Source organism: Bos taurus, chromosome 29, assembly GCF_002263795.3.
Source record: "Bos taurus isolate L1 Dominette 01449 registration number 42190680 breed Hereford chromosome 29, ARS-UCD2.0, whole genome shotgun sequence".
NCBI lineage: Eukaryota > Metazoa > Chordata > Mammalia > Artiodactyla > Bovidae > Bos > Bos taurus.
The window spans coordinates 19,418,915-19,491,003 of NC_037356.1; positions in this window are offsets into that span (position 1 = coordinate 19,418,915).

Here is a 72,089-nt window from a genome sequence, read left to right on the forward strand (position 1 = left end):
TCCGTATTCCAACCAGTAACGCTGAAGAAGCTGAAGTTGAACGGTTCTATGAAGACCTATAAGACCTTTTAGAACTAACACCCAAAAAAGATGTCCTTTTCATTATAGGGGACTGGAATGCAAAAGTAGGAAGTCAAGAAACATCTGGGGTAACAGGCAAGTTTGGCCTTGGAATGTATATAATAAGCAGCCTCAAAGTTTAAATACTGTTAGATTCATGGAGAATTTTCCTTTGACAAGTTAATTTACCATCTGAGCCACCAGGGAAGCTAATCCACCAGCAAAGTGGGAGACCAAGTCTTGATCCCTGGGTTGGAAAAATCCCCTGGAGAAGGTACAGCAACCCACTCCAGTATTCTTTCCTGGAGAATTCCATGGGCAGAGGAGAATGTAAAATTGGATATTAGAAATCACTGGTTGTCAAGTCCATGTGGCATGTTCCTTTACAGAGTCATGAATCCATGCTTATCTTACTACTTCTTAACCTTTCATTTCCAGTCTGCTGCTATGTTGAGAAAAATATTCCTTTCTTTGAATGGGAATGTCCCTGAGCATGGTTCAAGAATCCAGCCAGGCTAAAACTCCTCTCCATAATCTGATCAACTTCATAGCTATTTTTTAGTCATCTTCATATTTTTTATCACCCTCCCAAACACCATGACTATTTAAAAACAGACTTGTTATATTGAGCAATTTAGTTCCACACTGACTTGAAGTTCTTTACCCCCTGAAGCCCACAATTTTAATTTATTATGTTTTGCATATTAAAACATGCCAAATTAAATTATTTTGCTTAGTTTCTTCCCAACACTCAGGAGGCATCCCTGTGGTGCCTCTGTCCCTTCTCCAATAATCCAGTGAGAAAGGACAGAAAGTCAGTTTTAAAATAAGTTTCTCCTTGCATGTTGCCTTTGAAATTTTAGAAATCATGGATATGAGTAATGTTTTATGCTGGGTGCAATGAAGTGATTGTCAAAAGGGAGCTATAAATCATTAGAAATTGAGTTTATGGAAGCAAACTCTGATGTAATTAGAGAAATTTTTTTGGATAAAAGTAAAATATGAGTTGAAATTGATATGCGGTGATTCATATGTCAGTGACAGAAAAGACTGGAAAGTAGATTGAAGGAGCCAAATCCTAAGGTTTTGAAATATAAATATTCAGTTTTTCTTTTAAAAACAAATATTTTGTGTGGTTGTGCTGTCTTAGCTGTGGCACACAGGCCCTTCGTTGTTGTCTGCAGGCTTTCTCTAGGTGGGCTATTTCAAGATGTGGTGCACAGGCTTCTCCTTGCAGGGGTTTCTCTCTGTTCAGAGCATGGGCTCTAGGGCACGTGGGTTCAGTAGTTGTGTCACAGGGGCTTAGTGGCTCCATGTCATGTGGGATCTTCCTGGACAATGGGTCGAATCCATGTCCCCTGCATTGGCAGGTGAATTCTTAATAACCGGACTGCCAGGGAAACCCCTAAACTGTTTAGTATTGACTCTATATTGGACAGTAGACAGGAAGGTTTCTCAGCAGAAACTAGACATAAGAAGAACTATAAGTAAACAAACTCAACTCAACAGCTGTGAGAGAAAGAGGAAGCTGAAGAGAATAAAGGACCAGTTAAGATACCACCAAGACAGTGGAAGACCAAGTGAAAGGAATCAAAAGGCAAGTAGCTAAGGGAGAGATCAATAAGCTTGAAAAGAAAACTTTCTGTTGACCTTTATCAGAATGTTGAAAAAGATCTATGATGTCGGTACCTAATTGAAAAGGTAAAATTTTAAGCTATTAAAGAGACACACGCGTAAATCTCATGTCACATGAAGCTCCACTGAATTTTACATATTAGTCTTCCTAAAAACAAGTTTAAATTTCTACCTACCTAATGATCACATTTGGATCTTTTCAATGCTCACTTGTAGATATTCACTGCAGATCAGAGATATTAGGAATTAGAATCATAACACATTTCCCATGTTTAACTTGGTTTAGTCTGCCATCACAAAGTTAACATAGCAACTTATTTCCTAATGGGCATATATTTTATCATTATGCATGAATTTTTAGATGAAATGTACATTATTGCAAAAGGACCATAGATACATGTGCTTATACTCAGTATCAGCTGTGCATAAAATGAATAAATTCTAATGACACGTGTCTCTTCTTGATAACTAGACTTAGAATTGAGATTTTCCTGGAAAAAAATTCAATCTCCTCTCCCTCAGGAATTTGGAATAAAACCTAGCAAACATCCAGGTTTTCTGTCAAAGACAAATAACCTATGCTTAGAATCATCACATTCCTAGGATACTAAGGTTTTGTTTTACTTTATCTTCATTGCAAAGTCATTCCCATTGCAAGTATTTCTCAAAGTTGCTAAAAATGGTATGACCACTGACTGAACAGGCAATTAATATCATTTTATCCCATAATCTAATTATGTATTAATATTGCAGCAGTGATGCTTGTAATGAATAAAATTTCTCATGACACCCAAATAATCATTCAGAATAGTGAGGAGAATAAATTGATATACATTGATTTTCTACTAAATGCCAGGCACTGTGGTTAATGATTCATATTTATGATCTCACATATTACTTGAGAATATCCATGGAATAATATATTACTATCCTCAATTGATTTGTGAGTGAATTAAAACACAGATTATGCAATTTGCCCAAAGTCACAGAGATAGCAAATGAAGCAGAAATATGGATCTGTCAGTCTAATGGCACAGCCTGGTTGCTTCTCCTATAATGGCATAATTTGAAATAAACTTTTATTGAACACCTCCCAAGATGGTGCTTCAGAGTTCATCGTTGCTAAAGAGAAAGTGATTTTATATTTCTTTTTTCTCTAGTCCCATAAAAGATAGATGGAATCATATAGCAGTGTACAGAATAATCAACCATTGATGACTCTTTTTTTTAAACTGTTTCATCTTCCAAATAATTCTACTGATCTCTAACAGCAATACTTTATGCTTCAGGCTTACCTATTTCCACTGTAATAATTTTTTAATTGTGGTAAACATGCTTAATGTGAGATCTAGTCTCTTAAAAAAAGTATTAAATACATCTACAGTATTGTTAACACTTAGGCACAAAGTTGTACAGCAGATCTCTAAAACTTATTAATCTTGTATAACTAAGACTTTATACCCATTGAACAGCAACTCCCCATATCCCCCCTCCCCACCACCTCTGCTAAGTCATTTCAGTCATGTCCGACTCTGTGTGACCCCATAGACGGCAGCCCACCAGGCTCTCCCATCCCTGGGATTCTCCAGGCAAGAACACTGGAATGGGTTGCCATTTCCTTCTCCAATGCATGAAAGTGAAAAGTGAAAGTGAAGTCGCTCAGTCGTGTCCGACTCTTCACGACCCCATGGACTGCAGCCTACCAGGCTCTTCCGTCCATGGTATTTTCCAGGCAGGAGTACTGGAGTGGGGTGCCATTGCCTTCTCCACCCACCACCTCTAGAAACCACCATTTCTACTCTCTACTTCCAAAGGTTTGACTATTTTAGTAACTTCATATATGTGGAATCACTCAGTGTTTGTCTTTCTGTGACCAGTTTATTTCTCTTATCATACTGTACTCCAAGTTCATCCATGTTGCCACAAATAACAGAATTATCTCCCTTTATGAGGCTGAATAATATCCCACTGAATGTGTATACTACATTCCGTTTATCTGTTGATGGACATTTAGGTTGCTTGCTATTGTGAATAATGCTGCAATGAACATGAGAGTGCAGAAATCCATCTGAAATCCTGATTTCAATTTTTGGAAGCCTACACTTAGAAATAGGATTGCTGAATCTCATGGTAGTACTATTTTTCTTTGTTGAGAAAACTCTATATTTATAGTTTTCCATACTGGTTGCACCACTTTATATTCCAACCAACCGTGTATAAGGCTTCCACTTTCTCCATATCATTACCAACATTTTTTCCCTTATAACAGTCATGCTTCTACTAAAGGAGGCTTTTAAAAAAATGTGGCTGTGCTAGGTCTTTGTTGCTGTGTGGGCTTTTCTCTAGTTGCAGAGAGCGGGGTCTCTCTAGTTGCAGAGAGCGGGGTCACTCTAGTTGCAGTGCACAGGCTTCTCATTGTGGTGACTTCTCTTGATGCACAGCATGGACTCCATCCAGTAGTCACAGCTCCCAGGTTCTAGAGCACAGGTTCAATAGTTGTGGCGTATAGGCTTAGTCATTTTATGGCATGTGGAATCCTCCCAGATCAGGGATTAAACCTGTGTCTTTTGCATAGACACGCAAATTCTTTACCATAGAACCACTAGAGAAGCCCTCAAGGAGGGTTTTGATTCCCTGAAGTATAGAGGAACAGTGACAGACAGGAAATGGGAGGGAGCCAGGCAAATGACACTGATGCCGGGAAAGATTGAAGGCAGGAGGAGAAGTGGGCAACAGAGGTGAGATGATTGGATGGCATCATTGACTCAGTGGACATGAATTTGAACAAACTCTGGGAGATAGTGAAGGACAGAGAAGCATGGCATGCAGCCGTCCCTGGGGTCACAAAGAGTCAGACGCAGCTGAGTGACTGAACAACGCCAGGCAAATGCATTCCTTCAATCCCCCTTTCCATGTAGGAATGATTTCTCTGTAGTCCACATGCAAGATTTCTATGAGCCATGTGAACACACCATACTCTTTCCTTCATCCTCACTCTGCTTCCTATATTTGTGATGGCCAGATAAAATGTCTGCATTCTACTCTTGGATTTGGGCTCTGCAGTCTAATGCTTTGAATTTCTGAAATGAAACACTGTCTCCTCCTCCTCCTCCTCATTATTACTCTTACTAATGTATATCAGTTGCTACATATGTCTTAGCTTGAGTTTTGCAACTCAAATGTATAAGTGTTTGCAACTCAAATGTATATGTGTTTGCAACTCAAATGTTATATCAGTTGCTACATATGTCTTAGCTTGAGTTTATGAAGTGAGCCTATATTAATTTTAATTAGCTAACATACATCTATATTTGCTTTACAAGCTTCTCTTTTAAAATAACAGATGTTGGTATAAATAATCAACCTGGAGGTTAACATAAATTATACATATTTTCAGTATATGTCTTTTTTGTTTTTTTTAAAATTTTTTTTCAGTTCTATCATCTCACCTCAATTAAACCGCATAAGAAAAAACAAAGTAATTGTAAAATTACAGTTAATAGTTGAGGTTTGAATTATGACTCCCTCTTGTTTCCTGAGTGTCTTAGATAATCTATTTACTCACACATTCCACCCTCTGTGCTCTGTGTTAATTTAACTCTTTACACATTTTCTTACCCAGATATTTTTTGCCATGATAGTTTTACAGAAAATGTGTCATATACATACTTGTTTGACTTTGTCTTTTTTTTTTTCCTATTTATAACATTATAAAAATAAGGGATTTGGTTTAGATCATACCTGAATGAGGCTTCCCTGATAGCTCAGTTGGTAAAGAATCTGCCTGCAATGCAGGAGACCCTGGTTTGTATTCCTGGGCTGGGAAGATCCTCTGGAGAAGGGATAGGCTACTCACTCCAGTGTTCTTGTGCTTCCCTTGTGACTCAGCTGTAAAGAATCTGCCTGCAATGCGTTCAATCCCTGGGGTGGGAAGATTCTCTGGAGAAGGGAACAAGTACCCACTCCAGTATTGTAGTGTAGAGAATTCCGTGTATACACTCCATGGGGTTGCAAAGAATTGGACACGACTGAGGGATATTCATTTTCTTTCATGTTTATTATCAAAATACTAACCTCTTTCAATTGTTCCTATGTTTGTTCAAAATATTTTCTTTAAGAGATAAAATAATACATTTGGATTTTGTCTTCTTTATACACTCTTCAGAGTCTTTTTCTAGATGCAACTTAGAAACCTGACAATAGAGTGTATTTTCCCCATTCATATTTTATGCTTTTGTTCTGTGCATGTTTGTTCACAGCAAATATTTTTCAGTGAATTGGTCAAATTTACATGAATTTCACACTATACATGAATTTCACACTATACATGTATTTCTGCACCTTGCCAATTTTCCTCAGTATCTGTTTAAAATAGCTATCCAACTTTAAACATCTATTCGATCTAATTCATTAATTATAACACCTATGCTGTATTCGGAGAAGGCAATGGCACCCCACTCCAGTACTGTTGCCTGGAAAATCCCATGGATGGAGGAGCCTGGTAGGCTGTAGTCCATGGGGTCGCTAAGAGTCAGACATGACTGAGCGACTTCACTTTCACTTTCCACTTGCATGCATTGGAGAAGAAAATGGCAACCCACTCCAGTGTTCTTGCCTGGAGAATCCCAGAGATGGAGAAACCTGGTAGGCTGCAGTCCGTGGGGTTGCACAGAGTCGGACACGACTGAAGCGACTTAGCAGCAGCAGCAGCACGTTGTATTCAGGGGCTATGTTTTTCTTTCGAGTCTATATTGTTTTTGACGCTTCTATAAAAGGCCACACATAATGATGGATTATATCTCCATTCAGAAGACAATACTTAGTCAAACAGCCATCTGTTCATTCCTTGTTTTTATGCAAATAACTTAGGTCATCTATCTGAAACTGAGAAAATATAGATTTCAAGAAAATAAAAAATATGAAATTATTGTATATTCTCAAAAAGTAGAGATGATGCTCACAGAGTCATAAAATCATGTTCTAAAAAGGACTTGGAAATATTTTCCCTCTTTTGTGCAAATCTTTGAAACTGGGTTGATTGTGGTCTCCTTACCATAGTAGCATGTTTTTAATTTTTAAACAGGAGTATACTCCCTCCTACATTCAGTTCTTAACTCCTAACTTCTTACGTCCTTTTTTAGATTCTTTCTTTGTTGCATGTATGTTACTTTTTCTCTCCAAACTGAATGCCTCTTTTGGCTTTTCAATAAAAGGTAGCTTCTTCTATCATTGTGTCCTTGTCCTGAGCAGTTAAGTTGGGTTTTCAGTGAGCCGGGTCTTTGGAGTCAGTCTGACTCTCTGCTATGCAGACATCTGATTTGGGGCAAGATATTTTACCTCCTTGTGTCTCAGTCAATTCAGGTATAAAATGGAATATAAAAATAATTTCCTCAAGGAGTATTATATGAATTCAGTTTAGCCATCATTATGTTTAAGCAGCTCAGGCAAGTAGAGTAAGCTTGGGTCAGTCTTAGTTTTATAACCCAGTTTCACCATTTACCATTTACTCTTTGACACTGGGTAAATCATAATTTCTGAAAATCTCAGTTCTTCAGCTTATGTATAAGAGAATTCATATATACTTAATATTTTTAAAAACATACAGAATGAATGAAGTACTGATACACACTGCAGTATGGGTGAATCTTGAAAATACTATGCTAAGTGAAAGAAGTTAATCACAAAAGCACATGTACTAGTGGTGAATGTGAAATAAACATTGATATGAAATGTCCAGAATGGGCAAAATAATACTATGGCCATTGATGAGAAGATCTGAACCACTGGAATGGACCCTGATGCTGGGAATGATTGATGGCAAAAGGAGAAGAGGGCAGCAGAGGATGAGATGGTTAGGCAGTGTCACGGACTTAGTGGACATGAATTTGAGCAAACGCCAGGAGATAGTAAAGGACAGAGGAGCCTGGCATGCTATAGTCCATGAGGGTCACAAAGGGTCAGATACGACTTAGTGACTGAACAACAACAATGTATAGAGAAAATAGATTTGTGGTTACCTACAACTGGGGGAGATAGGGATAATTGGGAGGTGGCAGCTAAAGATTTGGTGTTTCTTTTTGGCACAATGTAAATATTTTGATTGTCATTGTATAGCTCTGTAAACATAGTACAAAAAAATCTTTACACTATAAATGTGTGACTTATGTCAATTATATTTCAATAAAGCTGTTAAAAGCACAGTAGAAAAAAATCAATAATCCAAAATTGGTTATTCAAAAAGACAAAAAAGGAAATTGACAAATTACTATCCAGAAGCCAGATTAGGGACAAAATGAGGGAAGACCCAAGTTACTAAAATAAGGCACAAAAAGGCATACTACTACTAAGTTTATAGGGATTAAATGGCATAAAAAGGACAGCTTGAAATGATGTTGTTGAAAGGTCATTTATTTCCCACATTTAAACTCTACAACAAATGTTAGTCAAGGAGGAAGTTAGCCCTCCTGTTATTAACTTCTCTTTAATTTAGTACTCAGCTTTGATATAGGCATAAGCTACCTGGGAACATACACTGGGTTTGAAGGGGACTTGAGTTTCACTCAAGGTTCCTGCAACTTTGAGTAAGTTATCTACTATATAGATACATAAAAGATATTATTCATCTATGAAGTAAAAATAATATCATCCTTTATAGTATTGCTGAGATAATTCACATGCTAAATTATATTATGCTGTTGCTGTGAGCCACTGCATAAATTGATAGGAAGTTTTATATGATAGAGCAGTACTTTGAATAAAGAAATTAATAGGTTTTGATGAGCAAAGGAATAAAGGGAAACATGGAAAAATCAAAGTGACATTGAATAGCAAGTAGGTGAGACCGAATAATATCATCTAAGGAATAAATGGTAATATCACTAGGGAAATAAATTTAGATTTTCCTTTGAAGAAAATGGGATTTTGCAACTTGAGTTTGAATTTATGTTAAGGTATCTAATTGGATTATTCCAATAATGGGAATTATAAGCAGATATAAAGGAGACCTTGAGTTTTAAAATTTAAAATCCAGAACTTTGCCTATAAAACTAAATGTTAAAATAATATGATTTGGTGAGTTTTACATTGAACTGAGTATAAAGAAATAAAGGCCAGCACATCAGACTAAATTTCAAATAATGCTCAAATTTGAAAAGAAAATGTATGAACTGTTATCAAAATTAGAGAAATAGAAAAAAATAAAAATTATTTATAATAAGTCAGAGAAAATTGATTTATTGAAATAATTGTACTAGGTTAAGGCTAGTGAAGCATATTAGATAAATAAAATTTTGAAAGTATTTTAAAGAGTAAACAGTGGCAAGAAAGGAACTTATATTGATTACAATGTACAAGGTGAGATCAATAGAGAGTTGAATTAAAATGGTAAGTTACACAAGTATATATGTAAGTTTAATTTTGTCATACATTCTCCTTAAATCTAGGAACATTTTCTCAACTTTCTCTGGCCATGTTTTTGGCAATTGTGGCTCCATATACAACCATTGTTTCACTTTGTCTGCCAGCCACACTAGGCTACTTGCTGTTTCTCAGCCATGCCAAGTACTGTCTAATTTCAAGGTATTTGAACACAGGGCTGTTCTGTGCCCACAGTACTCTTCTACCTGGTACTTGGATGTCTAGTCTCTCAATTACTTGAAATCCTTTAAAAATGTCACCTCTTAAAAGCATCCTTTCCTAAAACTCATATAAAATGTCTTTCACTCTGATCACACTCCTTATGCTTGTTTCTCCTTTATGTTTTTCTTTATAACTCAATACTATCTGATCTCATATAACTCATATAATCCTTAAACATCAATGATTCAGTGCTTTCACCACTGTATGTTTGACATTAGAAAAGTATTTAGAACATCAGTTCAATTCAGTCACTCAGTCGTGTCCAACTCTCTGTGACCCAATGGACCACAGAACACCAGGCCTCCCTGTCTATCATCAATTCCTGGAGATTACCCAAACTCATGTCCATTGAGTTGGTGATGCCATCCAACCATCTCATCCTCTGTCTTCGCCTTCTCCTCCTGCTTTCAATATTACCCAGCATCAGAATCTTTTCCAATGAGTCAACTCTTCACATTAGGTGGCCAAAGTACTGGAGTTTCAGCTTCAACATGAGTGCTTCCAATGAACACTCAGGACTGATCTCCTTTAGGATGGACTGGTTGGATCTCCTTGCAGTCCAAGGGACTCTCAAGAGTCTTCTCCAACACCACAGTTCAAAAGCATCAATTCTTCAGTGCTCAGCTTTCTTTATACTCCAACTCTCACAACCATACATGACCACTGGAAAAACCATAGCTTTGACTAGATGGACCTTTGTTGACGAAGTAATGTCTCTGCTTTTTAATATGCTGTCTAGGTTGATCATAACTTTCCTTCCAAGGAGTAAGCGTCTTTTAATTTCATGGCTGCAATCACCATCCGCAGTGGTTTTGGAGCCCCCCAAAATAAAGTCTGACACTGTTTCCACTGTTTCCCCATCTATTTCCCATGAAGTGATGGAACCAGATGCCATGATCTTCATTTTCTGAATGTTGAGCTTTAAGCCAACTTTTTCACTCTCCTCTTTCACTTTCATCAAGAAGCTCTTTAATTCTTCTTCATTTTCTGCCGTAAGGGTGGTGTCATCTGCATATCTGAGATTATTGATATTTCTCCCAACAATCTTGATTCCAGCTTGTGCTTCCTCCAGCCCAGCGTTTCTCATGATGTTCTCTGCATATAAGTTAAATAAGTAGGGTGACAATATACAGCCTTGACGTACTCCTTTTCCTATTTGGAACCAATCTGTTGTTCCATGTCTAGTTCTAACTGTTGCTTCCTGACCTGCATACAGATTTTTCAGGAGGCAGGTCAGGTATTCCCATCTCTTTCAGAATTTTCCACAGTTTATTGTGATCCACACAGTCAAAGGCTTTGGCATAGTCAATAAAGCAGAAATAGATGTTTTTCTGGAACTCTCTTGCTTTTTCGATGATCCAGCAGATGTTGGCAATTTGAACTTTGATTCCTCTGCCTTTTCTAAAACCAGCTTGAACATCTGGAAGTTCACAGTTCACATATTGCTGAAGCCTGGCTTGGAGGATTTTGAGCATTACTTTACTAGCATGTGAGAGAGTGCTATTGTGCAGTAGTTTGAGCATTCTTTGGCATTGCCTTTCTTTGGGATTGGGATGAAAACTGACCTTTTCTAGTCCTGTGACCACTGCTGAGTTTTCCAAATTTGCTGGCATGTTGAGTGCAGCACTTTCACAGTATCAACTTTTAGGATTTGACATAGCTCAACTGGAATTCCATCACCTCCACTAGCTTTGTTCGTAGTGATGCTTTCTAAGGCCTACTTGACTTCACCTTCCAGGATGTCTGGCTCTAGGTGAGTGATCATACTATCGTGATTATCTGGGTCATGAAGATCTTTTTTATACAGTTCTTCTGTGTATTTTTGCCACCTCTTCCTAATATCTTCTGCTTCTGTTAGGTCCATATGATTTCTGTCCTTTATTGAGCCCATCTTTGCATGAAATGTTCCCTTGGTATCTCTAATTTTCTTGAAGAGATCTCTAGTCTTTCCCATTCTATTGTTTTCCTCTATTATATTTGGAACATAATTGGTGCTTATTATGTGTTGAGCTGTATCCCCGCACAAAAGACAATTAAGTCATGGCCCCCATGCCTCAGAATGTGACTTCATTTGGAAACAGGGTCTTTAGAGAAGTAGCCAAGTTAAAATGAGGTTGAATTCCTGAATTCAATAAGCCTGGTTAAAATATAAAAAGGAGAAACTTGGACACAGAGATAGACACACAGAGGGAAAATGTGAAGACACACTGGAGAATGCCATGTGAATGCAAAGAATTAGAGTGGTAGTTCCACAAGCAAAGAAAAAGGATTGCCAACAAACTACCAGCAGCTAGGAAGACACACAGAAAGATTCCTTTACAGTTTTCACCAAAGTGCTGGTCTGCCAACACTTTATTTTAGAATTCTAGCCTCCATAACTGTGATACAGTAAGTTTCTATTGTTTTCTGTCACCCAGTTTGTGGTACTTTGTTAACAGTATCCTTGGGAATCTGTTTCCGTGGCCTCTGAGACTTCATTTCTGCTTCAGAAACTCTGATGCTGGTTTCAGAACTAATTCCAACCTACTGACTCTATCAGGCCTCAAGTGCTGTTCCTTCCTGCTTACTTTGATTTCCCTGAAATTAAAGTCTTAACCTGTTGAAGTCAGTAAAAGAAAAAGACTCCGTTTTGAGTTTAAGAAATACATTAAGCAAAGTTTAGACACTTCTGGCTATTTTATTTCCTTGGTTTCAAATCTCAGGTACACAGAATTGAAATAACCACAGCTTTTGCTTCATGACTCACTTGCAGCATTGATCCATCAGGATCCACTTTATTCATTTATTGAACTGAATGAATATATCAGAGTAAAAATTATGACTGAATTTATTTGATTCTGAAGAAACTGATCATTTGTTTGAGACATCAGACAAAAAAATAAGCACATTGATATTTTATGTTAAACATTTATTTTTTGTTTTACTTTTTTTCAAAATAAGTAAACCCACACATTTGACTGGATGATGTCAGAATGACACTTCAACCTATGAAAAAAAACATAGTATTACATAATAATCAGTCTAACTCAGACTTCCCTAATTTTCTGCCATTTGTTCATTTTTAGGTACACACACACACACACACACACACACAGGACTTTGATCATCTGGGTGATTCATAATTGCTCAAGGTCATCGATGTTTTTTCCAAAATTTGGAGTCTGGAACTGGTGTCATCTGAAAGTATTATGTTTTTTTACCACAGATTTAAGTGATGTTCAGTTAATATGAATTAGACTTCGGGGCTGGCCAGTTCTTGGCTCTAATTTGAGTCTGTTGGATTCCAAAGTAGAGAGTAAGTTACAAGAGGAATTTCTCCTTTGATTGTAGCAGTATATACCACATAAAATACTATCTGCTTATTTCTGTAAGAAAAAAAAAAACTGTATATATTTAATAAAACTAATACTTTTGTATTTTCCAGTTAGGTGGTCTTAAACTAGTTATTTTACTAAAAACAAAATGAAAGAACTCACTGCAAAACCAATTTGAAGTGATGTACTGAATCTTTATAAAAAGGGTCCAGATAAAAACTTTTACTCTTCCATTACAACTAAATGAATTTAACTACATTCTGGAGATGTTCCTGTGCAAAATATTAAAAAGTGTACATATCAGAGTCAAAGCTCTGATAAATGAAAGAGAGAATTCCCATCCGAAAGATATTCTTTAAAAGAATGGAACAATTGGAGACCTATGTCACTTACTCAGAAAGCATGTCTACATTTATCTATTTACAAATATACACCAGAGATGAAGCACTAAACCAAGGAGGTTGATGCGTGCCTAAATTTCACTTTGGATTATTTCAGCCAAATTGTACCATTTTAGGTGCTGCTTTTTTGGTCTTTGTGGAATATTACTTTTCTGTCACACTTTGCTAACTTTATTTTTCAAGGTCGAGCACTTCTGAGAAGTCTGAGTCACTAATAATCACAGAACAGTGATCAGCATTGCTTGAATTCTTCATGCAGGAAGGATAAATAGTGGCCAGAAGTATGGATTCAAGTCATTGGCACAAATCCTCTGGCAGAAAGAAGTCATTTCCCAGTCTAATTATGAAAGTGACTTGAGATGCTTTCTAACATAGGCCAATTATCCTTTATAAAATAGAAGTGCTATCAGTTCTGATCATCTGTCTCTTTGTGCAGAAAACCACTACTTTTTTCTTTATCACAGCTTCTCTCAAACACATAAATGGTGTGGCTGAAAGTTTGCACAATCAGGTCTCTTTCAGAAAATGGCAGCACATCCCCTTCACTTTATATCAGTTATGGCACCTCTATACATTTCTAAGTTTCTTCCAAATGATTCAATCATTCCCTTAGGTTGGACTACACATGCAAGATTTCTACTCATCACTGGAAATGTCTGGGAAGAGCAGTGATATATTGTGCTTAAAGGGAGTCATCAATCACCATGTGTTCTAAATCACCTCCTTGGTCAGACAAGGAAGTTAAGAGGAAAGTAATTGAAGGATGACATATATCTCTTGATTCTGGAATTTTCAGCCCACTGTCTTAAAACAAGCAAAAAATAAACACACACACACATATATACACATGAAGGCTTTGTTTCTGCTAGTTTGCTGTGGAATTTGTTGACACTCTAAACACATAAATTTCAGTATGTCTTCAATGAGTCAAGTGACTTGGGGGTCATGCATTTTTCCCTTAGGCATCTCTAAAATGGTGAGAAGGGAAACATATGAATGAATTCTTCTGACTTATTCTCTGAATCGGTTAATTATGCATGAAACCAAAAATAGGAAACCTTGATCTTTATATGCCATAGTGAGAATGCACTGTAGCATTCCATTCAAGTGGCTGTGAGCTAATTCATTTTGAAGATGCTAATGAGCAGAGAAATGATTCTCTGAGAAATTTTCAACGCTATTTGCTGTCAGGCATGGCAATTAATTCCTTTGGTAAAGTCACTAGAGTAATTTTATCTCCTAATTCTGAAACTTATAGCAGAATTTCCAAAATTTGGAGTGTGACAAAACATTTCTTACAATAAACCTATCTCCCACTCACTGCCTCATTTTGTAATTCATCAAGATCAGAAAATTTGGCAGCAGTTGCCCTTGTAAATCCAATGAGATTATTTATACAGGCAGCTATATCTTGGAATCCTTACACTGGAACAGTAAGCTGTGTGCTGTGTGTTTGTGTGTGTGAGTGATTCTTCCAGAATCAAGAGATATATGTCATCCTTCAATATTTAAGTAGTTGCCATCATAGTAATGATAGATCAACTAAAACTCAATTAAAATAAAAAGAAGTTAAATAATAATATTCAATAGCAACTGTCAATTATCTTTAAAGCAAAGCAGAATTCTCAAGACCTCAGACCTCTTTGGGGTTTATTTTATTGTGCAAATTTAAGTAGGATGAAGAGACCTTCAAATATCATGATCAATGCATGTTGTGTCATTATCATTTTCCTTTCCTTTTAAATAGCCACTGTATTTAATATTGGAATTCATTGTGAAAAATCCATGCCTCTGTGCATGGATCAAGTTAGAAATCTGTATGTTTGCCTGTACAGTTTGGTGATTCAAAGAAAAAACACTCCCAACCCATAATCATGGGAGATAAGGTTTAATCACTTTATTATTGTTCTGGTATATCAAACAGGATGAAGTTTTGTAAATGACCTCTTTTAAAATGGAAACCTTCAGAAAGCAGTAGAGGCAGTAGAGGCAAAGTTAAATCATAATAGCTGGTAAACGTGTCTACCTGTTATAAGACTGTTCTCCCTGAACATATTTAGTGTTGCTGTGGCTTTTATATTACATAGAATACTGAGCTAACTCGGGGAATGGAAAAGGTTTACTTATCCTGTGATCTCTGTTGTGGTTGTTTAGCAATTTTTAGTGAGGGCTCAGCATCCATTCTCTTGCTTAATATATTGATTTTCTTTGATAGAAAATTATTCCTGATTCTCATGTTATATGACATTATTGGGGAGAATGCCTCTCACTACAGAAACTTATATCCTCTTATTATGCTAATAGAGAAAGAGGATTGGCTCCTAACATAATCTTCCCTCAACATATGCTCTATTATGGATTTTAATCATGAACAGAGAGATACAAAAAATAAAAATATTTCTTCTCAGCTATGGCATTATGGTTAGGCTTCTCCTTTATGGCATCCAGGGCTTCCCTTGTGGCTCAGACGGTAGAGCGTCTGCCTACACTGCGGGAGACCCGGGTTCGAGACCTGGGTCGGGAAGATCCTCTGGAGAAGGAAATGGCAACCCACTCCAGTACTCATGCCTGGAAAATCCCATGGACGGAGGAGCCCGGTAGGCTTCAGTCCATAGGGTCACAAAGAGTCGGACACGACTGAGCGACTTGACTTCACTTTACTTCATGGCATTATGGTTAGGCTTCTCCTTTATGGCATTGTAAACTGCAAAGCTCTGATTCACATCTCAGAAATGTAATCTTCCTCAGGTCATGAATGACTATAAATATCTAGTTTACATAAATTATAGAATAGGAACAATTTTGGAAATTAAATTTTAAATAGACACGTTGTTTAGGTTGCTAAGTTGTCTGACTCTTTTGTGACCCCATGGACTGTAGCCCACCAGGCTCCTCAGTCCATGGGATTTTCCAGCCAAGAGTGGGTTGCCATTTCCTTCTCAGGGGATCTTCCTGACCCAGGGATTGAGTTTGAGTTTTCTCCATTGGCAGGTAGATTATTTACCACCAAAGCACCTGAAAAGTGAAAGTGAAAGTCATTCAGTCGTGTCTGACTTTTTGTGATTCTGTGACCTTACACAGTTCATGGAATTCTGCAGGCCAGAATACTGGAGTGGGTATCTTTCCCTTCTCCAGGGGATCTTCCCAACTCAGGGATTGAACTCAGGTCTTCCGCATTGCAGGCAGATTCTTTACCAGTTGAGCCACAAGGGAAGCCCAAGAATACTGGAGAGGGTAGCCTATCCCTTCTCCAGTGGATCTTCCTGACCCAGTAATCGAACCAGGGTCTCCTGCATTGCAGGTGGATTCTTTACCAACTGAGCTATCAGGGAAGCCCCCGAACCACCTGGGAAGCCTCTAAATAGACATAGCATTTTAAAAAATCTTACAACAATATCTATTATGTAGGTTCTTCTAGAAAGAATGTTGCAGACTCTCTTGAGTATTTTTTTTTAATTCTATCCTTTATCTGTTTACAATAGATAGAATACCAAACACTACTTAAAGCCTTATCATGTTGATGGCTCATATGATCTCCCCACCTCCAATTCCCTAAAACTGAAAAATTCCTACCCGTCCTCCAGGTTTCTACAAGACAGATTAGCTGTTGCCTGCCCTATCCTCAATTAAGGTACAGATATTTTAATACTGTTCATGGGGTTCTTGAGGCAAGAATACTGGGGTAGTTTGCCATTTCCTTCTTCAGTGGACCACGTTTTATCAAAACTTTCTACCATGACCCATCCATCTTGGGTGGCCCCATATGGCATGGCTCATAGCTTCATTGAGTTACACAAGGCTGTGATCCATGTGATCGTTTTGGTTAGCTTTCGGTGATTATGGTTTTTATTCTGGAGGCTGTAGGATGTATTCTTCCTTCTTCTGTCTGATGGATGTGGATAAGAGGCTTGTGTAAGCTTCCTGATGGGAAGGGCTAGCTGTGGATAAAACTGGGTCTTGCTCTGGTGGTCAGGGCCATGCTCAGTAAATCTTTAATCCAATTTTCTGCTGATGGGTAGGGCTGTTCTCCTTCCCTACTAGTTGTCTGGCTCAAGGCAGCCCAGTCCTGGAGTCCACAGGCTCTATGATACGGCTGAAGGTAAACTCCAAGAGGACTTATGCCAACATGTGCCTCCCAGGACTGTTATTACCAGTGCCCCTGTCCCCGCACTATTTGGTTCCAAATAGGAAAAGGAGTACATCAAGGCTGTATATTGTCACCCTGCTTATTTAACTTATATGCAGAGTACATTACGAGAAACTCTGGGCTGGAGGAAGCACAAGCTGGAATCAAGATTGCCGGGAGAAATATCAATAACCTCAGATATGCAGATGACACCACCCTTATGGCAGAAAGTAAAGAAGAACTAAAGAGCCTCTTGATGAAAGTGAAAGAGAAGAGTGAAAAAGTTGGCTTAAAACTCAACATTCATAAAACTAAGATCATGGCATCCGGTCCCATCACTTCATGGCAAATAGATGGAGAAACAGTGGAAACAGTGGCTGACTTTATTTTTCTGGGCTCCAAAATCACCGCAGGTGGTGACTGCAGCCATGAAATTAAAAGATGCTTACTCCTTGGAAGGAAAGTTATGACCAACCTAGACAGCATATTCAAAAGCAGAGACATTACTTCACCAACAAAGGTCCATCTAGTCAAAGCTATGGTTTTTCCAGTGGTTATGTATGGATGTGAGAGTTGGACTGTGAAGAAAGCTGAGTGCTGAAGAATTGATGCTTTTGAACTGTGGTGTTGGAGAAGACTCTTGAGAGTCCCTTGGACTGCAAGGAGATCCAACCAGTCCATCCTAAAGGAGATCAGTCCTGAGTGTTCATTGGAAGGACTGATGTTGAAGCTGAAACTCCAATACTTTGGCCACTTATGTGAAGAGCTGACTCATTTGAAAAGACCCTGATGCTGGGAAAGATTGAGGGCAGGAGGAGAAGGGGATGACAGAGGATGAGATGGTTGGATGGCATCACTGACTCAATGGACATGGGTTTGAGTGGACTCCGGGAGTTGGTGATGGACAGGGAGGCCTGGCGTGCTGCAGTTCATGGGGTCACGAAGAGTTGGACAGGACTGAGTGACTGAACTGAACTGTCCCCACAGCAGGCCACTGCTGACTGACACCTCCACAGGAGACCCTCAAACACTCACAGGCAGGTTCTCTTGTGGAGTCACTGCTCCTTTCCCCTGAGTCCTGGTGTGCACACGGTTTTGTTTGTACCCTCCAAGAGTCTCTGCTTCTCTCAGTCATGAGGAAGTTCTATAATCAAAGCCCTCTCGCCTTCAAAGTCAGATTCCCTGGGGATTCCCAACTGAAAAAACTGATGTGGGTCCAAGAACCTTTGCAAAAATGTGAGAACTTCTTTGGCATTACTGTTTTCCACTTTGTGGGTCGCCCATCCATTGGGTATGGGATTTGATTTTAACATGATTGCACTCCTTGTACTATCTCATTGCAGCTTCTTCTTTGTCCTTGGATGTGGGTATCTTTTTTTGGTGGGTTCCAACGTCCTCCTCTTGCTGCTAGTTCAGCAAGTAATTGCAATTTTGGTGTTCTGGAAGGAGAAGATGAGCACACTTCTTTCTGCTTAACTGAGCTAATGTTTTTTTTTTTTTTTTTTAACATAACAATAGGAGTTGTGAAAACCTAAAAGCCTACAGGAAGTTGAATTAGGAATCGCCCAGGGGGAGAGAATAGTATTAAAGTGCCAGGTGATTACTGCAGATCCAGTAACCCAAAGTTAAACTTTGTTTGACCCAAAAACAGAGTAAGATTTGTAGAATAAACTACCCAAAGAAAAAGTTGAGGTAGGTTAACAATCTAGGCATATTATGGATTTATATAGAAGCCAACTAGGCATGAAATGGGAGAGGAGTCTTTTATCTCTGCCTTCTGGAAATTTAAGAAATTGATAGTATCACATTTATTGACTGAAATTAATATGTAATAAACACATCCATTTCAAGTGCGTAGTAGTAACTTTTGACAAGTGTATAGAGTCAAGTCACCATCACAGTCAAGAAATAGGATACTTCCATTACTCCCCAAAACTTCCATGTGTTCTTTCCCACTTGGAATCTCTACTTCCAATCTTAAGCAACTGATAAGTCTCCTAAATGTCACTATAGTTACATTTGTCTTCTGATTGTCTGTATCAATGGCATCATATGGTATCTCCATTATATGTGGCTTATTTCACTTCAGCATGATATTTTGAGATTTATCCATGTTTCTGTGTATAGCAGTAAATTTTCATGTTGATTTATGAGTAGAATTTCACTATATATTACAATTTACTTTTTAATATTTACCAGTTGAAGTACATTTAATGTGTTTCCAATTTTAGAGAACTATGAATGCAGCCAGTATAAATAGTTATGACCAATTCTTTGAGTTGACATATTTTAATTGTCTGATCTAAGATATTGATTCTTCTCACTGAAAATTCAATAGTATGATTTATAAGTTGTATAAGTATGTGTCTAACATTTAAGAAATTCCTAAACTCTTTTTAAAGTGTTTCTACAATTATATATTCCCAAAAGCAATGTATATATACATTCCAGTTGGTTCATATCATTGCCAATGCAAAATATTATCATTCTCCTAAATTTTATCTACTTTAATAAATATGTAGAAGAATCACATTGAGGTTTTAATTTAGATTTTGCTGATGACTAATGATTTACAATGATTTTTCATGTGCTTATAAGCCACTAATATACCTTATTATATGAAGTATATATGCAAATTGATGTATTTTTATTATTATTGCATTAAGAGGATTCTTTGTACATGTTAGTAAAATATTTTTTATTAGATATATATCTGTTAAAATTTCTCCAATTGTTCACTTGCCTTTTAATTTTCTCAATAGTATCTTTTGAGAAAGAAGTTTTCAAATTAAATGAAATTGAACTTATCATTTTTAAATTTATGCATGTTTTTGAATTGTAAGAAATAATGTCTTAAACCAGGGTCGCAAAAAAAATCTTATATATTTTGTTTTAAAGGCTTATTGTTCTGGGTTTCACATTTAGATTCATGATATATTTAGAGTTAAATTTTGTGTGTGCTGCAAAGCAAGCAAAGGTTATTTAATGTGTTTTGAAGTGTGGATCTATAATTGCTGTAGCAGAATAATTTTTTCTCTATTGGCTTAAATTGTCTGCCTTTTAGAAAGATCAACTGAATACTGAGATTGCTATTGTTCAGTTGCTAAGTCATGTCTGACCCGACTGCAGCATGCCAATCTTCCCTGTCCTTCACCATCTCCTGGAGTTTGTTCAAACTCATGTCCATTGAGTTGGTGATGCCATCCAACCACTTTGTCTCTCTAGTACCCTTCTCCTCCTGCCTTCAGTCTTTCCCAGCATCAGGGTCTTTTCCAGTGAGTCAGCTCTTCATACCAGGTGGCCAAAGTATTGAAGTTTCAGCTTCAGCATCAGTCCTTCCAATGAATATTCAGGGTTGATTTCCTTTAGGGTTGACTAGTTGGATCTCCTTGCTATCCAAGAGACTCAAGAGTCTTTTCTAGCACCATATTTGAAAGCATCAATTCTTCACTGCTCAGCCTTCTTTATGGTCCAACCCTCACATCCATACATGACTACTGGAAAAACCATAGCTTTGACTATATGGACCTTTGTTGGCAAAGTAATATTTCTGCTTTTTAATACCCTGTATAGGTTTGTCATAGCTTTTCTTCTAAGGAGCAGGATACTGAATAAGTATTTATAAAAAAAAAAGAAAAGAGAGAAAGTGTTGGTGGAGTTCTGATATGCTGAGATCTGTTCCAGTTGCAGGAAAGTTGAGAACAATGTTCCCAGCAGAAAGCAACACGTGGTATAAGTGCCACATACAGGAGAGGCCGAAATCATAAGAATGCCATTTTGATCACATAGGAATCAAACAGTGCTAAATATTGTTTATATAAATGGATCTGGAGTGCTAAAAGTTGACTCATTGGAAAAGACACTGATGCTGGAAAGATTGAGGGCAGGAAGAGATGGCAGTGACAGAGAATGAGATGGTTGGATGGCAGAACCGACTCAAAGGGCATGAGTTTGAGCAAACTCCAGGCAACAGTGAAGGATGGTGAAGCCTGGTGCTCTGCAGTCCATGGGGTCACAAGGAGTTGGACGTGACTGAACAACAACAAGGCCTGCTCTAAGAATCTGAGTGTTCCTCTAGTAGAACACATTGTTCCATATATTTAACCCATTTAAGCCTAGTCAGTTAGAAAACTGGCATCATGGAAACTCTGAATGTGTACTAGTGGAACAGTATTTTTTTGTTTGTTTGCTTTTTTAAATGTATTTTTTCCTCTTTGAAAATACTATGAAACATAGAAAAAGATTAAATAGATAGCTCACGCTTAGTGGTGAATTTTGAAAAGGTAAATGGGTACAAACAGGCAGTGAACATTTGAAAGGCAAATAGTAAATCACCCTTGTGGATGATCAAAAGAAATGTGTATTTAAAACAATATCCCAGCATTGGTTTTACTCTAACCAAATAAATATAGTTGTTATCATGAAGTCCATAGGACCATAGTTATATTACTGTTTCTATGGTAAATTGGTATATTCTTTTTAAAAGAGTTGTTATGCAGAAATTCAAATGCTCTACTCAGGAAAGCTAATTCTAGGAAATAACTCTAAAATTACAACTAAAAGCCCAAAATTCAAAATAGAGAGATGCTTTTAGATGCATTCTCTCTGTTTTAAATTTAAAAATACTAGAAATAATTAAGGGAGACGGCAATGGCACCCCACTCCAGTACTCTTGCCTGGATAATCCCATGGGCAGAGGAGTCTGGTAGGCTGCAGTCCATGGGGTCGCTAAGAGTCAGACATGACTGAGCAACTTCACTTTGACTTTTCACTTTCATGCATTGGACAAGGAAATGGCAACCCACTCCAGTGTTCTTGCCTGGAGACTCCCAGGGACAGAGGAGCCTGGTGGGCTGCCGCCTATGGGGTCGCACAGAGTCAGACACGACTGAAGCGACTTAGCAGCAGCAGCAGAAATAGAGTGTATAATATTATGAAAATGGTACATTGATATAAGAGGCCATTAATTTTTTAAAATTTATTTTTTAATTGAAGGATAATTGCTTTATAGAATTTTGTTGTTTTCTGTCAAACCTCAACATGAATCAGCCATAGTTATACATATATCCCCTCCCTCTTGAACCTCCTTCTCATCTTCCTCCCCATCCCACCCCTCTAGGCTGATACAGAGCCCCTGTTTGAGTTTCCTAAGACATATAGCAAATTCCCATTGACTATCTATTTTACATATGGTAATGTAAGTTTCCATGTTACTCTACCCATGCATCTCACCCTCTCCTCCCCTCTCCCCATATCCATGAGTCTGTTAAATGTTTAATTAACCTGAAGTCAAAGCAGAACAATGAGAGGAGGAAGATGTGTTCTTTTTAAATGTTATCTAAGATTGTAAATATATTTATATTAATAGAGTGATTATATTACATAAATGTATGTAGTGCACATGTCAAAGTGTAAGTTTCATCTTACCCTACTGAATATAGGGATGAAGCTGTATCTAATTTCTAGGATCACTCTGAGGATTAAATTTCAAGTATAAAGTATGCATCTAAGTAAATTACATTCTACAGCTATAACAAGATATCTATAGTTAATAAATTACTTTCTAAGTGGGTTTTAGGTCAATAAAAATAGAGGGTCGAAATAACAATATATTCTCAGCTCTCAGCTCAGTATTTTATGTTGATTTAAGAGGTGTGACTTTGGTTCAAGGAGTTACAAAGTAGAGATATAATCATATTGAGAATAATATCATTCATTGCATAATAGTCAGTGGAAACCACTTGTGCTGTCTTCTAATCTCAATTCCACAAAGTATAGCAGTGACATGTTATAAAGTATGCTAAGTCTCCATATCTCATTAGTATTCTACTCAGTGCAATCTCACAATTCATAAAATGACTCTATCTCTGCTCAGCAATTCCAGAAAATGTGAAATTTTGCAATTTTCCATTTCAAATGGCTTTTGTATTTATTGTGTTTATCTAAATATCTCATTTTTTTCTGATAAAAATGATTTGAAGCAGCTGCATTAAAGGGAAAAACTTAATAGTGGGGGAAAAGGGACAATTAGGGATAAAAATCAGAAAGACAGCCTTGAAAGTGTTCTGTGAGGTCAAAGGAGCCTCCAGTACTTTTTCATGGAGAGGCTGGTGGATAGAGCTGTGGTACATTGTTCTCACTTCCAGACTAACAAAAGTGGTTTTACTAAGGCAATTTTGGATATCTGAAAACAAAGTTGATCAAGTCAGGGTCAGAGTCTCAAGACAGAAATTCCTTCTCCATGTACTAATTGATGTGTAATGTCAGTGTCCCCAATTCCTTCCAACCTTATATGACTTTGTTGACAAAGGATAATTATAATAATGATGCATTTAGTGATCACTTTGTGACAGCTTAATGATGCTGCATATAGCTGAGCATGCTGTGTATTGCACAACACTGGCACTCTATTCATATTGTAGTCAAATGCAGATATTCAAATTATGTTTTAATGGCAGTAAGATGTCTTGGGGAAGGGAATCTTTCAGTTAACAGAAAGACACTATATGGATAAACTGAGGCCCTGAACTGTGCTTGGAAGGTGGAATAAATTATCTATCTTATTTTTATGGAACTATTTTATAAGGGAACATTATCTTAATTTAGAGATGATGACATTGAGCTTCAAAAAGAAATTTGGAAATTTGTTCAAGGTCATAGCTAGTCATTGGTAGACCTGAGACTTAAGACCAGATTATTCTAATTATAAATTTTATAAATTTTGAAAAGTCTTTTTATTATGGAAGTTCCAAATTTATTCAGTGTAAAAACAGACTATATTGAATATCCACCACCCAACTGCAGCAAATATTAGTGGTCTTGTCATCATGCTTCATTTATACAACTTCCCAACATTTTTAAAGGCTTATATTTCCTAGGTTCCTCACCTTATGTTTTTTTAAAAACCTTATATAATATGTGATTAAACTATAAGCTCCCTCTAGTATTTTATTTATAAAAGAGAAGTGCATGAATGCACACATGGATAGGTTAAAAGAGAAATGAACAGAGATTGACCTTCTTGACTATTTATTTTAGAAGTAAAGAAGACTAAAAAAATATCAAACTCAAAAAAAATATAATATATATTATAATGGAAAGCAATAAAATTTCAAAGATTTTGAAAGGCTTACCTAAACTTCTGGCAAAATGGGTACTAACCACATGAGATTTTTAGCAGCTGTATCATCAGAGTTGATTTAAACTCAAAGAAAAATTACAGATTCATACACATTTGAGATAGGAATGACCACTGAAGTTATACAGCCAGTTCTTTGTTATAAGATTGTTTACTTTGCTTTAACAGTATATTTGCTCATCAGATATTAAAGTCAGACAATATAAATCAGCAGGCTTATATAGACAAATGGGATTCCATAGTGGCTCAGTTGATAAGAATCTGCTTGCAAATTAAGAGACCTTTGTTTGATCCCTGAGTCAGGAATATCCCCTGGAGAAGGAAATGGTAACCCATAACAGTACTCTTGCCTGGAGAATTCCATGCACAGAGGAGCCAGGCAGGCTATAGTCCATGGGATTGCAGAGTCGGACTGAGTAACTTTCACTTTTCATTTTATATAGGCATAATAAAAGGATATTACAAAAGTTGTCCTAATTGTTTGATAATCATACACTGACTACTGACAAGTCAAAGAGATGGTGCCTTCAGAGATGTATGATTGTCTTCATAAATAGGAGGTCTGCTACTGCTAAGTCACTTCAGTCATGTCCAACTCTGTGCGACCCCATAGATGGCAGTGCACCAGGCTCCCATCCCTGGGATTCTCCAGGCAAGAACACTGGAGTGGGTTGCCATTTCCTTCTCCAATGCATGAAAGTGAAAGTGAAGACATACAGTCGTGTCCAACTCTTAGCAACCCCATGGACTGCAGCCTACCAGGCTCCTATGCCCATGGGATTTTCCAGGCAAGAGTACTGGAGTGGGGTGCCATTGCCTTCTCCGAAATAGGAAGTCATATTTCATTTATTATAACAAAAACATTGGACTGAGAATATTCAGTATGTCAGAAAAGCTCTAAACATGGGATATGGAATTAAGAGTGAAACATAAATGCTAGAAATGTACATATATTTATATGTATATTAAGGTTTCTATATCTTCACAACCCTACCCCACCCCACCTTTGAATCTGTTGCTGAATATTATGCACAGGGGATCAAACTGAGTACCCTAGAAGAGAAACAGCTGGATCCTTTAGTATTGAGAAAGTCATAGGCATAATAAAGCATTACAATCTTGACAGAAGTCCAGTTCAGTCACTCAGTCATGTCTGACTCTTTGCGACCCCATGAACTGCAGCATGCCAAGCCTCCCTGACCATCACCAGCTCCCAGAGCCTACCCAAACTCATGTCCATTGGGTCGGTGATGCCATCCAAATCTCTCATCCTCTGTCGTCCCCTTCTCCTCCTGCCTTCAATCTTTCCCAGCATTAGGGTCTTTTCAAATGAGTCAGCTCTTCACATCAGGTGGCCAAAGTATTGCAGTTTCAGCTTCAGCATCAGTCCTTCCAATGAACACCCAGGACTGATCTCCTTTAGGATGGACTGGTTGGAACTCCTTGCAGTCCAAAGGACTCTCAAGAGTCTTCTCCAACACCACAGTTCAAAAGCATCAATTCTTTGGTGCTCAGCTTTCTTTGTAGTCCAACTCTCACATCCGTACATGACTACTGGAAAAACCATAATCTTGACTAGATGGACCTTTGTTGGCAAAGTAATGTCTCTACTTTTGAATATGCTATCTAGGTTGGTCATAACTTTCCTTCCAAGGAGTAAGCATCTTTTAATTTCATGGCTGCAGTCACCATCTGCAATGATTTTGGAACCCCAAAAAATAAAGTCATCACTGTTTCCCATCTATTTGCCATGAAGTGATGGGACCAGATGCCATGATCTTCATTTTCCGAATGTTAAGCTTTAAGCCAACTTTTTCACTCTCCTCTTTCACTTTCATCAAGAAGATCTTTAGTTCTTCACTTTCTGCCATAAGGGTGGTGTCATCTGCATATCTGAGGTTATTGATATTCCTCCCGGCAATCTTGATTCCAGCTTGTGCTTCTTCCAGCTCAGCATTTCGCATGATGTACTCTGCATATAAGTTAAATAAGCAGGGTGACTTATATATATATAGCCTTGATGTACTCCTTTTCCTATTTGGAACCACTCTGTTGTTCCATGTCCAGTTCTAACTGTTGCTTCCTCACCTGCATATAGGTATATCAAGAGGCAAGTCAGGTGGTGTGGTATTCCCATCTCTTGAAGAATTTTCCACAACTTATTGTGAGCCACACAGTCAAAGGCTTTGACATAGTCAATAAAGAAGAAATAGATGTTTTCCTGGAACTCTCTTGCTTTTTCGATGATCCAGAGGATGTTGGCAATTTGATCTCTGGTTCCTCTGATTTTTCTAAAACCAGCTTGAACATCAGGAAGTTCATGCTTCACATGACAGAGGACCTACCCTCAACCCTAAAAAAGACAAACAGAAACATTAAAATTGTTATATATACCTTCTATTTGTTAATAACAAAAAAAAATAAGTTTATGCAAAAACGTTAAACATTAAAATACATACATTTTTGTTTGCCTTTTTTAGGGTTGGGGGCAGGTCTTTGGTAAGGATTGTAATGTCTCATTATGCAAGTGACTTTATCAAAGTTAGAGGATCCATCTGTTTCTTTTCTGGGAAACTCACTTCGACTTCCTGTGCATAATATTCAGCAACAGATTCAAAGGTGGGGTAAGGTAGGGTTATGAAAGTTTATGGAGCCACTTTTCTGAGTAACTCCATCCTCTAGGAAATAACCCGTGTGCTCTACTCATCTGGCCACTTCTGCCTTTCTACACTACAGACTTCTCCTGTCAACTTAGGGAAAGCACTGTGTTATGTTCGGATCCTCATCCTTGTGCAGTGGCTCAGAAAGCATCTTTGGGCAGAAAGCCAGGGTTGATCATAGGGGCTCACCTCATTCTTTTCTCCTTTCTCTTAGAAATCAAAGCCCTGCAATTCTTATTTTTCAGTGTTTAAGAAAAAGTTTCAAAAATTTATTTCCCAGTTTTCTTATTATTTGGAGGGGGAGGCTAAGACTTATGCCAGATTCCTTATTATGACTGCAGGCATAAATTTTATGTATAAGGTTTAGCCCTTGGAGTATGTATGCATGCATTTGTCTCTTATAAATAGACTGATGTATGTATTTGTCTCTTATAAATGGACTGATTTAAGTGTACTTAAGTGTACTTCCTAAATACAGTCTTCCTGGATCCCTTAGCTACAATTAAAATTAGATTATCCCCTTATCCTTCATAATGCTTAGTCACATCCCAATTTTAAATTGTGCTGTATTTTATTTAGTTATATATCAGTCTTCCCATCACAAGTTCAGGAAGAGCTGCATCTCTAATCTTGAAGGTGGTGATGGAGAAGGAACAATACATCCACTTGCATGGTATCCTGCTTGAGATTACTTCCTAAAATTAGTCACAAAATCTGCTGGGACAATCAAAGTTGATAAGTTATTGAGTTGAGAAGGCCACAGATTATTAAAGTCATTGTCAAGTTCTGGGCCATTTTGTAGTTGCCTCAATAATACAATGAATAAAACATCATATTTGTATATTGTTAGTAACATTACTGAGAGTCCAGTCTCTGATTTTCCAAGCATATGGAAAAAATGAAGCTTAATTCATAAAGTAGCAAATGCTGCTAGATCACTCTAAACAGTGAAGCATTATCTCTATTTATGAGAAATAATATATACTGAGCAGCAGCACTGTGAGCAGACTATTAAAAATAATTTTTTTTTGTATTACAAACATCTCTATTGCAAGTCACTGGATGTGTATTAGTCTCCTTATTTATCCTCTGTTCCATACTTGTACAAAGCAGATATTTAATAAAAATATTGTTAATCTAGGAAATTAAAGTTCAGCTATTTAAGCCGTCATCCTGTAAATTCTACAAGTAGTTATATATCTAAAACCACGATAAAATAAATATATTATATAAGAAGGCAGTAATTAAAATGTACTTAAATGTTCATATTCAAATCTTTGACAGTCTCATAAAATGAGATATGGATTCTTTGCTGGAGAAAGTACCCATAAACTTACACATCATTTGCTTGTGACCTGAAGGAATTCCCTGTTTATTTACATGTAAATGATATTTTCAGTTTCTCTAGAAGAGAGGACAGACCATGTTGGTCTTTGCTAAGCAGGAGTCTAAGAAACAAATAACACTTTTTTTCCTTGCTAGAATATTTGGACATTTGTAAATGCCTTTGTCCTATTTCCTACTGAGAGAATAATAAATAGCTTTAAGATAATAATAACTGTGAGGGCATGGTTAGTTTATTTCCTCTCATTTAATCTATTTAATAAATATTTAGTGCATTTATTTCTGCTACACCTGGACACTGCCGTATGTTTTAGGAACACGTCAATGAACAAAACAACCTTGGTCTTTCTTTTATGATTCTTCAGTTCTTATGTGGACAGATAAATAATGATCAAGTGAGCAATTAAATAAAGTTGTATGCATTTTTTACTATGCGTCCTTGTATGCTAAGTCGCTTCAGTCGTGTTCAGCTCTTTGTGACATGGACTATAGCCTGCCAGGCTCCTCTGTCCATGGTATTCTCCAGGCAAGAATACTGGAGTGGGGATTGCCAAGCCCTCCCTCCAGGGGATCTTCCTGGCCCTGGGATCAAACCTTTGTCTCTCAAATCTCTTACATCTCCGGCATTGGCAGGCAGGTTCTTTACCACTAGTGCTACCTGGGAAGCCCCTAACATAAGGAATATAAATAAAATATAGCATTGTGATAGAAAATGTCTTTGGAGACCTGAAGGATTCAAATGTTGCCGGTAATTCATATATAATAGAAGAGTGTTCTAGGTATAGAGAACAGAACCTAAGGGACTTGAAGTTGGACAAAGTCTCATACTTTTGGAAATATGGTGTAGGAGTATCGAAACTCTCCACATATCTCAGAATTAGATCCGGGATGGGGGAATATAGTCAATATTTTATAATAACTATAAATGGAGTATAGCCTGTAAAAATTGTGAATCACTATGTTGTAAATGACTAGAGCCACCCCTTTCTAGCCAGACAGGTAGAAGGACAACCAGAAGAAAGAGTTGTCATGGAAATTAAGATTATAAAGGTGTTTGAAACCAAGGAACTCTTTAAAATGAAAAATAAAAACAGCAATGATTTCTAATGTACAAGATGAAATACGAATTTTATGATATATATGGAAAGATGCACCATAGCATCTTTCAGAGAAGTTAACTAAATGCCATAATCAGCATGTTAGAAGTTTCCATGGCTTATGGCTTCCATAAGGATAAGAACTCATAAGCATCCTGAATCTAAATATCTTCCCTGGCACGTGATAAAAGAGAAGATAAAAGAGAGAATCTAGTATTTATTGATCACATACTCTGTGCCATTGAATAAAATAGTGATTAAGAACACAGAAGTAATGGCTGGATTTACAGTGTTCAAATTTCAGTGTTATTGTTGATCAGCTCTGTGTCCTTGGGCATGAGGCATCCAAACATCAGAGAGTCCCCAAAACACTGTTGTGGTGTTTTTGTGTAGATCATTACTTATAGCACTATATATGTGGGTTCAGTAAGTTATTTAAATAAACTTGTTTCTCCAAATAATTAACGTATCTCATTGGAGATATATGGAAAAATAGTGAGCTGTTGTTTAAGCCATTTTTCCGCTACAGCATTTATGTATTTCTCTTCAGCATGCATTTAGATAATACAGTTGCTTCCTTCTTTTGTTTTAAAGATGTAATGTGCTAGCTCTCGATTCTTTGCAAATCAAACACTCCCAAAACCAAGCTGTGGGCAAGAAAGCACAAATGCTTTGTTCAGGTTACCTGTTGGTAAGTTTAAAATCACTGTGAAAAAAATACAGCTGGGATCCCTGTCATAATGTGTTTTACTAGGCTGAAATCAAGGTGGAAGCAGGGTAACATTCCTTTTAGACTGTTGATAGAATTCAGCTCCATGTAGAGATCCCTGTTTGCTTGCTGCCTGTTTCCAGGGAGATTCCCTCAACTCTGGCCACCTGCGTGCCTCTGTTTCCTTCTTCATTTTCAAGCCAGCACAAAAGAATTGAAATCTCTCACTCTGAATCTCTTTCAGCTCTCCTCCTGTGCCATTTCTTCTACCTCCAGCAAGAGAAAAGTCTCTCTTCACAAGGGCTCATGTGATTAGATTGGATCTACCCAGAAAATCCAGAATAACCTCCCTTTGAGGGGTTAGAAAACCTTAATTACATCTTAAAAGTCTCTTTTGCTATGTAACAAAACATATTTACAGGTTACAAGGAATAGGTATGGGTATTTCAGCTTCCCAGGTGGCTCACTGGTGAAGAATCTACCCGCCAATACAAGAGGTAAGTTCTATCTATAGGTCATAAAGATCCCTTGGAGGAGGAAATGGCAACCCACTCCAGTATTTTTGCCTGAGAAATACCATGGACACAGGGAGCCTGATGGGCTACAGTTCACTGGGTTTCAAAAGGGTTGGACATGACTTTGCAACTGAACAACAATCTTTGGAGACCGTTCTATTTACCACATTGGTTCTTCAGAGTCCTTCATTAAAAGCAAGCAGTTGTTTGGAAATCAAATCACATATTTTCCAATCATGTTTATTTACCAAGATGTTTATATATCAGACTGTAGGAAAAATACTTTTTTAATTCATGAATCCCCAGAGTATTTAAACTCAAACTTATTAAGAACTGTTATAAAGGATAATATATCACAATCTTGATCTCTCAGGTATAAAGGATAATGGCATAATGCATTGTCTTCAAAGAACATTAACCTGGAAGATCTATTAATAATAAATTCATAACTTACAAAAATCATTATCTAATTCATCTCAATTGAATCAGTTGATGTACTGAGTCTAATTTTGAAGAAATGAGAGGAAAATTTTAGTTAACTGTAGTTACTTTAGGTAAGAAGGCCCGTAACTATCGATGTCTTTGTCCATTTTCGTACAATCTTACTTTTGGGTAAAAGAATCAACTTGTCATGGGTGATAGAGAAGGAGCTAAGCCCTTTGTTAAGGAGAAATAACTAGGATTCTAAGAATCTGTACAATCAGTATGAGTCATATGCATTTGTGAGGCTATATTATTGAAGGTGGAACATGTACAGTAAATGAGTAGATAATCCTTCTCAATTCGGCATTGGTCAAACTACGCCTAGAATATCATATTCAATATTGGAAACCATGCATTGTAGAAATAAATATGGTGGATTTTAGTATACAGCTTCCAACATATTTAAGAGAAACTAAATAGGACATTTGAGGCATATTTAAAATAACTGGAGATGATAAGAATCAAGTCCTATTTGCAATTATTTGAAAGACATTCCTAAAATTTAAAAAGGGGACCGAATATTTTCTGAGTGGCTTGAAGGGAAAGATTTTTGACTAATTAGGTGGAAGTAATAGAGAAGAATATCTTTACCTTTAAAAAGCTAAGAGATAACTTCTTTACTTTGAGAGCTGTTTAATACTGAAAAAGCTACCCTGGAGAGTGATTACCTAGTAACTGGAAGATGGTCAAGGAAGCCGGGAGGAATATTTGGAGGTGATGCTGCAGAACAGAAGTGTGTCTCAAACTTTAGTGCAAATACCAACCACCTGGGGATCTTGTTAAAACTAGCCTGTGAATCAGTTGATCCAGGATAGGCATAAAATTCTGCATGCCTAACAAGTCCAAGGTGATACAGGTTGAATCTGCTCTCCAGATCCCTCTTTGAGTCATAATTTTGTAGCAAGATTGTATGTAGTATGACAGAATACATCAGTGATCTAAGGATCATTTCACCCCAATACCTTATTAAATCCTGTTTGGCATAGCAGGGACTTGATTTCTCTGTTGGGTAGGGATCCTCTATCATCCCACTTTGGCAAGAGAAATAGGCACACTTTCACACAGAAAAATCAGAGAAAGTGAGATTATCTTGACTAAGAGGACATCTGGGACTTGGTGTACATTTCTCCTCACCATGTATTATTTCTGTTTCTTATATTGAGGTTTTTGTTAGCAAATGATGATAGGAACTGTTTTCTGGTTCCTTTAGTGGTATCATTTTGCATAACTATCTCTTGGCCTTATTTAGTATATTTGAAGTGGAACTTTTCATTGCGATGTTTATATTTGGATTGTGCTTAAACGTCAAATGAATTTTGGAAAATTCCATGTGGCAGACAAAAACATTAAACTTCCAAAGCCTTTGTTCTTATTTTATACTTTCTGTGGTTTAGCTGTAAAGAGACGGCTGTTAAAACTTTAGTCACTGACTATAGGCAGAAGAATGGTGACTGAATTATATACATCTCTGGACAGAAATGTCTTGGCCCTTTATCTGCACTAGCACATGGATTACGAACCATATTTAGCTTTCGCATAATTAAATATTTTCTTAAAAATGCATTTTATGTTACATTGAGAAAGTTCCATTCAAAGAAGGTAATACAGTATGACTGATTCAAGTTACTTGTTTTGGCATTGGATGGGGGCCATCAAAGTGGAAAAAGTTAAAATTTTCACATAATTTTCAAAACCTGTCACAAAACAGACAAAACAACAAATTATTCTCCCTTTCTCTTTATACTCTAATTTGAAACTTTATAGCTTCAACTTAAAATTAAAATGTTATTAGCATAGTTTAAATTTTAGCTCCTAGTGCTAATATCCAGGCTAAGAACTCCACTCGACAGTTTGAAAAAACAAAAAGGAAGATAATAAAAATACTAAGAAATGTTCTAATTCTTGGCATTTGTTTCCAACGTTTCTATTAATCATTAGAGTATGAGTACATAATTTAATAGATTTGTTAAAGACTATATAGAAAATCATGATAAATTGGCCCAAGAAGCTAGGTTTCAAGCTTTGTGCTCTGATTAATGGAAACCATTCTTTTATTTTAGAATGGTGAATGGGACAGTGGGTTTAGGGGACCTTAGATTGACAGATTTGCTTCACGGCAGTGGGAGGAAATGAAACTGTATTTACTTTGCATTTAGATGCCAATCATTGAAAAATCAATTCCTACAAATAAATAGTTTTTTGTTATCTCATCTATCTTCCTGTCTGTTTTAAAAGGAGACTGTCACAAAACCATTTTAGAAGAATAATTGTAATGTAGGTCCCTGTTTCAGAGGCCCAAAATGGTCTATCAAAAACAGATTCATACTTGAAGAAATTTAAGTTTTGAACAGTTGGGAAAATAAAATTTCCACAGAACTCAACCAAAGTGGACAGGTAGTCTGACTGATTCGGGACCACTGAGACATACATAAGATGATCCTAATATATGAGGCTATACTAGGATACATAGTTGTATATATTTTATATATATATATACATGCACATATATAGTTCAAATATGTACATGTATACATGTATATATACATACTTCAAATATGTGTTTTGTTGAGGATGTCTTTAGTACATAATGCTTAGTGACAAGTAGTGTATTTGGAGATGGGAGGTGACAGGAAAATGATTTCCAGGAGAATATGGAGGCAGATGGTAGAGACTAGGGGAAGCTGGGACCAGATGCTCCTGTGGAGCCCAGCATACAGGGAGATGGGGGGAGGAGGGAGGGATGGAGAGAAGGAATGAAGATCTGAAATTAGGATATTTCTACAGCAATTGTTCAAGGGTAATACAACCTAATATTAGATCCATTTCTTATGTGTCTCTTGGAAAGAAAAAATGAAAACACCAGCTTTAATTTAAAAGGGTTATGAATCATTTTAAAAGATATTATTACATCAAAGAGAGATAAATATTCACTATTAACACTTAATAAGTTCATTTGTCTCAAAATACCATCATTATACCTCTCTTAAATCCTATATTATCCTATTATTTCTCTATCAGTATCTCAGAGTTTTACTTTGTTTACATTAAAATATCACTTAGTTCAAGATGATACCTATCTTATGTACATCCACATGAGCTGCAAATTTTTATGGCTATTTTAATGAGATAAATATGAGATTGACTCATAAAAGCCAATAGAAATTCTAGTTGGGAATTGGATTGAGATTGCAATGAAATAATAGTTAATTTTATTCCTAGATTCTTTAACCTATTTTAATTTTGATGGAATAGGAACCAGGTATTCCAGATATGTGAAAATCTTACTTGTTTCTCACCATTCCTCAATAGAAGCCCAAGTTCTTCTATTTAACTCTATTTAACTCTTCTATTCTCTCTCAGGTTAAAGTGCCCTCAGATTTTATATGGCCTGTTAATGCCTTCCACAGAAGGTGGCTTTCCTTCATTGTTTTCAGAAACAATTTTGAGTTCTATTTTCTGTCTCCTCTTGAAATTCCCAATGCTTATAGTCTTATAAAGAATTCTGTGATTCCATCATTGTTAATGAGAAGGGGTCCTGCAAAAGCACACTGAAGACATGAGAGATCTGTGGTCACTCACTGAGCAAGGTGACAGGAATGGGAAAAGTGTCCATGTGTCTGCTTCTTAGCAGATGTGAACTCTTGGCTTTGTTATGATTGCATAAGCTTTGTCGTATGTAGAGAGGTGTGTGTTAAGTGAGAGGGTTTTTGTTGTTGTTTTAAGATGGTGGTGTTAGCAAAGATGTAATGAAAGTTTAGGGTTGATAAGTACACCTTAAAAAATGTCTTCCATTAAAACAAACTTTCAATTGAGTGATTTCACAAAATGTAAGCTGTTTTCATACATACTGACTTATGGACTAACTGTGCTGCTGCTAAGTCGCTTCAGTCGTGTCCGAATCTGTGCGACCCCATAGACGGCAGCCACCAGGCCTCCCCGTCCCTGGGATTCTCCAGGCAAGAACTGAGCTAGGAGAGTATATTAACTTTCCATATTCTCAATTTTACAAACATTACTGATTCTAAATGATTTAAAAACCTAATAATATTGTTCTAGGTGATTATGAATTTTTATTATATACTGTATTTATTCTATACACATGTCTTGGAGAATTGTAAGGTAAGGGAGTTAGAGAAGGTGAGATTCAGAAAAAGAACGAGACCAGCACTTTACAGGAACAGATCGCCTTTAATGAGGTGAGAAGGGGCAGCAGTCAGATTAGTGAGCTGCTACCCTAACCTAAGCAAAGAGTAAGTATATATAGGCGTGTATGTGGAAAGCTACTGTCTTAAGGGGGCCTGTTGTTCTCCAGGGTTGTTCGGAGTAGTTATCTTGCAGCAGCAGGGGCAAGGAATTTTGGAAATTGGCCAGAGGCTGGACCAACTGGGAACTGGGCGTAATCAACCTTAATGTCCATTTTTTTCTTCCCGTGAGAGAGTTCTTTGTTTTGCATAGAATGGTGGGGAGGACCTGGAGGGGAGTTTTAAGTCCAGGCTATTTTGAGCCGTGTAACTTTCCTTCAATAATAACCCCAAAGGCACTATATTCTGGTATTGAGTGGCATATACTAGCAATAGGGACTTCCCAGGTGGCACTAGTGGTAAAGAACCCACCTGCAAATGCAGGAGACAAAAGAGATGCAAGTTCGATCCCTGGATCAGGAAGATCCCCTGGAGAAGGAAATGGCATCCTATTCCAGCATGCTTGCTGGGAGAATCCCATGGACAGAGCAGCCTGGCGGGCTACACTCCATGGGGTTGCAAAGAGTCACACGTGACTGAACATCTGAGCACAACATACTAGCAATATCTTGCCCTCTCTTACTTCTCCTGCACCATCTCTGTCTCTGTGCGTGTGTGTGGAATGTGTGTGTCTCCCTTCCTCTGTTCTTTGTAGCTGCAGCTGATCCTTTCTGGGTTCAAAAGCAACTAGTATCATTGCTTTTGTGATATAATGGCAAGATTGACTAGTTATAAGAGAGAGTGGCCTGCAATGCGAACATCATTCCCTAGTTGGCATTAAAAATGTCTTCCAATCTTTGATATGTTGTAAAATGGAACATTTTGAACTAGGGAGAGAGAGATGGATTAGAAGCATTTATAAAATTCTACTCCCTATTATAGCTAGGGCACAGCTCATTTACTACTATGAGACAATACGTATTGTACTGCCATAGAGATATGGACTCTTTTTTAATACTTTGAGATCTGGGACAAATAGCAGTCTTTAAAATTATTTTTTCTTATTTGCAGTGTAAGGCTAAAACCACCTAATTTATTAATTGGAATATATACATAAAATGTAAAGTATGGCTTTCAATAACTATTTATTTATATTATTTGATTATAAATATTATATTATTATATTTATTACATATTATATAATAATATTATATTTTATATTATTTATAACAATATTTATAAATATATTATTTATAATAATATTTATAAATATTTATATTATTTATAATAATATTTATAAATATTTATATTATTTATAATAATATTTATAAAGATTTATATTGTTTATAATAATATTTATAAAGATTTATATTATTTATAAATAAATTTATATTATTTATGATTTTATTTATTTATAAATAAATATTTACTATATTTATTTTATTTATTTATATTATAAATATAATATATATAATTATATTTATGTATTTATATGATTATAAATGATTATCTCTCTTCCAAATGCTTTTCATTAAAATATCATATCAATAGAATTAATAAGGAGTCTTAAGAGGAATGCATATTCTTATTGGATCCAAATAAGTATACATCTTACTTTGGTCTACAGACCAAGAGTCCCTATTGCTAGGATGCCTATCTTATTAGTAGATGACTGTCAAAATACATGTCTCCATTTGTCCTTTCATATTTCACACAAAAAATACTCACTCCTCTATATAATTTTTTTCACTTTCAAACCTTGAACAACTCCAGAAAATATGGAATTTTTATCTTTTCATCACTCCAGCTAGTGTTAGCCTAAAATTGGAAATAGAGTAGAGACAAAAACTCTCAATGAAAACTATTTCATGGACAAACAGCCATCTTTTTGCAAAATGTGTTTGAAGGTGGAATTAAATAGATTAACTCTTGATAATCTATTTGATGATTAATTATATTAAATGACTTCTCAGTTTGAAGAAAATTATCATGAACTAGTAGCCATTAGTTGAATAATTAGAATTAAACTATCAAAGCGTGAGCCATTTGTTCAAAGATGAACTCCATTGTGTAATTTTTATGTCGCTGTGATAAAAAAATATCCATTCAAGGAAATTTATGTGTGCGTTTTATATATATATATATATATATATATATATATATATATATATATATATATACATTGCCATGTATGTTGGAAAAAAAAGTTTCCCAATTACATTTGTCATCTAAAATATAAATCAAGTCTAGAAAGTGGTAAAGTTGTCTTCTGACTAAGCAGCAGATGTCATGAGGTTCATGCACTAAAAATGAGGCCCTTGAATAATCATGGTGAGTTCATTAAAACTTTTACTGAAAACCTACTTACTCCATTTCAGAAATAATTTTAACTGTTCCTGCTACAGAAAATCTGAGTTGTTGGGATGACAATTTTAGCAGAAAAAAAAGGAAAATTGACTATGAGAGATGAAAAAGAAATTTCAAAGGGGAAAGAGGAAGATGAGTGCAGGGAAAGGAGGTGGGAAGAGAAGGAAAGAGGGAGAAGAAAAGAAATAGAACTGAGCATTTTATGGCCAAATGACCAGGTTTTTTTTTAACTTAATAAAGCAACCGAGGTATTTCTACCAATCCACTGAGGTCTTCCTACAAGTGACGTAAGTGACTTATTGGACGTTCCCATCCTTTCTGGAAGTAAAATGGAAGCTAGAGTCAAGTGAATTAGCTTCTTTGTTCTGAGCCAAACTTAGCCACTTGTTATGTCAGATAGATCTTTGAGAACAAGCGTTTACTTCTTCTGCTAGAAATCAATTGCCTTTATGTAAATTTATTCAGCTCTTCCCTTGGCCCCTCAAATAAACGATGGCCTGAAAGATTAATATGAACCCACAGATCCTGAAACAATATATAGCAGCAGAAAATTTCTAAAAAAAGTAACAGCTCTGTGGTTAAAATACATAAAATGTTTACACGAGTATTCAGAGCATACACATTTTACCTTAGAAATTCATCCCCAAGAAATTTGAAATATACAATTGCTTGCCCTGCATCTATTCATAAACTCACATATTATCTTCCACCTCTAAGGAAGACATTCACCCATAATTTCTATTAACATTTTATGCTGCATTCATAGAAGAAAATATTTCTATAGGAAATTTACTAAGCACTCTAACAATGTGTCTTTTTGTTTTAAACTAGGTGCTTTTCTCAAAAGATCACCCCATTTATTCCTTCACACATACAGGGGAACTTTTACTAAAGAATTTGTATGCAAAGAAGGGGTTAGAAGGGAGAAATCAAAGGTTAGCTGTATTTAAGAATCAAAGGCAATATGGCAGCTGTTTGTGATCCTTTTATCACTGGAACCCAGCACTTATTGAGAATTGCCTGTTATGTTATGTACATGGGATGGCAGCAGAGGGCAGGAAAGAGACTATCCTCATTTCATCTGGTTGTCAGGTGAGGGGAAGTGTAGGCATTGGAGCCTTATATATATCATCAGCTAGTTCAGTATAACTGTGGTAAGTGTTCTAACAAATACACGTAGCCTTGAAATAATGAATGAAGATGATTAATCTGTCTGGGATGAGGGAAATCTTCCCAAAGGAAGTGAAAATTAAGATAAGACATACAGGTGAGCTGGAAAAGAGTGTACTGGGTAGAGTTACTACACTGTATTAAAGTCCTGGGGTAGAAGGCAGTGTAGGAAGTAATCAACATCTACATGAGATTGTGGCTTTCCTGGAGTAATAGCTATGGAAATGGAAAGATATGGATAGATCCAGACATACTGAACTTCATATCCCTGAAGGAAGAATCATTTCTCTTCTGTTCTTTGCTGTGTCCCTGTGTGTAACACAGCAGCTAGCTCTCAGTAAGGGCTCAATTCCAGGTTATGAAATTACCATAGATGATTGCCATTGTTGTCTCTTTAGTCTGTTTCTAAACAAGTATGGCAAATGTTAATGTCTGCTAAATAACACTGTCATTGTTACATTACTGCATTTTCTATATATTTATATATGTATGAAATATTTCATGAGACACTTAGCACTGCACTGGCATTGCCTATTTGCTTGTCTGTATCTCCAACTAGTCAGACTGACCTCAAAATACCATCTGAAGTGTAGTCCTTTGACTCACCACAGACTGTATAATCGTTATGCCCACAACCATTCATTCTTAAAATAGCTTATGAAAAGCTCTCTGGAGAGTAATTACAGACAACCAACACAGGATGCAAATTAATTGGGAGAAATTAATCCATGTAATTAGCCTCCAGACAGAATAAAATAGACATGTTTTTTCTTTACCTTCTTTGTTCATGTACATGCACCATAAGCACAGTTTTAAACAAAGGTATAAATATTTTCTCTGCATATTTTAGTTTTAGATTTTAAATTTCATTTTAAAATTTCATGATTTCATAGTATTCGGGCTGGTTTCTGTTCATTTACAATTATCTCCGCTCTTACAATTGTCCTCCTGTTACCCTTGTGCCTTATTTTTTACCTAATAAACATAGGGCCTTATTGTTTCTTCTTTTACTCATGGACATTTCTGTAGCAATTTTCCTGTCCTTCCTGAATCATTAGTTTCTTTTTGCATTTAAGAGTCATTTTCTATGTCAGTTTGGTCACCAGAACTCAGGCACTGAAACCAAGTTAGGGATTGATTTCTATGAGAGACAAAAGTGAGAGCGAGCAGCACTGAACAAAGAAAGCCTTCAAAGTATGATGCAGGTTTGCGATCTGAGAAAAGAAAGGGAGGAGAAATCAGGAATTGATAGGGAGATGCTTCATGTTAATGCTGATCTGCAATATTTGGTCAGTTCAACAGGAATGTTTAAAGCAAGGACTGCCTGGGAGAGAGGTTATGCAGGGGACAGAAATGGACAGGCCATTTCTCAGTCACTGACTCAGGCTGCCTGGCATGACCATGGCGTTGGTTTGAAAATGGAAGTGGGTGCAGAATGCTGGAGATTATCAACCAACTGTACTCTTGCAATATCACAGATTTGTTTTTTTCTTGAAGGGATATAAAAGTAGCAGATGACCTTGAATGTTACTGTTTACCCTTTGTGCTGCATTAATCAACTTGTCTATAAATGTTCAGGACTCAACTCTGACCAAGCTTTCTAGGTCTTTCTTCCTGTAGAGATACTTAGAAGACATAAAGTAGTGGCCAGAACTATACCCACTCACTACAGTTGGTTTCTGGATCACAGTTGGTACCTGTTCTCCCCCTCTGTTTTCCATTCTTAATTTCCCTTGCCATTGAGAGCTGGCTCCAACAAATTGCTTGGTCTTGTGGCCCAAATCCCCTTCCAGAAGGGTCTTTAACCCCTTCCCCCCTCCCCTCATTTAGAATCTTAACAGATTGAATAATGCCCACCCACATTGGTAAATGGCAATCTTCTTTGCTTTCAGGCTACTAATTCAAATGCTAGTAATCTCTACCAGCAACACTATCACAGACACACCAGGAATAATGTTTTATCAGATATTAAGCAAGTCAAATTGACAGAAAATTAACCATTACATGGATAAATAAATATCTGGTACACTCTGGTCATACTGAACAAAAAGCAGTGTAGATTTTACAGTTGAAGAGCAGACTAATAATGCCACCCTATATATATATATATATCCCTCCTCGTCATTTTCAAAATATCTTAATATCTTTAGTTCATAAAACACCCTTATGTGAATGTTGTTGTTCATTGCTCAGTTGTGTCTTACTCTCTGAGACCCCGTGGACTGCAGCACACCAGGCTTCCCTGTCCTTCACCATCTCCCAGAGTTTGCTCAAACTCATGTCTGTTGAGTCAGTGATGCCATTTCAACCATCATACCCTCTGTCATCCCCTTCTCCTCCTGTCCTCAGTCTTTCCCAGTATCAGGGTCTTTTCCAGTGAGTTGGCTTTTTGCATCAGGTGACCAAAGTACTGAAGCTTCAATTTCAGCATCAGTCCATCAAATAAATATTTAAGGTTGATTTCCTTGAGGATTGGCTGGTTTGATCTCCTCGCAGTCCAAGAGACTCTCAAGAGCCTTCTCCAACACCACAGTTCAGAAGCATCAATTCTTTGGTGCTCAGCCTTCTTTATAGTCCAACTCTCACATCCATATGTGACTCCTGGAAAAACCATAGCTTTGACTATTCCAACCTTTGCTGGTAAAATAATGCCTCTGCTTTTTAATATGCTGTCTAGGTTTGTCATAGCTTTTCTTCCAAGGAACAAGTGTGTTTTAATTTCATGGCTGCAGTCACCATCCAAAATGATTTTGGAGGCCAAGAAAATAAAGTCTCTCATTGTTTCCATTGTTTCCCCATCTATTTGCCATGAAGTGATGGGACCAAATGCCATGATCTTAGTTTTTTGAATGTTAAGTTTTAAGCCAACTTTTTCACTCTCCTCTTTCACTTTCATCAACAGGCTGTTTAGTTCCTCTTGGCTTTCTGCCATAAGGGTGGTGTCATCTGCACATCTGAGGTGACTGATATATCTCTGATTATCTTGATTCCAGCTTGTGCTTCTTTATGTGATGGTCTGCCGGTTATCAGTTCATTCTTTAATTCAAATTTAGTCTCCTTTGTCCTGCTTTATGATACCAGACCTGGGCCTATAAAACTTTCTTCTTTGCCAAATGGGATGATATCCTGCTTTTCCTTTAGAGAGTGCAGGGTGAACGCTGGAGGAGGAAGGGTCTTCTCATACTGGTTCAGGTGTTCTCCTCTCTTCCAGCTCCTGCACGATTCAGTGTGTGGAGCATCTAGCGGTCATCCCTTCCTGTGAATTTCTTTCTTTCTTCTAGGTTTTGTTTTCCTTTCCCTTTGACTGCACGGTGCAGTGCACACAACTTCTCCAGTCGGATGGAACTTGTGCCCCTGCAGTGGGAGCCCAGACTCTTCACCATTGGACCACCAGGCGAGTTCAATTTTAGAAATGTTTTTCTCTTTTGGTCCAATGAATATCAGTGGCATCCTATTGGGCAGCATCTCAAAGAGTTCCTCTGGCCACAGCCTGTGGCACCTCCTTAAACCTTTCCATTATTCAAAAGCACAGGCTGTCCAACAAAATCTTAATTTGTTTAGTTGAGGATGGTTGCCTTCCAAGTTTCTTTCTTTTTGGACATTCTCTCTCAGTCATGAACACAGTGGCTGTTCCCTATATCTATTATTCCTGTATTCTTTGTGGTTCTTTTTTATCTCTTGGGAATTATAGAATTGTTCCTGATTTATATTATTTTTTCCCATTCAAATTGTGAAGCAGTTCTGTGTTCTGATAACCTGTACAAAAAAGCATCAGATGTCTTATTTTACCCCTGAGAGGCAGCTTAACCTTGTGTAAGCCATAGATTTCTCATCTGAATAATACAATAGGATTACTTCTCTTCTAAATTCACTTTGGACATTGAGTTATTTTATATCTGTGATAGGGTTCTGTATTTGCAATGATATGCCCTTTTATTGTATCATTACTAAAACTGTGTCCATTATCTCACCTTCCTGATTTATTTGTTTATAGAAATCACAGACTCCCAAAACCTGTTTTCTGAGTGTTCCCTGGGTAATCAATGTGTAAAATTAAAACCTGCCTGTTAAAGAGAAAATCCTTGCAAGAAGGAGTCTCTTCCTTACCAGAGAGGGCACTTGTATTTAGGCTAGCTTTCATTTTACTTTTTTCACAGCTGCATATTAGTCGTCTTTCTATAACATGTGTAGAGAATGGTTCATCCAATTCTCCATGGCTCACAGATTGCATCCTGCCCTATCCTATTTATATTTTGTCGTGTCTGACTCTTTTGAGATTCCATGGATTGTAGCCCACCAGGCTCCTCTGTCCATGGGATTTCCCAAACAAGAACACTGGAGTGGGTTGCCATTTCTTTCTCCAGGGCATCTTCCCAATCCAGAGATCAAACCCATGTCTCCTGAATTTTGTTACTGCTGAGCAACCAGGAAAGCCCATTAATATTTCAGTCTACTATGTAATCTATAGCCTTCATCATCCACAAGCTTAAAACTAACACTTTTAACATTCATATTATAATATCATTCAGTATAATATATTATACTAACTGAAACCAATTAGCCAAAATACATAGACTAAAATAATTTCTGAATGATGTTCTGTAATGAATAATTGGATCATTGTAAAATACTCTAATTATGATAAAAATCTATTCATGGCCCTCAATCCTAGACAGTTTCTCTGTGAAGCTCATAGTCACTCAATATCTGAAGATTAAAAGGTTTTCTCCCCCAAACATGAGTTATTTCAACAGATAAAATCATCTTTGAAGAAGTAGACCAGTTATTCATAGGGATGGTGAACCCTCTCGAACATATTTCAGATTAGATCACTGATTAAAATCGTCTAAAGTGGGCAATTACATTTCTGTGCTAGGACCAATACCTTCTTGGAGCCACAGTTTCTTTTACTTTAAAATAGGTAGTTGTGATGAACAAATGACACAATCTGTGAGAATTTGGATACACACAAACACACACACACACATATAATTCTAATTTTAAAAAGGCTCATTTGTCTATGTACAGTGTTAGGGGGTAATTTAACCTCTCTAAACCTCTTTTACCTTGCATGTAATTAGTGATAATACTAACAACGATTCTGTTCTTAGTGCTGTTATGAATGCTTAGCCAGTGAAAGGGGCATAGAATACATGCATATAAATTATCCATTATTGTTATTACTACTGTATGTGTGCTCAGATATGTCCTTTTTACTCCTCAGCACTGCTTACAGGAAAGGCATGGAATACACTGTGGAACTGAATACACTTGTTCTCCTGCTTGACTGAGTAGTGCAGAATCTTTTTTATGAAATCTGGGTTCAGTGACAAATCAGTCACTTGATTGAAAATTATCTTCCAACTATAAAACATCAGTCAGCTACTCATGACCCTGGTTCCCTGCGTACCCCAAATTTAGGGTAAATGGCAGCACCTCCCATCAGTTTTCTTTCATTTATCATCTGTGACTGTGATTGATCCACATTTACCTCTTGGTGAGTCTGCCAGTGAGGTAATGCAGGTACTCTGCAAGAGCTTGATTGCTGAGAGCCATGAAAATAGATGAAGAAATACAGCTTACTTGAAAAGGTGGATCATTGTCATAGCTCTGTTTAAATGTGCTCTGTTTGGTATGATTGTTTCATACAGCATGGATAGTCATTCAAATATCAGGTTATCCACCAGCAGCCTATTGAATGCAGGCTAGGATTATTTCACATAATATCCTTTTCTCCCAAATAATGTTGTTTCTTTTTACAAGTTTCATTTAAAACTGAATCAGATACCATTTCCTCAGTTGCAATTTTCAAAATAATTGGTTATATAAAAGTTATTCCAAAAAAAGTAACAGTAATTCTTAACAAATTACCATAAATACAGGATTTAAAACACAGTGTTAAATCATTACCTGCCTCTTTTTTGGCTCACATCTGAATTTCCATTTATAGCTTTAGAGTTTTTTATAGAGCAACCCTCAACTATTAAACTTCTACTCTCATGCAATTTCAGGCTCCTTTGTGTGGAATTATAGTGATTACAGGACCCTGAGTCTGACATAATACTCAAGTCCATTAGCCTCAAGTTCTCTTTATTTTGCAAGGAGAATTAAAATGTCTTTAGAACAATGTTTCCTCTAAATGATTAAGTTTTATTATATGCTAAACTTAGAAGAACAACAATCAAGTCTTCTGGAGATGGACAGTTTTGTATTGTTCTAAAAGGAACATGACCCTTAAGAAATTCGACCTTCAGATCACTATACTGCTATTTGTAAATGTGAAGTCCACAAGAATTACCTTGCTGTCTTGCATTTCAATTTTGTTTATAAACAAAAAGTATATCAATATTATAATAAATAGTTTGCAAAAAATAAGGTAACCATGCAACACAATTATAATCAAATAATAAAAATACTCCTGAAACATAAGTATTCTATATTAATAATATTCTATTTCCTCTGCAGCTTAGGATTACATTTTATGTATAAACCACTTATCCATCCAGCATGTTTTTTTTTCATTAATTAATTAATTTATTTTTGATTGCACTGGGTCTGCGTTGCTTTGTGTGGTCTTTCTCTAGCTGCAGTGAGCAGTGATTACTCTTTGTTGTGATGCATAGGCATCTCATTGCAGTGGCTTGTCTTGCTAGGGAATACAGGCTCTCTGCACATGGGTTTCAGCAGTTGTGGCATACAGGCTCAGTAGTGTGGCTCACAGGCTCTAGAGCCTGGGCTCAGTAGTTGTGGTGCATGGGCTTAGTTGCTCTATAGCAGGTATAATCTTCCCAGACCAGGGATTGAAGCCATATTCACTGCATTGGCAAGCGTATTCTCATCCACTGTACCACCAGGGAAATCCCTATTGGCATGTATTAATGACATCACTGTCAACAATGGACAAAACATTCATTTTAATTCATAAAATGATGCTCAGTGAATTGTTAATATAGTAAGCTCAGATAATGTCTTCATACTATTAGGGATCTAAGATGCAATTTTAAGTTATTATTAGAAACAATTATAAAAGATGGAAATCTCATTCCATAAGAAGAGCTAGAAAAGAAATGCCTAGCAGGGTAGGTATAGATATTTACACTGAAGAGGGAGGATAATAATAATATTATTATAATATAATATTAATAATATTATAATATTATATAATATAATTACATTATAATAACAATAATATAAAATTGAGGCAAAAAGCACTAAGATTTAAATAGACTCCTGACTAATATGGGGTGGATATAAACTATTTTAGTCCCTTCATGTGGCTAAGCCAACAACATAGAAGGGGTTACTGTATTGGCTGGGACACTAGATTCTGATTACCAAAGAGATACGAGGTTGCCATTCTACAGTGGTGGCATGGAGAACTTTGTCTGGAAACAAGATATATCACAATACATTATTTCTAAATAATAACAGTCAGTTTTCATTGGAAAATAATTGATAGAGATTATTTCACTAATTATTATAATGACTCATTCATTTCAATGATGAAGTTATTTCTGTGAGAAATAGCTCTTATAGAAACATAGAAACATAACACCTGCTGAGGTGTTAGAAGGGGTAAGGGTAATATCAAATGAATGATAGAAAAAAGGAAGCTATGATGAAGCAAAAACAACATCCAGTTTTGGATGTGACTGGTGATGGAAGTAAAGTCCGATGCTGTAAAGAGCAATATTGCATAGGAACCTGGAATGTTAAGTCCATGAATCAAGATAAATTAGAAGTGGTCAAACAGATGGAAAGAGTAAACATGGACATTTTAGGAATCAGTGAACTAAAGTGGACTGGAATGGGCAAATTTAATTCAGATGACCATTATATCTACTACTGTGGGCAAGAATCCCTTAGAAGAAGTGGAGTAGCCCTCATAGTCGACAAAAGAGCAGAAATGCAGTACTTGGATGCAGTCTCAAAAATGACAGAATAATCTCTGTTCATTTCCAAGGCAAACCATTCAATATCACAGTAATCCAAGTCTATGCCTCAACCAGTAATGCTGAAGAACACGAAGTTGAACAGTCCTATGAAGACCTACAAGACCTTCTAGAACTAACACCTGAAAAGGTGTCCTTTTCAGGTGCCCATAATAGGGGACTGGAATGCAAAAAGTAGGAGGTCAAGAGATACCTGAAGTAACAGGCAAGTTTGGCCTTGGAGTACAAAATGAAACAGGGCATAGGCTAACAGAGGTTTGCCAACAGAACACACTGATCATAGCAAGCACCTTCTTCCAACAACACAAGAGAAGACTCTACACATGGACATCAGCAGATGGTCAATACTAAAATCAGATTGATTATTTTCTTTGCAGCCAAAGATAAAGAAGCTCTATATAGTCAGCAAAAACAAGACCAGGAGCTGACTGTGGCTCAGATCATGAACTCCTTATTGCCAAATTCAGACTTAAATTGACCAAAGTAGGGAAAACCACTAGACCATTCATGTATGACCTAGATCAAAACCCTTACACTTATACAGTGGAAATGACAAATATATTCCAGGGATTAGATCTAATAGAGTGCCTGAAGAACTATGGATGGAGGTTCATGACATTGTACAGGAGGCAGTGATCAAGACCAATCCCAAGAAAAATAAAATGCAGAAAGGCAAAATGGTTGTCTCGGGATGCCTTAAAAATAGCTGATAAAATAAGAGAAGCTAAAGGCAAAGAAGAAAAGGAAAGATATACCCATTTGAATGCAGAGTTCCAAAGAATAGCAAGGAGAGATAAGAAAGCTTTCCTCGGTGATCAGTGCAAAGAAATAGAGGGAAACAATAGAATGGGAAAGACTAGAGATCTCTTCAAGAAAACTAAAGATATCAAGGGAACACTTCATGCAAAGATGGGCACAATAAAGGACAAAAATGGTATGGGTCTAACAGAAGCAGAAGGTACTAAGAAGAGGTGGCAAGAATACACAGAAGAACTACACGAAAAAGATCTTCATGACCCAGACAACCATGATGATGTGATTACTCACCTAGAGCCAGACATCCTGGCATGTGAAGTCAAGTGGGCCTTAGAAAGCATCACTACGAACAAAAGTAGTGGAGGTGATGGAATTCCACTTGAGCTATTTCAAATCCTAAAAGATTATGCTGTGAAAGTGCTGCACTCAATATGCCAGCAAATGTGGAAAACTCAGTAGTGGCCACAGGACTGGGAAAGGTCAGATTTCATTCCAATCCCAAAGGACAATGGCAAACAATGCTCAGGTCAGATTTCATTCCAATCCCAAAGAAGGACAATGGCAAGCAATGCTCAAACTACCATAAAATTGCACTCATCTCACACGCTATTTCTCACATCTATTTCAGCTTTATTGACTATGCCAAAGCCTTTGACTGTGTGGATCACAATAAACTGTGGAAAATTCTGAAAGAGATGGGAATACCAGACCACCTGACTTGCCTCTTGAGAAACCTGCATGCAGGTCAGGAAGCAACAGTTAGAACTGGTCGTGGAACAACAGACTGGTTCCAAATAGGAAAAGGAGTACCTTAAGTCTGTATATTGTCACCCTGCTTATATAACTTATCTGCAGAGTACATCATGAGAAATGCTAGGCTGGAGGAAGCACAAGCTGGAATCAAGATTGCTGGGAGAAATATCAATAAGCTCAGATATGCAGATGACACCACCTTTATGGCAGAAAGTGAAGAACTAAAGAGCCCCTTGATGAAAGTGAAAGAGGAGAGTGAAAAAGTTGGCTTAAAGCTCAACATTCAGAAAACTAAGATCATGGCATCCAGTCCCATCACTTCATGGCAAATAGATGGGGAAACAGTGATGACTTTATTTTCTTGGTCTCCAAAATCACTACAAATGGTGACTGCAGCCATGAAATTAAAAGATGCTTGTTCCTTGGAAGAAAAGCTATGACCAACCTAGACAGCATATTAAAAAGCAGCGACATCACTTTGCTGACAAAGGCCCATCTAGTCAAAGCTATGGTTTTTCCAGTAGTCACGTATGGATGTAAGAGTTGGATCATAAAGTAAGCTAAACACCAAAGAATTGATGCTTTTGAACTGGAGAAGACTCTTTTTTTTTTTTTTTACATTTCTTTTTTTAAATTAATTTATTATTATTATTATTTTACTTTACAATATTGTATTGGTTTTGCCATACATCAACATGCATCTGCCACAGGTGTACACGTGTTCCCCATCCTGAACCCCCCTTTTGAGAAAATGCAAGAAAGTTTTAACAAGGACTTAGAAGAAATAAAAAAGAGTCAATATATAACGAATAATGCAATAAATGAGATAAAAAAACACTCTGGAGGCAACAAATAGTAGAATAATGGAGGCAGAAGATAGGATTAGTGAAATAGAAGATAGAATGGTAGAAATAAATGAATCAGAGAGGGAAAAAGAAAAACGAATTAAAAGAAATGAGGACAATCTCAGAGACCTCCAGAACAATATTAAATGCCAAAACATTCGAATCATAGGAGTCCTAGAAGAAGAAGACAAAGAAAAGACTCTTGAGAGTCCCTTGGACTGCAAGGAGGTCCAACCAGCCCATCCTAAAGGAGATCAGTCCTGGCAGCAGATTAGATGTTCCCACAACCTCCTCCTTGGGTTCAATTAATTTTCTAGAGCAGCTCACAGAACTCAGAAAAACATTTTATTTATTAGATTGCCGTTTATTATATAAGAATGTAACTTAGGAACAGCCAGATGGATGAGATGCATAGGAAAATGTAAGAGCAAAACATGGAGCTTCCATGACCTCTTCAGGGTGTAACTCCTCTGGCATCTCCACTTTTCATCAACACAGAAGCTCTCTGGACCCTGTCCTTTTGGATTTTTATGGAGGCTTCCATGTGTAGGCATGATTGAATAAACCATTGGCCATTGGCAATTGATTCAACTCCCAGCTTCTCTCCCCTCTTTTGAGGTCAAGGGATGGGACAGAAAGTTTCAACCCTCTAACACTAGGCTGGTCCCCCTGGCAACCAGCCTCCTGCCTTAAGTGCTCTAAGGGCATTCCAAAAGTCAGGTTATTAACATAATAAAAGACACACTTAAGAGATTGCAAGGTTTTTAGAAACTCTGCACTAGAAACTGGATGGACCAAATATGTGTTTCTTATTATAAATAACAGTGTCATTCTTCACAATTTAAAAATTCTGTAGAAGTAGTCTAAGTATTTCTTTAATGCAGTATAAATAAAGTTGTGATTTAGAGACCATCGTTATATATATAGAACCAAAGACAATGGTTTCCTAATCTCAAATAAATGAATTCTGGTGGCTATGGTGAAAATTTCCATGGACAGATTCACAGAAATATTAAAAAAGAGTTGTATCTCAAATAATTCTAAGTTCAGGAAAATAATCTGCTCTGGGACACTGCTAACAATGCAGTCCCAGGTAAGATAGCAACATATAAAGTTTTTTTTTTTTTCTCATAGAATATGAAAGTAAATCAAAACCAAGAAGTTATTAATAATAAGTAAACACATGAAATCAGGAAATTATGATAAAGGAGCTTAACAAAGATTGATGGAACCAGAGATGGTCTCCAGGAGGAAGCTATGCTGATTGACAGTTCATGATATACCAGGCAAAAACAGTGCCATTGAACACAAGCACATGAGAGTATGGAGCAGTCTAATAAACTCGTCCCTCTCTCCAGCTGGAACAGACTCGTGAATTGAAATATACTAAACTTATTTAACCAATCTTTTTGACCCGCATCCACTGAACTGCATTTGTTGTTTGATGTTTATCCACTGACTCATCTAATTTACCAAGTAAAACGCCTCACATTTTTCAATTCAGTTCAGTCTCTCAGTCATGTCCGACTCTTTGTGACCCCATGGATTGCAGCATGCCTGGCTTCCCTGTCCATCACCAACTCCCAGAGCTTGCTCAAACTCATGTCCATCCAACCATCTCATCCTCTGTCATCCCCTTCTCCTCCTGACTTCAGTCTTTTATGCTTTTCTAAGCAGTCAGTTCTTTGCATTAGATGACCAAAGTATTAGAGTTTCAGCTTCAGCATCAGTCCTTCCAGTGAATATTCAGGACTGATTTCCTTTAGGATGGACTTGTAGTCTAAGGGACTCTCAAGAGTCTGCTCCAACACCTCAGTTCAAAAGCATCAATTCTTCGGCATTCAGCTTTCTTTATGGTCCAACTCTCACATCCATACATGACTACTGGAAATCCATAGCTTTGATATACAGACCTTTGTTGGCAAAGTAATGTCTCTGCTTTTTAATATGCTGTCTAGGTTTGTCATAGTTTTCTTCCAAGGAGCAAGTGTCTTTTAATTTCATGGCTGACAAAACATGGTCCACTGAAGAAGGAGATGACAAACCACTTCAGTATTCTTGCCTTGAGAACCTCTCATTATATAAAACAATAAAGGATGGAGATAGAATGGAGGGAGACAGGAAAAGGACAAAGATAAGATACAGGTTGGGCTTCTCTTGTGGCTCAGCTGGTAAAAAATCTGCCTTCTATGCGCAAGACCTGGGTTCGATCCCTGGGTTGGGAAGATCCCCTGGAGAAGGCAAAGGCTACCCACTCCAATATTCTGGTCTCAAATTCCATGGGCTATGTCTATGGGGTTGCAAAGAGTTGAGCAACTTTCACTTTTACTTTTGAGATACAGGTAAACATAAAAGGGGGTAGAAAGAAAAAAATATATATATGGCAGACCCATTCCTTGAAGAGTGTCACACAGGTAGTCTTACTCAGTGCTCATTCTACACAAAGATAACTTGATCTTGTGTGTTCCTTGTCTTAGTAAACACATTAATCCACCTCCATATACTATATTGATTTGAAGACAAGATCAGTCAGTTCAGTCCATCAGTCCTATTTGACTGTTTTTGATCTGGATTCTTTGCGATCTTATCTTGAAGACAAGATAGACATGGAATAATTTTATCTCCCACTCACTTATTTTCAAAAAAGTTTTGACAACCCTTTCCTTTCACTTGAAATATATCTTCTAAAGACCTTGAGAGTGTTTCTTCTTACTCACTCAGCAATGTAGTCATACTTGAAACACTAAATAAAATATTTTCCTTACATTTAACCAGAAAACTACTTGTTCAAATCAGTACCCATATTTCTACCAAATTCTTAGCAAGTACTGGGCATATGCAATACATAATTGGAAAAGGTAATAGGATAATTGAATTATGTGTTTTTTAAAACTTTATTTTCTTTAATATTTTCACCTTTGTTTTAAAATCACTTTATTGAGTTGTAATTTGAAAACAAAAAGCTATATATACTAATGTATATAACTTGATAAGTTTGGAGATAAGTTTATAATCATCACCACCATCAAAACCAAACACATATCCATCAGCCTTCAAAGTTTCCTCTTGCCTCCATTATTATTATTGTTGTTATTATGTGTGTTGAAAGAACTCTAAACAAGATCTATCATCATTAAAAAATAACTTAAGTACATAATACAGTATTGTTAACTGTAGGCACCATGCTGTGCAGTGGATCTTCAGATTTATTTTGTGTAACTGAAACTTCGTATCATTTGACCATCACCTCCCATTCCCTCTTCCTCTCAGTTCTTGTCTAGCATCATCTCTTCTCTGTTTTAAATTTGAGTATTTCAGAGTCCACATGATTAGATCATAATATATTTTTGTCTTTGTTTCTTTGGTTTATTTCAGTTAGCGTAATGTCGGAAGAAAAGTTATGACAAACGTAGATAGCATATTGAAGAGCAGAGACATTACTTTGCCAACAGAGGTCCGTCTAGTCAAGGCTATGGTTTTTCCTGTGGTCATGTATGGATGTGAAAGTTGGACTGTGAAGAAAGCTGAGTGCCAACGAATTGATGCTTTTGAACTGTGGTGTTGGAGAAGACTCTTCAGAGTCTCTTGGACTGCAAGGAGATCCAACCAGTCCATTCTGAAGGAGATCAGCCCTGGGATTTCTTTGGAAGGAATGATGCTAAAGCTGAAACTCCAGTATTTTGGCCACCTTCTGCGAAGAGTTGACTCATTGGAAAAGACTGATGCTGAGAGGGATTGGGGGCAGGAGGAAGAGGGGACGCCAGAGGATGAGATGGTTGGATGGCATCACCAACTTGATGGATGTTGAGTTTGAGTGAACTCCGGGAGATGGTGATAGACAGGGAGGCCTGGCATGCTGCAATTCATGGGGTCGCAAAGAGTTGGACACAACTGAGCGACTGAACTAAACTGAACTGAATGTCGCAACTGGCAGGATTCCCTTCATTTTAAAAGTTGAATAGTATTCTATTGTATGTATATGCAACATCTTCTTTATCCAGTCAGTTGTTGATAGACATTTAGGCTGTTTCCATATCTTGGCTATTGTGAATAATGCTACAATGAGCCTGAGAGTGCAGGTATGTTTTTGAGATCCTAATTTCAACTCCTGTGGAAAAATTACCAAATGTGGTAGTGCTGGATCATATGGCAGGTCTATTTTAAATTTTTTGATGAAACTCTACACTGTTTCCCATAATGACTATACCAAATTTCATTTTCACTAACCTGGGTTCCTTGTCCCTGTGTCCCCACCCACTCTTGTTGTCTACATTTTTTTTTTTTTCCATGATAGCCATTCTAACAGATGTGAAGTGATATCTCATTGTTGGTTTCATTTGCATTTTCCAAAATGGTTTCATTTGCATATCCAAAAAGGTTGGATACCTTTTCATATACCTGTTGGCTATTTGTGTGTTTTCTTTGGAGAAACATCTACCTGGATACTTTGCCCAATTTTTAATTGTATGTGAGTGTCTATGATGTGTATGAGTTTTTATATGCATTTGAATTTGATATTAACCCCATCATTGTATTATTTGCAAATATTTTCTACCATTCTGTTGTCTTTTTACTCTATTGTTTCTTTTGCTATGTTGAAGATTTTTAGTTTGATATAATCTCATTTGTTTGTTTATTTACTAATTTGTTTGTCTTGCTGTGCCTTATCTGTTACATCCAAAAAATTATTGTAAGACAAGTATCAAGGACTTTCCTTCCTAGGTATTATTCAAAGTGTTTTATTATTTCAGTCTAGGTTTTTTTAGCCTTTAATCCATTTCAAGTTGATTTTTGTGTATAGTATTAGGTATGGTCCAATTTCACTTGTTTGCATGTGGATATCTAGTTTTCCCAAAACCATTTATTGAAGAGATTATCCTTTCCCCATTTTGTATTCTTATCACTCTTGTCAAAGATTAATTGACTGTATATGTGTAGGATTATTTCTGAGCTATTTTTAAGTTTTTTAACTTTTTTTTATTTTGGTAAAATATGTATAACATAAAGCTTTCTGTATTAACTGTTTGAAAATATATGGTTCAGTGGTATTAAGTACATTCATGGAGTTGTTCAACCATCATAACTATCCATTTCCAGAATTCTTCATCTATCATAACTAAAACTCCTCACCCATTGGCCTCTGTTTCTATTTTTATAGCTATACAATACTGTTTTAATTCTATAACTTTGTAATATAGTTTAAAATCAGAAAGTGTGATGGCTTTGAGCATTCTCAAGATTGCTTGACTCTTTGAGGTCTTTGTGATTCAATACAAATTTTAGAGTTGCTTTTTCTGTTTCTGTGAAAATGCCACTGGAATTTTGATAGCTCTTGTCTTGAATTTGTATATTGCTTTGGGTAGTGTGGATATTTAGTAATAGTCATTCTTATAATCCATGAATTTAGAATATCATTCCATTTATTTGGGTCTTCAGTCTTTTTCGTCAGTGTCTTATAATTTTCATTGTACTGTTCTTTCATCTCCGTGGTTAAAGTATTCTTGTAGATTCTATTATAAATAAGGTTGTGATCTTCATTTCTCTTTCTGATAGTTCATTTTTAGTGTATAGAAATGCAACTGATCTTTGTATATTAACATTGTATTCTAAAACTTTACTGAATTAATTTATTAGTTCTATTAAATATAATTTTTGGAGTCTTTAGGGTTTTCTGTATATAATATGCAATCTGGAAAGAGAAAGAGTTTTACTTCTTACTGTCTAATATGGATGCCTTTTATTTTTCTTTACTTGCCTAATTGCTTTGCTAGGGCCTCTAGTTCTATATTGAATAGAAGTGGTGAGAGTGGGAAGTGTTGTCTTATGCCTCATCTTGGAAGAAAAGTTTTCAGCTTTTTCCATTTCTGTGATGTTAGCTGTGGGCATGTCATTCATATATATATGTGTGTGTGTGTGTGTGTATGTATATGTATATATGTATACACACACACACACATAAAACATTATATATGTTAATATATAATTAGTTAATATTGGGCTTCCCTGATAGTTCAGTTGATAAAGAATCTGCCTGCAATGCAGGAGACCCTGGTTAGATTCCTGGGCTGGAAAGATCCACTGGAGAAGGGATAGGCTACACACTGTAGTATTCTTGGGCTTCACTTGTGGCTCAGTTGGTAAAGAATCCACCTGTAATGCAGGAGACCTGGGTTCAACCCCTAGGTTGGTTAATGAGTTAACCGTTACTCAACCATAACTAGGACTTCCCTGGTAGCTCAGGCAGTAAAGCGTCTGCCTACAATGCGGAAGACCTGGATTCAGTCCCTGGGTCAGGAAGATCCTCTGGAGAAGGAAACGGCAACCCACACCAGTACTCTTGCCTGGAAAATCCCATGGACAGAGGAGCCTGGTAGGCTACAGTCAGTCTTTGGGGTTGCAAAGAGTCGGACCTAACTGAGCGACGTCACTTTCACTTTCAACCATAACTGGGTTGGTTAATGAGTTAATATTATTGATTATGATATGTGCTTAGTCTCTTAGTCATGTCCAACTCTTTGTGGCCCCATGGATTGTAGTCGGCCAGGGTCCTTCTGTCCATGGGGAATTCTCCAGGCAAGAATACTAGAGTGGGTTGCCATGCCCTCCTCCAGGGGATCTTCCCAGCCCAGGGGTGGAACCCAGGTCTCCTGCATTGCAGCCAGATTCTTTACTGTCTGAGCCACCAGGGAAGCCCACTGATTATTATATGATCTTTATTATATTGAGATATACCCTTTTATATTAATTTTTTGAGTTATTTTTACCATGGGACTGCTCTGGCTAAAGAATACTGTGGGCAGTGAGTGGTGGCGGGACATGAGGTCAGAGAAATAGCCAGAAGCCAGATCCCTAATGCCTTATGTTGGTCTTGGGGGGATGTTTGAATCTTCAGTTACTGGGAACCTATAGAAGTGTAAGAATAAAGTTATATGATTTGATTTTTCACTTTATTCTCTCGAGTTCTCTATTCTTTTACTTAAGATTTAATTTAGTGATTCAGCTCAGAGTTGTTCCAGTATATGGTCCCTCAGAAACTAGTTTCTAATATTGAAATTAAAATCACTATAGTATCTGATTTTTTTTCTTTAACTTTTTATTTTATATTGGGGCACAGTTGATTAATAATATTTTGTTAGTTTCAGGTGTACAGCAAAGTCATGCAGTTAGACAAGTACATGTATCTATTCATTTTCAAACTCTTTCCCCATTTAGGTTGTTACTTATTACTGAGCAGAGTTCCCTGAGCTATACAATAAGTCCTTGTTGGTTATCCATTTTTAATATAGCAGTGTGAGCATGTTGTTTTTTCTTAAGGAGTACAAAATAGAGCTTCACTGAATTTCAGTCTGGCCGTACTTCTTAACCTTCCTTGTAGTCACAGAAGGGCCTGAAGCAAACACTATATTCAAGAAACTGTCCAGTTTCAGGTACTTTAATGATCTACCAAATGGCTAGCTTATCACAAATTGTCACTATATAATCCCTTTCACAACCATTGATACTGGCCTAATTGTTACTCAAAATGCATTATGGATTAGATAAAGACAAACTTTCTGCTCCTGAAGCTTATTCCTTTCTGTCAGAATAATTATCTGAAACTTGGAAATGAGCAAACAGGTTTCTGAGTGCTTTTTTTTTTTTAGTGCAGTTCTGAACTTGCAACTTTGGTAACATTTACATTGATTGGGCTGCTTCATAATTTCGTAAGCATAGATATTAACCTGTAGATTTTTGTCAGGTAGAGAGGCAAATAATTTCTCTCTAGCAGAACAAATAATCCCAGGGATTATGGTTTATGGCCCCACTAGGCATTAATTAGATTTCTATATAAAGCACTCTTGACTTGGTATTTCTTTGTCAAATTTTCTATGTACACTAAGCTTCCCAAGTACTATTTGAACTGGTAATAACATCTTACAACTTTTATTCTTAATTAATGAATTGTATAGAATCTTTGAATATGCATTCTACATGTATGTGGAGTGATTTTTTTTCTTTTTGAAAATTATACTTTAACATTCATCAGATTTCCTTTTTCAAGATCAAGTCTCTAGTTCCTTCTTATCCCCACTCCAACAGATATCCTCAGGTTTCTGTAGTACTTTGAATACAATGTCAAATTTAAGATCTTCTATTTTTAAGGCGGTAATTACAGTTCATGGTGATTTACAAGCACATAGCAAAACCCCATGAAACTCGTAGCTTCCAGAAGGAGCCACTGCTAGGGAGACCTCATCACAGATATCCTGCATGGAGGATGATTAGATGATTATTAGAATGATTATTATTTTCAGTGATCAGTTAACACCTTTAACACTATTACAGATTCAAGCAGAAAGAAAAATAAAGCCCATTAAGTTGCCAATATGAAGACGTGCGATTTATACCTCTTCTTTAATTTTCTGTGTGTTCAGACTCTTTAATCTTGTCTTATTTCTTTAATATTTTGTCTGGGATATTCTAGTGACTTTGAGAGGAAGATTAAAGCGACAACACTCACATGTCCATAAAATGTTACATGTTTATCACAAGCATCCACTGCTTTTATGAACCCTTTTCAATATTCAAAACAAACCCCAGATTTACTCTCTGTTGCCATTGGCATGCAAATTTGAGTCCTTTAAATGTGTCAGTTTATTATTATAGTGGATGCATCTAACCATCTTTTAAAATCTGAAGAATAGTTGTTGGTGCACATACATGTGTAGAGTAAAATCTACTCGGAATACCACTTACATCAAAACAGGCTGTTAATTATACCAGGAAAAATATATTGTCAGTTGTCCCAAAAAATGTTGTTATATGATGTTGAATAATGGAAGAAAGTTGCACCCCTAAAATAAAATTGTTCAGTGTATCATTCCATGTATTTCTAACCAACAAGATATTAAACTCAATCTAAAACTAAACTAGATGTACTTGTTATGCCATCAGTCACCTTAAATATAATCCTTTTAGAACCATACTTAGAAGTTTTATCTTTATCTCATTTGGCCATCCTAGCAGTCCTGTGAGGAAAGGAGGGTGGTTGTGGATCTTATAGTTTACAGGCAAGGGTAATTTCAGGGAGGATTCAAGACTTGCCTCAGTTTAACAAGGCTAATTAACCTGCAAGGGGCAGAACCAGGATTTGGACTGAGAATATATTAATTTCAGAGTGATTCTCACTATAATACCAATGACAAAGAAGCAATGGGAGCACTAAGAAAGTGAGCTTTCCATTCATTTTTCCATTATTTAGTGAGGCACTACTTTGTGTCAACTAAGAAAACAGCCATAAACAAAAGAGATAAAGTCTGTCCTTTAAAGGAGAGTGTATTTTGGACAGCTAACAAATCAATATTAAGTGTAATGTTAAGTATAATAAATATTCTCAGGACAAACTTGGAGGTAGAAAGTGATAGGATTGGGGTGGTAGAGTGGAGGATACTATTTTACATAGGATATCATTGTATACATCTCAGATAAGGTGGTATTTGACTAGAATCTGAGACGGAGTAAAACATGTGATACTGGAAGAATAGCAGCCGTGGAAGAAAAAAGGAGCAGAGACCTAGAGGCAAGATGTGTTTGGAAGTTCTATGCATACCATAGAGACAAGGGTGAGTGGAGTTGAGTGAGCCATAGGTAGAGTAGCAAAAGATAAGGATATTTTATTAATTTAATGGGAGACCATTGAATAGTCTTAAGGGGAAGGATGGTATGATTTGACTTACGTTTAAAAGAGTTATAATATTATGACTTTTTGTGCTGTAAAGAAAGGAAAAGAGGTGAAATGGAATGATAATTTAAGAGACAAGTATAGTCATTCAAGAAAATTTAAAGGTTTAATTTTACAAGCTTTGAGCTCTAAATCTTTGTGAGCTCCAAATCTTTCATGAATTGTTCAGTTCTACAGAGACCCTGGCTTATTAAATTTTTTAAAAGAAATTTTAATGTATATCAGGGAGGGTTCTCTGCTCAAGCAATCCTTTAAAAAGAGGTACTAGAGGGAGAAGAATTAAATATGTCCATTAGGCCTTGAAGGTTTGAAGCAGGGTTAAAGAAATATTGAAAACATTGAAATGCTCAATTTCCAAAATGAGAATAAAAATCTCATATGAAAAATAGATGTAGAAGCTACTAGAATCATTTCCACCATAAAATTTAAAATATGGTTCTTTTCATTTATCAATGTTTTAAAACTCTCCTATTTTTTTCTATTAAATGTCAAGTAAAAGTTATAATTTTAAATTTTTATTCTTTTTCCAAAACAATTAAAACCTTTACAGTTTTTTTTGAATTATATGTTAATGAACACAGAGTAAAATTAAATAAAAATATTGTAATTGCTACGTTGAAACTTCATACTAAACCAATAGGTGTACACAACACTACTACTGCTATCTTTTCACCAGTATTTCAGAAATGAAAAGAAAGTGTCAATTCTCAAAACAGGGAGAGAGAATTTCATAGAAAAATCACTTTATCATGTTTCTCATTTTTTTGGTTGTTTGTTCTACATGTAGGAATGTGGAAGATTTCAACACAAGCAACATTTACACATGGTTCAGTGTTTGAGAAACAAATTTTGCATCTACTAATCTCCCTACCTTACTTATAAGTTAGAAAAAAAATGATACTTATTCTCAATGTTGACCTCCTAGTAAAATGAGATGATACATACAACTTAACTCAAGAAGCAAATGAAAATTGCTCAAAAATGTGAATTAACGACTGGCCCCTTCCACGAGGCAATTCAGTGTAATGGAAAGAACTGTGTTAGACTCTCTCAGATTATAGTTCCTTTCATACTTATTGATTGTGTGAACCTGAGAAAGTTACATCATTCCTTTGATGTTCTGCCTTCTCAACTGAAAAGCAAGCAAAATAATAATACAAATGATTATTCAGCTCAGTTTAGTTGCTCAGTTGTGTTCGACCCTTTGTGAACCGATGGACCACAGCACGCGAGGCCTCCCTGTCCATCACCAACTCCCGAAGTTTACCCAAATTCATGTCCAATGAGCCGGTGATGCCATCCAACCATCTTATCCTCTGTCATCCCCTTCTCCTCCTGCCCTCAATCTTTCCCACCATCAGGGGCTTTTCAAATGAACCAGCTCTTCATATCAGGTGGCCAAAGTATTGGAGTTTCAGCTTCAATATCAGTTCTTCCAATGAACACTCAGGACTGATCTCCTTTAGGATGGACTGGTTGGACCTCTTTGCAATCCAAAGGACTCTCAAGAGTCTTCGCCAACACCACAGTTCAAAAGCACCAGTTCTTCGGCACTCAGCTTGCTTTATAGTCCAACTCTCACATCCATACATGATCACTGGAAAAACCATGGCCTTGACTAGATGGACCTTTGTTGGCACAGTAATGTCTCTGCCTTTTAATACGCTGTCTAGGTTGGTCATAACTTTCCTTCCAAGGAGTATGCATCTTTTTATTTCATGGCTGCAATCACCATCTGCAGTGATTTTGGAGCCCCCAAAATAGTCAGCCTTCTTTCCGCTGTTTCCCCATCTATTTGCCATGATGTAATGGGACCAGATGCCTTGATCTTAGTTTTCTGAATGTTGAGCTTTAAGCCAGCTTTTTCACTCTCCTCTTTCACTTTCATCAAGAGGTCTTTAGTTCTTCACTTTCTGCCATAAGAGTGGTGTCATCTGCATATCTGAGGTTATTGATATTTCTCACAGCAATCTTGATTCCTACTTGTGCTTCATCCAGCCCAGCATTTTTAATGATGTACTCTGCATATAAGTTAAAAAAGCAGGGTGACAGTATACAGCCTTGACGTACTCCTTTCCCAATTTGGAACCAGTCTGTTGTTCCATGTCCAGTTCTAACCGTTGCTTCCTGACCTGCATATAGATTTCTCAAGAGGCAAGTCAGGTGGTCTGGTATTCCCATCTCTTTCAGAATTTTCCACAGTTTATTGTGATCCACACAGTCAAAAGCTTTGGCATAGTTAATAAAGCAGAAATAGATGTTTTTCTGGAACTATCTTGTTTTTTTGATGATCCAGAGGATGTTGGCAATTTGATCTCTGGTTCCTCTGCCTTTTCTAAAATCTTGAACATCTGGAAGTTCACAGTGCAGGTATCACTGAAACCTGGCTTGGAGAATTTTGAGCATTACTAGTGTGTGATGTGAGTATAATTGTGCAGTAGTTTGAGCATTCTTTGGCATCACCTTTCTTTGGGATTGGAGTGAGAACTGACCTTTTCCAGTCCTGTGGCCACTGCTGAGTTTTCCAAATTTGCTGGCATATTGAGTGCAGCACTTTGACAGCATCATCTTTTAGGATTTGAAATAGCTCAACTGGAATTACACCTCTCCACTAGCTTTGTTCGTAGTGATTATTATTGCTCATAGAAGATTATTATAAGGTTAAATAAAAATATGTGTTTCCTTATATGAAGATTTCTGCACATAGAAGATGGAGCAAAATTAAACTCAACTGAGCATTTATGTTTAGTATTTTTCCTATGACTTCCTCAGCCTTCCATCAAAATCTCTTTTATAATAATAAATGTTTGAGAGTGGCAATGACAACATGCAATTATTTTACTTTTTATAACCCCAGATATCACCATATTAACTACTGTCTCCAAGTGTCCTGGAATTGTCAAAAGTGAAAAGTAAAGTCTCTCAGTCGTGTCTGACTCTTTGCGATCCCATGGACTGTAGCCTACCAGGCTCCTCCATCCGTGGGATTTTCCAGGGAAGAGTACTGAAGTGGGTTGCCATTTCCTTGGGTTTCCTATTACTTTTCTTATAAGTGCATGGTTTACTTTTTATTTTGTTTTGTTTTCTTATTGTTTTTCCTTTTATGTTTAACAGAGAAAGTATCTTGTCAATGACTACCTTGTTTTTTTGAGAAGTGTTCTCTTAGTGTGTGCTTTTTTCTTCCCATTTTGCTTCTGTTTTATAGAGTGGTCTGTCCCAAAGGATCCTTAATTTGGTTCTTTTGGTTTTCATTTATTTTTAACTATTTTTTTTCTACCTCAAAAAATAAAGTCCGATAATTTTAAAATTTATTTCTGGTATACAGAACTTATTTCTGACAGAGTGATTTGTCAATTTCTTTCATTGTGAATTTTTGTTTTGATTCTGCACTTTCTGCCTATTGTTCTAATCCCATTTGATGTATTCATTATTGTTCAACATTGCAAAAAAGGCCAATTTAATCTCATGAGTTTTCTCAACTACATTTAAATAACTCAGAATAATTAAAAGTATAAGTATGCAATTTATTAGACTGCACTGTATTTGTACATAATTAACTTGACCATCTCTCTGTACTTCCCTGGTGGCTCAGTCAATAAAGAATCTACCTGCAATGTAGAAGATTGCCTGCAATGCAGGAGACCTGGGTTTGATCCCTGGGTTGGGAAGATTTCCTGGAGAAGGAAATGGCAAGCCACTCCAGTGTTCTCACCTGGGAAATCCTATGTACAGAGGAGCCTGGAAGTCTACATGCAGTCCATGGGGTCACAAAGAGTCAGCTGTGACTTAGGGACTAAACCATCTCTCTATCATACATTTTAGCATAGCTTATATATTTTAAATTGTATTCCCTTTAATTAATAAGTAATCCCTCATTTCTAATAAAAAAAAATTAGAGTAGCATTATGGCACACTCTGAATTCAGGTGTTGCATGACAGATAGACGATGAGAAAGCAGTGAATTGATCCAAAGACCTTGAAGGTTATACATCAGCTCTGCAATACTGAGAGTCAAGACTGTTCCTTAAAAAATTCCACAGTTGTCAGAATTCTATGTATAAAATCAAACTATTCAGATGGTCTGAAGAATTGTTGCCCAAAGTAGTGAGAGTATGTGATCTCTGGCCAATACCAGAAGTTGTGAAAGTCATATATAATTTCTTTTTTTTTTTTAAACCAAGTGTCTGCCAACAACTTATTTGAGCCAGCAAACGGCACACAATAAACGTGGTCTGTAAGCAAACAAGAATTTTGCAAATCTCTGCCAAAACTCAGTTTTAACTTGAAAAGCCTGACACAAGTTTCTGTTCTCTGTTGTAGGATTTATTACTTTTGACAGACTCTCTCTTCTCATTGTCCCTAAACAACACCATCCTGTTGAGTAAACTCCCCCTGGTCAGGGATGGGCAAGCAAGTGTAACAACAGAAAACTAAACAGGGCTCCCAGGGCTAAGCAAAAGCCATTGATGCTTTTCATTTCCCAGTTTATTGAGAAAATTTAAACGTATTTTACCTCTAGGAGATGGAGGCATTACCAGACCCATTTAAATTGAGCATTAAGTTATATTCCCTAAGTTAAAATAAAAATGCACACTTTGTTTAATTGTAGATATGCTATGAAACAATGTGAGGCACATTTATGAGCTGTAGGAAATGGGATGGGGCAAGGTATATTCTTTTCTCCCTTCATTTGATTTCAATATTATCATTTAAGCAAAACTACTGAGAATAACAACTCATTTGAAAGTAATTTAAATATACCTCAAACTGAAAATGTAATATTTCCCTAAGCTCTTGATGATGCATTTCAAATTTTCTGAGTCTATTAAAGAGAATCAAAGGATCAAAGCTAATTCCTATATTCCTTGAAGAGTACAGGCAGCATATGGAATCTGGAAAGATATCTGAGAATATGATCCCTGACACTATCCCTGGCCAGCCTGTCCCTGGTTCACAAATCTTCAATTAAATTTCAGAGCAAGATTTTTGTGAGAACTAATTGTGAGAAGAAAAAAAAAAAAAAATATATATATATATATATAAAAAACTGAACTGAACTGATATATATACATATATATATATCATATGTACATAAGATATATATAGATATGGTTATAGTAAACATGACAGGCATGAGTGTCAACATTTCTTAAAGCACGAGCATACATTAATCAAAGATTAACCTAATTCTATTTTGTAAATTGTTTTAGATTCCTGAGCCCAACCCCTGACCTACTACATTCTAATAAGAAAAAAAAAATGCTACCTGTGTATGCACTTTTTAAAAAAAAGTCTTGACAGGAGATGTTTAACTACCATGGAGTTTGAGATCTACTGTTTTTACATTATATAGACAAAGAGAAATTCAGAATATTGAAGCCACTTCCTCAAAGTGTTGCAATTAAGAATCAATAAAAGCAGGATTAAAATCTATTTTCTCTTGAGTTCAAGGCCGAGTGTTCTCCCTTGTATGGGTTCAGAGTCGGATGTGACCAATAGTGGTTAGATGGCTCACTTTGCTTTTTACTCACAGAGAACTCAGGTCCATGAGAAAGGACACAGTGTAGTCACCAGCCCATAGACAGCTTGGAGGGCCTTTTGTTTCATGATTTCATTTTTTTCCCTTAGTCAAAGACATTTTCCTCCTCCTGCTGCTGCTGCTGCTGCTGCGTCGCTTCAGTCGTGTCTGACTCTGTGCGACCCCATAGACGGCAGTCCACCAGGCTCCTCTGTCCCTGGGATTCTCCAGGCAAGAACACTGGAGTGGGTTGCCATTTCCTTCTCCAATGCATGAAAATGAAAAGTGAAAGTGAAGTCCCTCGGTCATGTCTGACTCTTAGCGACCCCATGGATTGCAGCCTACCAGGCTCCTCCATCCATGGGATTTTCCAGGCAAGAGTACTGGAGTGGGTTGCCATTGCCTTCTCCGTTTCCTCCTATTGAACCTCAATAAAGGTATGTGAATTTTCATTTGGTTTTGTTTTCCAGAATTAGAGTGAACAAGATAACTGGGTGATCTTGAATAAAGATAACTGATTGTTACTATTTGGAACTGGAAGTAGATTTGCACTGCTGCTGTTGTTGTTTAGTCACTCAGTCATGTTGGACACTGAGACACTATGGACTGCAGCTCCCCAGGCTTCCCTCTTTTTCACTATCTCCTGGAGTTTGCTCAAACTCATGTCCATTGAGTCGGTGATGCCATTCAACCGTCTCGTCCTCTGTCTCCCACTTCTTCTCTTGCCCTCAGTCTTTCCCAACATTAGTGTCTCTTCCAATGAGTTGGCTCTTCACATCAGGTGGCCAAAATATGGAGCTTCAGCTTCAGCACTAGTCCTTCTGATGAATATTCAAGTTTAATTTCCTTTAGGACTGAATGATTGATCTCCATGCAGTCCAAGGGACTCTCAAGAATCTTCTCCAACACCGCATTTCAAAAGCATCAATTCTTTGGCACTCAGCCTTCTTGATGGTCCAGCTCTCACATCTGCACATGTTACTGGAAAAAACCATAGCTTTAACTATATGGATCTTTGTCTGCAAAGTGATATTTACTTTAATACACTGTCTAGGTTTGTCATAACTTTTCTTTCAAGGAGCAAGTGTTTTTTAATTTCATGGCTGCAGTTACCATCTGCAGTGATTTGGGAGCCCAAGAAAATAAAATCTGACACTGTTTCCACTTTCTCTCCTATTTGCCATGAAGTGATAGGACCAGATGCCATGATCTTTGTTTTTTGAATGTTGAGTTTTAAGCCAGCTTTTTCACTCTCCTCTTTCACCTTCACCAAGAGGCTCTTTAGTCCCTCTTCGCTTTCTGCCATTCAACAGTCATTTTTCCACTGAGAGATGAGATGCGCCCCGTCAGCTTTCACTGAGATTTCTGATGGCTGTAGAATCTTGGAGTTGAGAATGGTCTCTTTAACACTACCTGATTCTGTCACCTATCAACAATGCCTCAGTGTTTAAAAACATCCCTTAGTGTCATATATATATGTGTGTGTGTGTGTGTGTGTGTGTGTGTGTGTATGTGTGTATCAATAGATAGAATACATTCTCTTATTTCAGAGTTGTGGTGTACCCTCAAAGGAATAACAAGAAATATAAGAAAATAAAATAAGTAAACTGTTAGCTGATATATCCACTCTAAATAGTCATTTAAGATCATAGTACAAAATTCTGATTGAAAACAATAATGTATAAACTGCTGCTGCTGCTGCTGCTGTTAAGTCGCTTCAGTCGTGTCCGACTCTGTGTGAGACAGCAGCCCAACAGGCTCCCCTGTCCCTGGGATTCTCCAGGCAAGAACACTGGAGTGGGTTGCCATTTCCTTCTCCAGTGCATGAAAGTGAAAAGTGAAAGTGAAGTCGCTCAGTCGTGTCCTAACATTTACCAAATACCTACCACGTGACTGGGCCTGAACACATTCATGTAACTTTTCACTCTTCATTGACCTATTGGACTTCTAGCCAGACACACTTAAAGAAACCAAGGCCTTGGTCATCTAGCAAAAACAAGCTGCATTTGAACTCAGATTTTTTTTTCTTCTTTCCAAACCCTTATTTTTCCACTATATGATTTCCATCGCGTATTTTTATAGCTTCACTACTATGAGTTAACACAGAGTTAGTAGAATTATAAGGAAACCTCTTTTATTCATATTCTGGGTCTGCCTGCCTGGTCTCTCTTGGTCCCTGTTACTTTGTCCTGAGCAGAGCTGCAGATCCCTTGTAGAGACATGCGTGCTAGGGTTTGTGATCACTGCAGCAAACAGTGAAAAGACTGCAGAGACAGACTCCCTGTGCTTAACTGCCAGCACTGTCGTTTGCAATACAAGGCTTTAGGCACATTACTTAATCTCTCTAAGCATCCATTTCCCCATACACATCCTGGGGTTGTTTTAAGGTGCAGAGGAGACAGTTTGTGTAAAATAAAATACTGAATAGAATAATGTCTCAGCATGTGGTGCTATATCGTTAGTACTATAGTTGGTATTACACTATGCATCAAACAAGTGACCTTGGGCACATTGCTTCACTCCTCTTAGCTTGAGTTTTCTTGAATCTTCGAAAAATAAAATAACAGTTCTTTCACACTTGTAAAGGGGAACTAAATTGGATGACTTACATAATAAGATGTCTAGAAAAGACCAGGAAAAGAATAGACAATAAATACTACCCTTCTGCTGCGTTCTACTTGGTTGTGGAGCCATCCTCTTCCTACCCCATTATGGTTTTTTTTTTTTTTTTTTTAATGTAAGGGCTGAGCTGAGTATGTTGCTGTTTTGTGCTCAATACAAAACTAGTAGGTTAGCTAAGACCCTGCCCAGGAGACACTATATTCACCTCAACTTGACTTTAGTTCTTTAAGTGCAAAAAGGGTGATTCTTCTGGTGAGATTATATAAGATTTGTATCTCACATCAACTTTTTGATCAGTCTTGCAGCCTCACAATAGAACATAACAGACATGTTGTTACATAAAACATGAGTCTTGGATCAGTCCCACTTACCCACTATCAAGTCTAAAATCCATAGTCTCAAAGATCACAATCTACCATTTCTACCAACAAACTCACAATTTAGGAGGTTTATTAAAGTTTTGGCCTTTTAAAAATGAATATATATCAGGGGAATTTTGGGACCAGTAACTGAATATTGACACATTTCTAGGAAAGATGTGTCTATCTAAAATTGTCTTATATATTGGTCAACAAGCCCTCTACATCAAAATCAGTCCTAGGATGTTTGTGGGGCAGGGGATGGGGGTCAGTTGCACTAAAATGACTATTTCTGAGTATCATTTATTGCTTTCATTTAGAATTTGCTGAGAAATTACCTGTAATCTGAATTTTTGAAACTTTTCAAGTGATTCTTATGCTTATTTACATTTAAGAACAATTGATTCTTTAGCCTTGTCTATACATCTGTTCTCTGAGAAAACTTAAAAATATAAACAATATGCCCTGACACTTTGATCAGAGATTCAGATTTAGTTGTTCAGGGATGGCTCCTGGACATCAGTATATTGTTAAAAAAACAAAACAAAACAAAAACAAATCCAGGTGATATTACTATACAGCCAGAGATAAGGACTAGTGACTCAGGCTTGCAAACATACTCAATCCTAACAAATGGCTTCCTTCTTATAAGTTGTTCTTATAGTTGTTATAACAACTCATTTCACCCAATTTCATTGCTCACTTGGCCCTTAACTGTATTTGATCTTTAAATATCTGAAGTTTGAACGTTTCCTGCACTAGAACATGTAGGTTTTTGGAAGTAGAGATGCAAAGCATACTGAGGCAGGGCTAGAGAGAGCACCTCCGACTGGTACCATGGAGTCAAGATTACCGAAATGACCCAGAGGAGGACTGTGGAACTTGGTGATGGGAAGAGAGATTAGAGAGGAGTGGACAACTGACAGAGAGGAAAAGTGAATGAATTGAGGGGAAAATTGCAAGTTTGAGTAGACTCTCTCCTTGTCACATAAAGCAGAAATTGAAAGTCTTTCAAGACAGCAGATAGCAAACAGATTCTAAGGTGTCCCTTATCAAAATCCCACTTAATGAGTTCACACATTTTTCAAAGTTTCATAAAAATGGGACAAAGCACAGACACATTTTCCCTATATAAAATCAGCTACATAATTTGGGGGACCTAGTGCTAAATTAAAATATGGACCCTCCTTCTCTAAAAAGCAGGAAAGAAGTGCTATTAAAGGTACTGAACATAAACTTTAGCTTTTTCTGAAACGAAAGTACTCCTTATTTCCATGATCTCTCTCTCTCAACCTGGCATGGTGACTTTTATTGTGTGTGTGTGTGTGTGTGTGTGTGTTTTAATTTGATGATTTTATAAACTTTTTTAATGTAGAAATAATTATAGATCTACATGCAGTTTCTAGGAAACAATCCAGAAAGACCCCATGTTCCTTTACCCAGTGATCCCCATTGATGACATCTTGCAAAGTTACACTGATAAGGATCTCTCATGTTGGCCTTTTACAGTCAGTTGCACTTTCTTCCCAAACTCACACTTCCTAGTACTTAACACCTGACAATGATTAACTACTGTCCCATTTTATAATCTTATCATTTCAAGAATATTATGTAAGTGAAATATATAATCACAAAGTAAGTAATCTTTGGGGAGGGTTTCCCCCCCGCCCCGCCACCCCACAACTCAGCATAACTCCCTGGCAGTCCATTCATGTTGGATATCAATAGCTTATTCTTACTTAGTGCTGAATGGAGATCCATGTTATAGATGTATCAGTTTCTTAACTGTTTATTTGTTGAAGGACACCTGGACTCTTTCCAGCTTGGGGCAATTTTGAATAGTGTTGCTAGGAACATCAATGGACAGGATTTTGTGTAAGCGTAAGTCTTCATTTCTCTAGATAAATGCCCAGGAGTGTGATGGATTGATTTTATGGTAATTCTGTGAATATTTCTTAAAGAAATGATAGACTGTTTCCCAAAGTGGCTGTGTTATTTTACATTCCCACCAACATTATATATATCATCAGTTTCTCTATATCCTTACAAGAATTTGGTGTGTCCCTATGCAGTTATTTTATTTGTTTGTTTTTATTTAATTTTTATTTTTATTTTAAACATTTCAATAGGCATGGAGTCATGTATCATTGTGGTTTTAATTTATATTTCATCAGTGGCTAAAATGTTAAACACCATTTTATATGTTTATCTGACACTTCCGTATCCTCTTTAGTGAAAGAGCTGTCCTTATATCCATTTTCATATTGGGTGGTTTATACTTTTACAGTTCAGTTTTGAGAGTTCTATGTATAATCTAGTTAGTAGTCTTTAAGCAAATGTTTTGAGTTTGCAAATATTGTAGTTTGAAAATATTTTCTCTTAGACTTAGTTTGTCTTTTCATCCTCTCTCAACAAGATTTTCAGAGAGCAAAAGGTTTTAATTTGGATAAAGTTCAATTCATCAATTTTTCTTTTTATGCACTATACTTTAGGTGTCAAGCATATGGAATTTGAATATCTGGTATCCCAAAAATGTTTTTATGGTTTTTATTATAATGGGTGATTTTTTTATTATAATGAATTATTCTTTTTGAAGAGTGTAACTTTTGGTGATTATGAGATTCCAGATCTTATTTAAACCTGTTTTAGCTGGCTTCTTCCTACATTCATCATTTCCTCGTTTCCAGGTGGGAGTAGAAGTCCAGGTTCTGGGAGTGGGGGAAGGACAAAGCAGAAGTATGTGATTTTTAACACATACAAATGACTATACATAAACTAAGCAATGAGGATTTACTGTTGCTTATTTTATAGCACAGGGATAATGCCCGAAATTTGTAATAACTGTAACAGAATATAATCTGCAAAATATTAATAACTGAATCACTATGCTGTACAACTGAAACAAGATTTACATAGTATTGTAAATCAACTAAATTTCAATGAAAACAAACAAAAAACATCCAGATTCTCTACTTGGTCTTTGATACCTGATATGGAGAAGGGGTTTCTTGATATGAGAGGTGGGAGTGACAGTTCAGCTCTTTGTGAGGCCTCTGATGACACTACCCTAACGGAGTTGTAGGAGCACCTAGATATAACTCCCCACGTGGCACCACAGAGGAGGCGGACTTGTCATCATGATGAGGTTTGAAAGTCCTGAATCTGCACTAAATTATTTCTGACTTCACCCCAACTGGGAGAGGAAGAAGACTCCATTACTCCCAGGTGGGATGGAAGTCCTTTGTTGATATGACTGAAGATGGGGACTCAATTATTTCCTGCGGTGTTTGGCTGGAATAGAGAATTGTCTAAAACTTTCTGTCACGTTAAACTACTTCTGGTGCTTTGAATAGAAAGAGTTGGTATGATATTGATATTTATCACAAGAAAGAAATATTTGGTCTCTTCTAATTCCGGCCTGCTGCTGCTGCTAAGTCGCTTCAGTTGTGTCCGACTCTGTGTGACCCCATAGACGGCAGCCCACCAGGCTCCCCCGTCCCTGGGATTCTCCAGGCAAGAACACTGGAGTGGGTTGCCATTTCCTTCTCCAATGCATGAAAGTGAAAGTGAAGTCGCTCAGTCGGCCTAGAGCTCTTAAAACCTCTGGACTTTCGTAATGAGAGAGAAAGTTATCTTGATATTTCTAACAAACCCCTTTAAGCACACTTGAGTTTCTGTTAATAAAGTGACTTTTGGAAACGATCTGAGGATGGGCATTGGTTGGCAGGGAAGCAAACCGTGTGATCCGAGGATTGAAACTTCTGGTCCCATCCTGATCTCTGAAGAGGTAAGAAAGGCTTGAAGTTGAATCAGTAGCCTGTGACCAGTGAGTTAATCAGTCATGCCTTCGTAACCAAGCTTCCACAAAAACCTAGGAGGATGGGGTTTGGAGAGCTTCCAAGTTGGTGAACCACAGCTCTTCCACATGCCACCATGCTGGACTCCAAACTAGGATCTAAGCTGCTTTGTTTGGGATCTCACCCTGTGTATCTCTTTATCTGGTTGCTGTGTAATAAACTGGTAAGCTAGTGAGTAAACTCTGTTCTTGAGTCCTGTAAGCCCCTCTCTCAAATTAATCAAACCTAATGAGGGAGGCATGGAAACCTCTGTTTTATAGCTAGTTGGTCAGAAATGCAGGTAAAACTTGGGTTTCTGATTAGCATCTGAAAGTGGAGGACAGTCTGGTCAACTGTTGCTGTTGTTCAGCTGCTAACTCGTGTCCGACTCTTCACAAGCCCATGGCCTGCAGCACGCTCCTTTTCTCTCTTTCACTCTTTGGCATTTCCAGATTGCTGGCTTTTTTCAGTTTCAAGTCTTTGATATGGAAAACATAAAGAAATCCCTTGGGAATTCATTTCTTGAGTCCAGTAGACTCCAGCTCTTCTGCCTTTTCTCTAAGATTTCCATCTTCTTATATTTGCTTTATACATAATGTTTAAGGATTTCAGTTGCACTCAGTGGGGGAATAAGGAAAAGCACATCTATTCCTGTACTCCTTCTTCCTACTTCCCATGTTTGCTTGTTTTTAGTGACTATTTAAAGTTGGTCTAATTAAAGTTAAAATTTAAATTATTAGCATAAATTGTATTGTTTATTTTTATTCATGCCAGTGTTACAAATAAATACCAAACCTGTACACAAATCACCAACATTACACATTTGGTATTTTGTGGCTTGCATATGTGTGCATATAGCTTGCATAGTATGTATGTGTGTCCTATTATC